This window comes from Pelophylax lessonae, assembly GCF_965119305.1.
Source record: "Pelophylax lessonae genome assembly, chromosome: 3".
Lineage (NCBI taxonomy): Eukaryota > Metazoa > Chordata > Amphibia > Anura > Ranidae > Pelophylax > Pelophylax lessonae.
This window is the reverse complement of record NC_138770.1, coordinates 255742391-255814479: the sequence shown is the minus strand read 5'-3', so window position 1 is coordinate 255814479 and position 72089 is coordinate 255742391.

Below are 72089 nucleotides of genomic sequence, written 5' to 3'. Positions count from 1 at the left end.
TTTACAAGTTAAAACCAGTATTTTTTCCTAGAAAACTACTTAGAACCCCCAAACATTACATATATTTTTTTAGCAAAGACTCTGGAGAATAAAATGTCGGTCATTGCAATATTTTTTGTCATGCGGTATTTGCGCAGCGGTCTTTAAAATGCCATTTTTTTGGAAAAAATTTGAAAAATCACATTTCACTGCATTTAGAAAATACTAAACAGTAAAGTTAGCCCATTTTTTTGTATATTGTGAAAGATGTCACGCAGAGTAAATAGATACCCAACATGTTACGGTTTAAAATTGCACCCCCCCCCCCCCCCCCCGTGGGATGGCGACAAACTACGGTCAATAGAGATCTCAATAGGCGACGCTTTAAATTTATTTAACGGTTACCAGTTTAGAGTTAGAGTGTAGCTCTTTTTTATATTATTGCCCACGCTCTGGCGATCATGTTGATACCTCACATGTGTGGTTTGAACAGCGATTTAATTCGCGGCTCGACTTCCGTATAGGTTTTTTTTGTGCGCGAGCTAACGGTGATGGGGCGGCTAAATTTTTTTTTTTTCCTATTTATTTTTTTAACTTTATTACAGGTTTTTTTAAAAAAAAAAATCTGAGCACTTTTATTGCTGTCACAAGCAATGTAAACATCCCTTGTGACACCAATATGTAGTGACAGGTACTCTTTATGGAGGGATTGAGGGTCTAAAAGACCCTAGACCCCTCCACTACACTTCCATGTATGCAAAACGCAGAAAATGGCGTTTTTGCACACAGCCGTTTTTTAAATTTGCCGCTTTTTGCAGCACAGTAACCCGGAAGTGACGTCATGGACGCCGCCTCCGCGTTACGTCATCGGAGACCCGATCAAAGCCATTTCCGGCATTGATCGGGACTCCATCCAGCCAGCGTACATGCCGGCTGGGTGCTCGGGGCTCCCGGAGGGACGGGAGCCCCAAGCAAAGTCGCGGGAGGGGACGTCCCCTCCTGCTCACCCGGGTAACGATCGAGCGGCTCCTGAGCCGCATCGGTCATCACCGACGGAAAGCCGACCGTTGGCTGTTAACCACGGTACCGGGATGGTGCCTCTAGCTAGAGGCATCATCCCGGGATACCCCCGCAAAGTCTGCCGATGTAAATATACGTCGATATGCGGTAAGTGGTTAAAATGGTTGTAAACCCTTACATATACAATAGTATCAGTGAAGAGACTAGCCTCAAGTAATAAACAGAGATTAAACAAATCCTTCTACATACGTTGTACGTCTTTGTTTGCAATCGTGTCTTCTCTACAGCAGTTCAGAGTCCAAAATGTATACATCTTGTCTGAGCTTTCAGAAAGCAGGGAATAGGGAGCTGAAATTAAATTCTGCAGAGCTCAGTGAGAGTTGATTGGAGGGAAGGGACAAATCCCCTTCACACAGCTCACTATAATAGGGCAAAGGCTGTCATTCACAGGTTGTGTGCTGGCGCTCCCTCCCCTGTCACCTGTTTTCTCTGGGTGTCAGGAAAACTTGTGAGAAATGACTCATGCTATTAGCAAGGCTATGAGGAAGCAGACAGAAATTACTTTTAGTGCTCTGGACTGAGACAAGTACACTCAATAAAGGGATATGCTTTGTTCACATTTCATGCTATTGGTTTACAACCACTTTAAGGGGGTTAGGGAACACCAACGGGCCACATAATGACAGAAACCAACTTTATTTTTTCTTTAAAGGCAAACAAATGATGCTTTCAACAGCAAACAGATGCTGCCTTTCTTCAACACAATAGAACATAAAACAAAGTCCACCAGACACTCTCGTTTCACCACTGTATAGAAGCTAAGCCAAAGGTAGATTTTCAGTAACACAAGCAGTAGAAGTACCAAAACAACAGGCAGATGATGAGGTCAGGGCACAAGTGAAGGTCAGCAACAGGAAATTTGGATACAGCAGAGTCAGGAAGCAAGTCAGGTCTGACACGGGCTAACAGGATGCAGGTCCTGTCAAAGGTGATGGGAGTTGACGATCATTTAGTAAGCATCCTTAGTTGTACTGTGTAGAGTTGATCGAACACCTGAATGTCCTGGTTCGGCGGGGACGGCTGAACTTGAAAAAAAGTCTGGGTTCGTGACCCGGACTTAACCCGAACTTTACCCTAATCCCGAACCCCATTGAAGTCAATGGTGACCCGAACTTTTGAGCACTAAAATGGCTCTAAAAAACACATGGAAAGGGCAAGAGGGCTGCAAATGGCAACAAAATCTTCTTAAGAGCATGGCAAGTGCTCTGCAAACACATGTGGATAAGGAAATAACTTAAGATAAAATAAAAAACAGAAAAATAAAAAATAATAATCTTGAATGATGTAGGAGGAGGACAAGGCCCATATGGAGTAGGAGGTTGAGGTGGCGGTGGATATGGCGGTGTAGGTGGAAGCGGCGGCGGTGGTGGAGGATGAGGCCCATATTAGGTAGGAGGTTGAGGTGGCGGTGTAGGTGGAAGCGGTGGTGGAGGAGGACGAGGTAGCCAACACTGGTTTTTGTTTTTAATTTTATTTCTTTTTTAATTAGGGTACACCCCAAAAGAGTGAGAAAGATCAAATACAACAATGGCTGGGTAAGGCCGGTATACATGTCTATTCTGCACAAGGTACAGACAAGTCCGGTGGGATCCATGCTTGGTTCATTTTAATGAACGTGAGCTTGTCCACATTGGCTCTGGACAGACGGCTGCGCTTGTCTGTGATAACGCCCCCAGCCGTGCACACATATTGCTTCACCATGTAAGTGCTGGGTCGTGGTGCTGCTGGTGGAGCCCCTGTTGCAAGGAAAGGACGTGGTCAATCTGTGCCAGCTACACACACAAGTGAAACACCTTTCTCAGCTGCGAGTAGGCGACAGAACCTTACAGCAGTATTTGGCAGGGCCTAATAGGAGATTATTGTAGAGGCAGGCTGGAGATTGCTTTCAAGGAAAGAATAGGAAGAATCTACTTTAATCAGACAGCGATCTACATTGATTTTATTGTGTGGGGGTGCAGTGCACAATCTTTTTGCCCTGACCTGAGCCCAGTGAGGAGGAGGGAGAAAAAAAAACTTTTATCAGTCTGTTAGGGGGGGGGCGGCGTGTGGTGTGTAGCGGCCATGTAATGCAAGCTCAGTGCATATGTGTCTGCTTAATCTAGATTTTAAAAAAAATATATGTTTTTTCCTTCATATTTTACTGTGACGTTTAGACACTGCAGTTCTAATCTGCTATTCAAAAAGCACCGATTTAAGGGGACAATTATTTTTCAGTTTTTCATTCATACTTTACTGTGACACTGTCATACAGGGTTTAGACACTGCAGTTCTAATCTGCTATTCAAAAAGCACCGATTTAAGGGGACAATTATTTTTCAGTTTTTCATTCATACTTTACTGTGACACTGTCATACAGCGTTTAGACACTGCAGTTCTAATCTGCTATTCAAAAAGCACCGATTTTAAGGGGACAAATATTTTTCAGTTTTTCATTCATACTTTACTGTGACACTGCAGTTCTAATCTGCTATTCAAAAACACCAATTAAAGGGAAAAATAAAACATTTTCATTCATACGTTACTGTGAGATACAACCGTTGGATACTGTTGTTCTATTTCGCTTTTCAATAAAAACCCATTTAGGAAAAAAAAATTAAATTGCAGCCTAGTCTGCATATGTTACTGTGAGATACACCCATTGGATACTGTTGTTGTATTCCGCTTTTCAATAAAAACCCATTTAGGGGGAAAAAATTAAATTGCGGCCTAGTCTGCATATGTTACTGCGAAATACACCCATTGGATACTGTTGTTGTATTCTGCTTTTCAATAAAAACCCATTTAGGGGAAAAAATTAAATTGCAGCCTAGTCTGCATATGTTACTGTGAGATACACCCATTGGATACTGTTGTTCTATTCTGCTTTTCAATAAAAACCCATTTAGGGAAAAAAAATTAAATTGCAGCCTAGTCTGCATATGTTACTGTGAGATACATCCGTTGGATACTGTTGTTCTATTTCGCTTTTCAATAAAAACCCATTTAGGGAAAAATATACACCCATTGGATACTGTTGTTGTATTCCGCTTTTCAATAAAAACCCATTTAGGGGAAAAAATTTAATTGCAGCCTAGTCTGCATATGTTACTGTGAGATACACCCGTTGGAAACTGTTGTTCTATTCTGCTTTTCAATAAAAACCCATTTAGGGAAAAAAATTTAATTGCAGCCTAGTCTGCATATGTTACTGTGAGATACACCCATTGGATACTGTTGTTCTATTCTGCTTTTCAATAAAAACCCATTTAGTGAAAAAAAATTAAATTGCGGCCTAGTCTGCTTATGTTACTGTGAGATACACCCATTGGATACTGTTGTTCTATTCCGCTATTCAATGAACACCCATTTAGGGGAAGATCCTAAATTAGAGAAATATGAGGAGAAGGTCAAATAAGGGACGTGGCCTGGGTTGTGATGTTATTGGTGGAACTCCTGTTGCAAGGAGAGGACATAGTCGATCTATGCCAGCTACACACACAAGTGAAATACCTTTTGTAGCGGACGCCCCGATAGAAAGAGGGGTTTCGCCGCCAGAGAGGTTCTCTTCCCCCCTAGTGTGAGGGATGCTGTAGAGTAGAGCAGGACCCGCTCTTACCAGAGCTAGGGATTTAGCAATCCAAGCAGAAGGGAGATAGAGCTGGTATAGCCTTCTCCCACAAACATGAGATGACACTCTATGCTGTGAGTCTAACCAAGAACTGTTTATTACATTCCCAGACATACAGTTTTACACACAGCTAAGGGGCACTCCCCTTAGCCTTGCAGGGGGGTGGGATGAGACAAGGACCAAACAATGAGAACTGAACATTTGTACATTTGAAACAGGCAGTCTTAATACACACCCCCTGCGGAGAGATGTCTCCAGTCCAGCTCAGACCATTGTCTGTGTCATGAATCCACACACTTAGACACAGGAACAGGAGGAGTGGGGGGATGGGCTGTAACATTACATTACATTACATTAATTCAATGCCATGAGTCCTGCCATCTTCCTTTGTTCAGAGGATGAATAAAGAGGAAATAAAATGTAATTAAAGGGCAATGTCCCAAACTCATAGGAAAATGACACAAAGGGGTTTACAATCCAGGGACAGGGTGATCTGTCACAGTGCTCCCCCTTGTGGAACACTCCGGCAGACCCGGCTTGACCCTTTTCAGGTCAACTTGGGGATGTCCGGATTTAGGTTAGGGGCTGAGTTCCATTTGCCGGGACAACCCATCAGCATTGCCATTCTGCTTACCAGGCCGATAGTGGATAGTAAAATTGTAGGGCTGTAGTGCCAAGCTCCACCGCAGTAAACGGCCATTGTCTCCTGCCACCCGGTTAAGCCACACCAACGGGTTGTGGTCTGTTATCAAGGTAAACTCCCGTCCGTACAAGTAGGGGGTTAGTTTTTTCAGTGCCCACACCAAGGCTAAACATTCTTTTTCCACTGCCGCATAGCTCACCTCCCGGGGTAACAGCTTTCTACTGAGGTACGCGACAGGGTGCTCTCCTCCATCTTCTCCAACTTGACTTAAGACTGCCCCCAGTCTAAACATGGAAGCATCTGTGTGTACAATAAACCGCTGGTTAGGAACTGGTGCAGCTAAGACAGGAGCATTACTTAGGGCTTGTTTTAGCGACTGAAAAGCGGCCTCACATGCTGGAGACCACAGGACCTGCCTAGGTAAGTTTTTCTTTGTCAGGTCGGTCAAGGGTTTGGCAGTGGCGCTGTAGTCAGGTACGAAACGTCTGTAATGCCCAGCAGTTCCCAGAAAAGCCAAAACTTGAGTTTTAGTACGGGGTGATGGCCAGTTTGTGATGGCTTCAATTTTAGCGGGTTCTGGTCGTTGCTTTCCGCACCCCACCCGGTGGCCCAAATACTGGACTTCGGCCATGCCAACATGGCACTTGTCTGGTTTCAGAGTCAGGCCAGCAGTCCGGATCCAATCCAGTACTGCCTCTACATGTTCCAAATGTTTTTCCCATCACTCACTGTAGATGGCAATGTCATCCAGATACACACAGGCGAAGTCCTGGAAGCCATTGAGGAGTTCATCTACCATGCGCTGGAAGGTGGCTGGGGCATTCTTCATCCCGAATGGCATGACTCGAAACTGGTACAAGCCAAACGGGGTGATGAAGGCCGACTTAGGGATAGCTTCCTCGGCCAGGGGTATCTGCCAATAGCCTTTGCACAGGTCTATGGTAGTTAGATAGCGCCCCCGGGCTAGGCGATCTAGCAGCTCGTCTATTCTGGGCATCGGGTACGCATCTGTAACAGTCCGGTCGTTTAAACGTCGGTAGTCCACACAGAACCGGGTGGTTCCATCCTTCTTGGGGACGAGGACTACCGGGAGGCCCACGGACTGTCAGAGGGCTCGATGACACCTAGCTGTAACATTTCTTGTATCTCCTTCCGCGTCCCCTCTCGGATTGCTTCAGGGACACGGTAGGAAGGTTGTCTAAGGGGAGCTTGCCCGGGGGTGTCTACTTTGTGGGTAGCTAACGTGGTGTACCCTGGCTCTTGGGAGAAGGTCTGTTTCTTGTCTAATAACTGATGAGCCTGCTCCTTCTCTGTCTCTGTTAGCCTAGCTCCTAGCTTCACCTGACTGATAAGGTCGGTCTGCGCATCTCTTTCTAGTAGGTCGGGGAGGGGGAGGCTGTCTGGGTCATCCGTAACTGGGGCGCATATAGCGGCTATGTCCTCCTGCCTCTCTTGATACTCCTTGAGCATATTAATATGAAAGAAACGCCGTATCCTCTCATCGGCACAGCTGGCAACTACATAGCAGCAGGAACCTCTCCCTACAGTAGTTAGAGCAGAGTGACGTGCGGCGATACGTGACTCCAGCTTATATAGAGGCTGGGTCACATGCTGCACTGGCCAATCACAGCCATGCCATTAGTAGGCATAGCTGTGATGGCTTCTAAGGGCACACTAGTTAAACGCTTGCTGATTGGCTGCCTTGCAGCTGTTGAAACCACGCCAAAACATTAAATAAATTACCGAACAACTGACTGTATCCCGAACATACAGTGAAATGTTCGGGTCCATTTCCAGGTACCGCACACCCAAAAGTCTGGTACGATCCCGAACAATACAGTCCGGGTTCGCTCAACCCTAAACAGGAGCATTATGGGATCAGCCCCTAACTGCATGTCCTAAACCATGTAAGTGTAACGCTCCTGCGTTTCATGTATGGTGTGGATTTTCAGCTGCAGAAATATTCCACTTCAGTAGTCATGTAAGAGAGATGCTGAGATACCATTCCCAACCTCAATGACTCATCATGTGTGGAAGGTCTTAATTCAGCTAGTAAATACACACACTCAACAAGCTGGTTCCTAGAGTGACTTTATGTATGTAGTAACACAGTGATGAAGATTTAAGAGACAGGTTGAGTGGAGGTGGTAGGTGACAGACACTTGAAGGTAAGACAGTAGCAGATGGATGCAGGTAGGTTTAGCAATCATGTATGGTAGCAGATGACAGAGTAGCAGGTGGACATACAAGAGAGATCAACCCAGTGCAGGAATAAGTAGCAGTAGTCTTAAGAGCTAGCAATCTAGATATGCAGATGTGATAAATAGTCTTTACTATGCAGAGCTAGATAGTGTAAGCTTAGTATAAGTTTATAGAGGGTTCCCCTGCGGGGTACTTAGCACTAATAGCAATACAGCCGAAGGTTGGTTCAGGAGGAGCGGATGATCCGGAAGCGGGATGCAGGGATCAGCACAGCGAGGTTCCGTCAGCGAGGTATGCTTGCAAGCACGAAAGCTTCAAGCCAAGTTAGCATCCAGGTAAGGGTGTTTGAACGAACACATGTGAGTGAGAACCGGCGATTTAAATAGCCATCTAGTCCGGCGCTGAGTGATGACAGCATCAGTCTTAAAGGGAAACACACCTATATGTGTTTCTTCTATCTAGGTAGATGGAAATCACCCGGAAATAATGTGATAGGAGGCACTGAGAGTGCCAGAACCTTACAGTAAGTCCATATGACACCATTTTAGAACCACACATCCCTTATATGGAGTGATGATAACTCCATTAAACTTCTGTCATTTTTTTAGCAACTTACCACCTGCTGCACTCCAACATACATGAGATCTCTCTGCTGCCCAAGAGAGAGAGAAAAAGAGAGGTACCCTATGCGCATTGATCTTAATACATCTGCACAAAAAATAAGAATGTAAGCAATTCAGTACAATATTTATCATGTAAACTGCTAAACAAATAACAATACACACCTATTGACCACTATCAATGTAATTTTAGATATGGTGAATCCTTGACAAAGGCATGAGCCAAAACGCGTTGGATTTAGACGCCCTCTGTACATCCAGAAATTGCATGAATGACAGAACGATACTCTAAAGTCACCATTATCACAATTGTCACATTTTTCTTACTTTCTCTCACAACTCACTTATGGGCCTTTAGCCCAAGTGTAGCACCACTTCATGAAAAAAACACTTGTAATATATTTCAAATAAAATATGTTTTATATAAGATCGCACGAATCGCAATAATCGTATTTAAAAATTGTATAAAAATTGCCTAAAAAGTCCCAATTTTGCTTGGTTTGAGGAACCAAAAGACGTTTAATCTATGGGAATGTTTGACCATTCTTCCAGAAGTGCATTTGTGAGGTCAGACAATGATATTGGATGAGAAGGCCTGGCTCACATTCTCTCTTCTAATTCATCCCAAAGGTGTTCTACTGGGTTGAGGTCAGGACTCTATGCAATTAAAACAGAGACTGCGAGCCAGGCCTTCTCGTCCACATCAGTGCCTGACCTCATAAATACTCTTCTGGAAGAATGGTCAAACATTCCTATAGACACATTCCTAAACCTTGTGGACAGCCTTCCCAGAAGAGTTGAAGCTGTTATAGCTGCAAAGGGTGGGCCAACTCAATATTGAACCCTATGGACTGAGACTGGAATGTTTTTAATGTGCGTGTAAAGGCAGGTGTCCCAATACTTTTAATAATATACTGCATATAGTAAATACACACATATAACATTGGGGGCGTGGCCGGAAGCGGATCGTGGCGGTTGCCTGAATACAGAGCTCCGCCGACCTCGGTAAAAAATCAGCTGCAATCCATACTTTATCCCCCTTCCAGAGGGATATATTTAGCCACCATCTGCCATCCGATATCCAGGGGACCCAGCCTGCACGAAATTTGCCCGAAAAAAGCAGCCGTTCGTGGACATCCGACCGCGGCCTAGTCGCGGGTGAAGCCGCGGCCTTTCCTACGGCGGCATCCGGCCACATCCACCTCTAATATCTACACAGGAAGACAAAATATCGCTGCCTACCACTGCCCTACCATCTGGGACGCCACATCAACGAAGATTTACGCAAAACAAGCACAGATTGTTGTCTTCAAGCCGCTGTTCCCGAACTCAATCCTCTCTAATCCTCCTCCATCCCCGCTCTTTGGGGGATATAAACATCTTGGGGGGACCCACCTTGACCACCAGGGCTAATATATATCAATATTTGGGCAAAAAAACGGATTCTAGAGGATCGATTTTTTGCGGCCTACCTCGCCATTGAAGCCGCGGCCTCGCCTAGAAGCCCTGCCTGCCGCGATTGCCGACTCCTGGATCCGGTAAGACCGAAGTCCCTAGAGGCCCTCCTCCATCCTTTTGGGTGTCCCTTCAGCTCTCCATCCCCTCCAGCTCCCCGCAGCAAGGCCCCATTATAACGGACAGCATACACTGCACAGCACAGCCCGCCATCTTGGCTGCAGAAGGGGACAGATTAATCTTGTAAGCAACAAACCTCCACCAGACCCAGTAATAGCACCTAAATTGTTATAAATCCTACTGGCTACTGTCCTGCACACCCGCTAACCCCTCTCTGTCCTCACTGGCAGCTCCGCGCTAATCACGCATGGCGGGGAATATGTAAAGAAGGGGCTCCCCCACCCGTCCGCCTGATTTTGCAGCATTTGAGGTAACCTTAAAACTTCTCCATGGGAAAAGGAGATAGATCTTCTTCTTCAACACGCTCTCGCTCCCCACGGGATCAAGAACAGCGTTCAGGGATTCAGGTTCCTGATATGTTTAAAAAACTGACAGGAGAAACTACACAAGCAGCTGCACTGGCAGCACCTAACAACATGCAGATAACAGAGACACACACTCCACAGGCACCAAAAACCCCTTCTCCTGGTGACCTCTCACTCTGTCCACCTGTCTGTCCTCCTGCTCAGATTGTGCGCACTGATATGCCTGGCCATGCTTCATCCTCCCACTGTGTCTCACTACAAGACCTTAAAGCCATAGCAGACGACATTAAATCTACCCTTTCAGCTGCCATTGCTGACCTTAAAAAAGAGATGCATAACATTACTGATAGACTGGAAGAGGTAGAAGAAATTACTGACAGGCAAGATGCAGATATACTGAGTGCACAGAGAGAGATATCTGATCACTCCTCCCAGATCAGAGACCTCCATAGACATCTGGAGGATCTTGAGAACAGAGGTCGTCGAAACAACATTCGCATTCGCGGTCTCCCCGAATCAATAGAACCTGCCCAACTGGCTCAAACTGCCCTCACAATCTTTAATGACTTGTTGGGAAGACCACCCGACACCCCAATAGAAATAGAGCGGCTCCACAGGGCCCTGAGACCTAAAGGAAGGGACTCGGATCCTCCAAGGGACATCATTGGCTGTCTACCGCAGTTTAAATTAAAAGAGGAGATCCTCCATAACGCTAGGATAAGAGGTCGCATACTTTATCAGGGCACTGAGGTAAAACTATTCCAAGACCTCTCACCAATCACCCTGCAAAAGCGCAAAGATTTACGTCCATTATTGAACATCTTGAGAGAAAGGGAAATTCCCTATAAATGGAAATTTCCGTTTTGTCTGTTTGCTGGCTCCAGGGGTCGCTTTGCCTCACTCAGACATCCGGAAGATACTGCGACCTTTTGCAATTCTCTGGGCATACCTTTAATAGAGATTCCTGGTTGGTCACATGTGAGCAGACAACCTCCTAATATGCAAATAGAGGACATGGATGTTCATCATCAAGAGGACCCTGAGCACTTCAGAAGACGTCGACCTTCACCCAATCGTCCTGCCTCACCAAGACACAGGCAAGGCCGTAACCAGGGCAGCGCCCCTTCATCTCCTGCCCATAGGAGACCTCGCTTATACTGAATGCACCCTCCTCTAGCTTCACCTCCTTGCATTCCACCCCGGTATATGACATCCACACTGTTTTCTTCATCAACCGTCAGAGAGGATGTATACTAAAGGAACGCTTTGCTGCTTTAGGAACGCTCTGTATCGGAATCCAAGAGTACAAACGTGTTGTCAGATTTCATCTTTTTAAACCACGACTCTAATCCACATTGGACACCTGAAGAAAACCCGTTTCTGCAAGCCTTTTTCCTTTTTTTTTTAAGACCAATTCGTAGCGGCTCACAAGGACCTGAGAGTGGCTACCCCCGGACTCTCTAGGGACCGAGGAGGATGGGCCTACTCTCTTTTCTGCTTATGCATATTGTTTTTCAAGAACTAAGGTGCTGATTTATACTTCTTAATGATTTGCAACGGGTTTGTAAGTGCCTGGTCGAAAGGGCAAGTCAGGTTTAAGGTTCTACTCAGTTCATTACCCAGAATCATATACACTTGTTTATTATTCTAAGTTTAATATTGGTTCGGGTGAGGAGCACTGGAGCATTTATTCGGGATCCATTACCATGGATATCTTTAAGATCCCCATCGTGGCTCAGTTCCGATTGATGTCACTAGATGGCGATATTTCACAACTTGTTATGGTTATATATTAATATGGTATCAAGTTTTTAACGTTTTGTCCTTTCATTCCCTATTTCTTATCTTTTGACCATACGCAACGGAAACTTTTGCTCTTGCGTGATATGTTCCAGTGCTCCTCTCGGGACACAGGTATGTGCACACAGTTCCTCACTCGACCTCTACCTATTCCACAATGCTGGTGCTGTCTACACTTGCCAAAGGTAATTATCCTTACAGTTGTAGTGTTGTTTCTACCCCCATATTGCTTTTATCCCAGGTTCAATGTTACCTCATATAAATGAACACCTAATAAGTTTTTGTTCAGGTGGTCGGGTGGGGGTACCATGGGTTCTCCCCACGTTTTGGTCGATCTTTGGTACCCTCCAGATACCGCACGCTTACTACCACCTCCCCACACAGCTCAGATTTGAGCTGACTAAATCCAACACTTTCTATCCCTTTAGCAGTTAAGGCAGGTCTTTATCTGCTGTTGGTCCGTGATCCCCCTCCTACTTCAAGGGGGAATTGCTATCTTCTTTCTCTCTTCTTCTCTTGTTTCCTAACACCCGCTTCCCTTCCCATTTATTCCTTTGTCTTTTCCCACCCCCTTCCCTTGTCATCTGCAATTCTCACCATGATGGATACTCCATCACACACACCTGCATTCAAACGTCTTAAAATTACCTCACTTAACACTAAAGGGCTAAATGTTCCTGAAAAAAGGTCCAAACTAATCCTCTACCTCCACTCTCTTAAAGCAGACATAGTATTTCTGCAGGAGACACATTTCAAGACTGACCGTATTCCAAAATGGCATGTCAGAGAATTTCCGTCGATGTTCCACGCGACTAACAGCCTTGCCAAAACCAAGGGGGCTTCTATTCTGATAGCGAAACACATCCCTATGGAAATCACGGACACCCTGATTGACAAAGACGGCAGGTACGTGTTCGTGAAGGGTTCCTTGTGGAACACTCCACTGACTTTGGCTAATATCTACGCACCCAACACAGCACAAGTTAGTTTTTTTAGAGAGATGTCCACAATCCTCACATCTTTCCAGGAGGGTTGTCTCCTCCTCGGAGGAGACTTCAATCTTGCAATTAATCCCATAGAGGACACCTCCACCGGGACCTCATCCATGCCGTATAAGGCACTTAAACAGGTCAAAAAACAACTTCAAGATCTGTCTTTACACGACACTTGGCGCCTTCTAAACCCGTCCGGCAGGGACTATTCATTCTTCTCCACTCCACATAACAGATATTCGAGGTTGGACTACCTCTTTATCACACAAAAAGACATCCATCTACTAAAAAAAGCGACTATTGAACCGATGTGTATCTCAGATCATTGTGCTATCTCTGCCACACTTGCGATCCCTCAAATTAATAGACATGAAAAAATCTGGCGACTAGACCAGTCTATTATTATGCACCCCAGAAACGCGGAAATAATTAGAACTCAACTATCTGAATATTTCCTAACAAACGATACATGTGACATGGTTCCTTCCACTATATGGGAGGCCCACAAGTGCGTTATCAGGGGTACGCTACTCAAAATGGGGGCACATAGAAAAAAAGCAGCACAAAAAAGCATTTCTGAGCTCTTCTCGCAAGCTAAAAAACTGGAACTCACACATAAACGATCGCATGCTGTTCAACATTTAGAGGAGTTCGATCAGGTCAGGAATAAGATCAGAGAGTTTTTTAACATCAAAGTCAGGAAGCGCTTCATACTATCACAAAAGCTATTCTACGAATTTAGCAATAAAAGCAGCAAATACTTGGCCAGGGCCTTGGCGGCAAAAAGAGCTCAGAACACCATCCACTGCATAACAGACTCCACAGGCAAAAAGAATCACTCCAACTCTGAAATTGCACAAGCATTCACTCAATACTACACCTCTCTCTATAACCTACCACCTGAACACAAACCTCAAGTGACTGATAGTTCTAGAGCTGAAATTATCAGGGAATACCTACTTCAAAACGGCTTCAAACCACTCACCAATCAACAATCCTCCAATATTGATGGACCACTTACGAGTGAAGAATTTAATCTGGTTCTGAAGCAAATGAAACCAGGGAAAAGCCCTGGCCCTGACGGTTTCTCTCTGGCCTATTCTAGATCCTTTGCAGATATCTTGGCCATACCCTTTCTGAAAACATTCAACAGTCTTTCCAACTCGAATTCCAGCCACTCCAGACTCCTGGAAGCACATATTTCTGTTATACCAAAAGCAGGGAAGGATCCCACACGAGTTCAAAACTACCGTCCAATATCACTGCTCAACGTAGATCTGAAAATATTTGCCAAAATACTAGCTAACCGCCTCCTTTCTTTCATTCCATCGCTGATTGACTCTGACCAAGTTGGCTTTGTGCCTGGCAGGGAGGCTAGGGATAACACACTTAAAGCCCTTAATATACATCACATTCTTTCTTCTTCCTCACAGACCGGCTTCCTGCTATCTCTTGATGCGGAGAAGGCATTCGATAGGCTTGCCTGGGACTATTTGGAAGCGATCCTTCAGTCAATCGGTCTGGGACCCAGGTTGATGTCCCTCATACTTGCACTTTACCACAGCCCATCAGCAAGGGTACGTGTGAACGGCTCGCTATCGAATGCCTTCTCCATCAGCAACGGAACCCGTCAGGGCTGCCCCCTGTCTCCTCTTCTATTCATACTCACACTTGAGCCCCTTCTCAATAGTATTAGAACAAATCCTAACATTTCAGGCGTACACTCCAACTCTAACCAATATAAGATTGCTGCCTATGCAGACGATGTTTTACTGTTCCTCTCCAACCCCCTTATCTCAATCCCCAATTTACAAAAAGAGTTGAAATTATTTCAATACATTTCTAACTTCAAAATAAATAGATCCAAATCGGAAGCACTTAACATATCCCTCCCTGACCCAATAGTTGAGCAGTGTAAACAATCCTTCCCCTACGAATGGAAAACGGATACCATCACATACTTGGGTATCGAAATCCCCAAGGATCTAAATAACCTATTCAAAAAAAACTATCTTCCTATTTCCCAGGATATTTTCCAAGACCTTAAAAAGTGGAATAAAGTACACTTTTCATGGTTCGGTCGTGCTGCAATTGTCAAAATGAATGTGCTTCCGCGTATCCTCTACCTACTACAAACGGTTCCCATTCAACTGCCCTTACACTTCTTCTCCACTTTAAAAAAGGCCATCAGATCCTTTATCTGGCATCACAAAGCCCCTCGCATTAAATTTGAGACACTGTCAAGACCCAAATCCAAAGGGGGAATGGGAATCCCAGACATCTACTTGTACTACCAGGCATCCCACCTCTTACGCATAGCAGACTGGCACGCACAGAAGCACAAAAAGGATTGGGTTGAATTGGAAGACTCTCTCTCTCAGATTCCCATTCAAAGTACCCCTTGGCTAATTTATTCCTCCGTACAGGACTCCCTAAAAAAAAAACCCATTAATAGGTCCCACCATTCGTTGTTTTCATACAGCAAACGCCAAACACCAACTAATCCGGAAACATAGCCTCCTTACTCCTCTACTAGACAACTCGCAATTCCCTCCGGGCCAATCCTCACACACCCTGCGCTCGGTTCCCAATGATATAGGAATTCGCATTCTCCACCTCTTACAAAATGGGAAATTTCCTAACTTTCAGGATCTCAAAAATGCTATACTTAGTCCCGCATTGACCTGGTGGGAATACACACAACTCCATTACTTTGTCTCCGCACGCCTGAAAAAAAATCCTAAAGAGGCACCACTTTCCAAATTTGAACAAATTTGTGCACTTCAACAACCCCAGCGACACCTGCTATCAGCTATACACTCTCTTCTATGGGATTCCTGCCCTATACAACTTGGCAAACTGTGTGATGACTGGAGCATTGATTTGGACTTATCTCTGACAGACCCCCAATGGGAAAAAATATATCGTAATATCTTAAAAGGATCAATAAATGTTTCCATCCAAGAAAATAATTATAAGATACTTACCAAATGGTACCGCACCCCATTCCTGCTCAACAAATATAACAAAGATATCCCAAATGAATGTTGGAGGTGCAAACAATCCCATGCAGATTTACTACATATTTGGTGGTCCTGTCACCTGATACAGCCATTTTGGAATACGGTCAAATCCTACATACTCAAAATAACCACCCAAGACTTACAATTACATCCAGCTCAGTTTCTACTGCACTTTCACCCCAGCTCTCCACCTAAGTACTTCAAATCCCTTCCTATGATTATGATAAATGCTGCTAAGCTTTGCATCCCCAGACTTTGGGGTACCACGAAAGTCCCATCCCTACATACTTGGCTTACCCAGATCAACAAAATCTCCGAAATGGAGGAGCTCATATCTACAGTTCATGACTCTCCAAACAAATATCTTAAAATCTGGAAAGATTGGATCATTTTCCGATACTCCGCCGAATATGAACAGCTTACTAACTCTTCTACCAATTAGTTAAGTCACCTCCTCCGTATTATCATTTATTATCTCCATGATCCCTAAAGTGGCTTAGACACATAAGTTGATTTGGTCCCTACCCGCCTCCCCTCTGCCCACTCTCCTTGCCTTCCCTCTCCCTCTTCCCCATCTTACTTCTCTAACTTACTCCCTCCCCTTCCCAGCGGACCCAATGCTGGTCAGAGGGTCCGCTCCCCCACTTCCTCTGATATTCTACCTCTTACTCTGTTATTTTAGCTTTATTAAGCGGAAAAAGATGTTAACCCTTAACAGCCATATTTCATGGGTTATGTTGTTTCAACATAAAACTTCTCACTCTAAAGGGCGAATCACCTTAGTTTTATCATTCCTGTATTAACACGTGTTACAACATACGTTTTCCTTGACATCTGATTATTTCTTTTGCCTAATGTAAACTGATACTTACTCGTTTATAATGTTATTGGATCAGTTATGATTGTTATTTCTTCATACAATGTGAAAAGTATAATTACATGTTGTTAATCTCATTACTCTTCAATAAACTTGTTGGAAAAAAAAAAAAATAACATTGACCTCCTAGAAGCAGCTAAAACATCCTGTAATTTCCAGTTGCTGGACCCAGAAACATCAACCCACCAATATTAACAATCAGGCTCCAAGCTTATTCAAGGTTTTAATGGTTTAGTTGCTCAATAGCTTGTGAACAGGATACCTGAAAATAGCAAAGCTATCCCAGGCTGGTAAGTAACAGCAAACATATTTAGCGGTCTTTCATAACCACCATTGCTAGGTGCAAAAAAAATATATTTGTATCATTGTGGCCATCAAAGCACTTCCAATATTCACTAAGTTTTTAATACTATTTTACCCTATAAACATGGTGAACCCATTTTGCACATATACATGCTTCATTAGGGCCAAAGGTGAAATAAGTTTTCCAGGATATAGATTGTCATTCAAGTCATTATGGTTATCATTATGAATAAAAAGTATTATGAAGATAAAATCAGCCAACAATTAGCAGTTGCGGTAACCTATAAAGCATTAAATAAGAACCCACTATTACAGTAGAAAAAGAAAGAATTGGATATATTAATTAAAAAGGGGTTGAAAAAGGGAGTATTAACAGATGAAGAAGCCAAATATCTCAACCCTGTAGCGTGCCGAACCATAATAATCTATATATTGCCCAAGATCCACAAGAACTCTCAGAAACCACTGGGGAGACCCATTATTAATGGGACTGACTCTGGGTGTTCGAGGTTGGGACAATATGTAGATTATTATTTACAGTTCTTAATCACCAAATCTAGAGCTTTTCTAAAAGATACTAAACAGTCTCTAGAGATGATTGATGGACACGATCCTTGTATTCTTGCTACAGCTGATGTTGGATTACTATATACGATCGCTAACCATCAGGCAGCTGTACGGTCAGTTAAGTGGGCTTTAAATTACTCTGAATTGACAGATACACATAAAAAGTTTGCTTAAGTCACAATTATTTTTGGTACAAACAGGAATATTGTTTACAGATAAGGGGTGTAGGTATGGAGGCTAAATTTGTCCCCAGCTTTGCAAACATGTTTATGGCTTACTGGGAGGAGATGGAAATTTTCCATATGCCACCCAGGGAGCTAGGTTGTTTCAAACGATTTGTTGATGACCTCATGATCGTCTTGAAAGGGGACAAAAGGAGTAGTGATGGACGAACATCAGCCGGGGCGGTTCGCAAATGTTAGCCGCAAACTTTCTCGAACCGCAAGATCGTGGTGGGCCCCATTGACTTTAATGGGAGGTGAACTTTAAAAACCTTTAGGTCATATTTGCAGCCACAAAATACTTACTAGCTGTGTACAAATAATCCCACCACATGGACACTGTCATAACAGAAGTATTGCAATTGGAAAATTTGCCTTAAAAAAAGTTTTTTTTATTTTTACAGCAAAAAAATGTAACAGCCGGTAAATACATGTGAAATACATATAGGGTCCATCTATAAAATGGGTCCGCATCCCTTCCACAATTTGGCGGAACCTTTACAGACCCATTGATTTTCAATTCCAGTCTGAAAAATTAGGCATTCACAGGATATAGAAGTAAGTGTCGGCCAGTACAGGCAACAAAAATTAGCCCACATACAATTACCGGACAGCTAAGAACGTTGTATTCTGTGGTTGAAGATACATTAGGCATTCACAGGATAAATAAGTAAGTGTCGGCTATTCCAGGCCCCAAAAATTAGCCCACATGGGTTTACCTGACAGCTAAGAACATTGTATTCTGTGGCTGAAGGCACATTAGGCATTCACATGTAGAGTTGAGCGGACACCTGGATGTCTGTGTTCGGCGGGTTCGGCCGAACTTGAAAAAAAAGTCCGGGTCCGTGTCCCGGACTTTTTCTGAACTTTACCCGGACACCGAACCCCATTGAAGTCAATGGGAACCCGAAATTTCAGGCACTAAAATGGCTCTAAAACACCAATGGAAAGGGCTAGAGTGCTGCAAATGGCAGCAAAATGTAGTTAAGAGCATGGCAAGTGCTCTGCAAACAAATGTGGATAGGGAAATAACTTAAAACAACAAAAAAAAAACAGAAAAATAAAAAAAATTCTTCATCTGTGAAGGACGAGGCCCATATGGAGTAGGAGGGAGGTTGAGGTGGTGGTGGATGTGGCGGTGTAGGTGGAAGCGGCGGTGGAGGGGGGCGAGGTAGCCAACACTGCTTTTTTTCAGTCATTTTAAATGAGGGTACACCCCAAAAGAGTGAGAAAGATTAAAAATAGAACAATGGCTGGGTAAGGTCGGTATCCATCTCTATTCTGCACAAGGTACGGAAAAGTCCTGTGGGATCCATGCCTGGTTCATTTTAATGAACGTGAGCTTGTCCACATTGTCTCTGGACAGGCGGCTGCGCTTGTCTGTGATAACGCCCCCAGCCGTGCTACACGTTCAGATAATACACTGGCTGCAGGGCACGCCAGCACCTCCAAGGCGTAAAGGGCAAGCTCAGGCCATGTGCCCAATTTGGAGACCCAGAAGTTGAAGGGGCAGACCCGTCATTCACTACATGTAGGCGTGTGCACACATACTGCTCCACCATGTTGGTGAAACGCTGCCTCCTGCTAAGACATTCCATATGAGCTGCTGGTGCTGCTGTTTGTTGTGGCGTACTGACAAAGCTTTTCCACATTTCGGCCATGCTAACACTGCCTTCTGAGGTGCTGGCGGTGCCCTGTTTGCGTTGGCGACCTCTTCCTCCTCCTCCTCTGCCTTGGCCTTGTGCTTCCACTGTGGCCCCGCTGTCAGGTGGGAATGCCAGCAGCATCGTGTCTACCAGCGTGCGCTTGTACTCGCGCATCTTGCGATCGCGCTCCAGTGAGTGAATTAAGGACAGTACGTTGTCCTTGTAACGGGGATCCAGCAGCGTGGCCACCCAGTAATCAGCACAAGTTAGAATGTGGGCAACTCGGCGGTCATTGTGGAGACACTGCAGAATGTAATCGCTCATGTGTGCTAGGCTGCCCAGAGGCAACGAAAGGCTGTCCTCTGTGGGAGGTGTATCGTCTGTGTCCTCTGTATCCCCCCAGCCACGCACCAGTGATGGCCATGAGCTGGCCTGGGTGCCACCCTGCTGTGAACATGGTTCCATCTCCTCCTCCTCATCCTCCTCATCCTCCAGAACTGTGCCCCTGCTGGACAATTGTGTCCCTGGTGTTTGTGGGTGCAGGAACCCACCCTCGGAGCCACTTGCGAATGACTGCCCTGAAAGCCTTGGAAATGTTACCTCTTCATCCTCCTCCTCCTCATCCTGTGCCACATCCTGTGCCACATCCTCTTCCATCATCGCCCGAATCGTTTTTTGAAGGAGGCATAGAAGTGGGATAGTTAAGCTGACAACGGCGTCATCGGCACTGGCCATGTTGGTGGAGTACTCAAAACAGCGCAACAAGGCACACGGGTCTCGCATGGAGGCCCAGTTATTGGTGGCGAAGTGGTGCTGTTCCGTAGAGCGACTCATGCGTGCGTGCTGCAGCTGAAACTCCACTATGGCCTGCTGCTGCTTGCACAGTCTTTCCAGCATGTGCAAGGTGGAGTTCCACCTTGTGGGCACGTCACATATGAGGCGGTGAGCGGGAAGGCTGAAGTTACGCTGCAGCGCTGACAGGAGAGCAGCAGCAGGGTGAGAATGCCGAAAGTGCGCACAGACGGCCCGCACTTTCTGTAGCAGCTCTGACATATCGGGGTAATTTTTAAGGAACCTGTGCACCACCAAATTCAGCACATGCGCCAGGCAAGGGATGTGCGTCAAACCGGCTACGCCCAGAGCTGCTATGAGATTTCGCTCGTTATCGCACACCACCACTTGAGGCTCGCTGGCAGCAACCACTCATTTGTCTGCTGTTCCATGCTCCTACACAACTCCTGCGCGGTGTGTGGTTTTCCCCCCAAACAGGCAAGTTTTAAAACTGCCTGCTGTCGTTTACCCCTGGCTGTGCTGAAGTTGGTGGTGAAGGTGTTACGCTGACCAGATGATTAGGCGGTAGAGGATGAGGAAGCGGAGTAGGAGGAGTTAGGAACAGGAGGCAAACTGAAGTGCCCTGCAATCCTCGGTGGTGGAAGGACATGCACCAAATTGCTATCCGCCTCAGGCCCATCCGCCACTGCATTTACCCAGGGTGCCGTTAGGGAGATATAACGCCCCTGACCGTGCTTACTGGTCCACGTATCGGTAGTTAGGTGGACCTTGGCACAGATGGCGTTGCGCAGTGCACACCTGATTTTTTTCCCCCACTTGGTTGTGCAGGGAAGGGATGGCTTGCCTGGAACAGTAGTGGCGGCTGGGCACGACGTACTGTGGGACAGCCACCGACTTAAGGCTTTTAGAACTGTGCATCTTCACCAGATGGAATGACAGCATTTCAAAGGCCAAGAATTTTGAAATGCTGGCATTCAGGGCCAGGGATCGCGGGTGGGTAGGGGGGTACTTCCTCTTCCTCTGAAGTGTTTGGGAGATGGAAAGCAGAACGCTTCCACAAGACATTGTGGAGATGGTTGGTGACCCAGGTGGTGGTGTTGCTGACAGATCGTCTGTTTGCGGGGTGGCAGGTGCCGGTATCAATACAGAGGTGGATGGAGAGGCCGAGACTGCAGCAGAAGAGGAAGCAGGAGGAGCCAGAGACCTTTCTTGGTTTTGAAGGTGTCTACTCCACTGCAGCTCGTGCTTTGCACTTAGATGCCTGATCATGCAGGTTGTGCTCAGGTTGAGAAGGTTTATGCCTCGCTTCAGGCTCTGATTGCACAGGGTGCAAACCACTCGTGTCCTGTCATCAGCACATTTTCTGAAGAACTTCCACGCTAGAGAACTCCTTTGAGCTGGCTTTGGTGCGCTCGGTCCCTTGCTGCGTTGGGCAGTAGCAGGCGTAGTGTCTAGGGCACGGCTGCTCCGCTTCTGCATCCTGCTCCCTCTTCTGCTGTGCTGGTGGCTCTGTGCGACCACCGCCTCTACCTGCATGACCTTTATTCCATGTGGGGTCGAGGACCTCATCGTCCTCCACATCATCTTCCACCCAGTCTTCACCCCTGCCCTCCTTGTCGGTCTCCACAATTCTGAGTGCCGCAGCAGTTGGCACCTGCGTTTCGTCCTCATCGGAGACGTGCTGCGATGGTCCTTCCATGTACTCATCTTGAGAAATAAGTGGTTCGGCATCACTGCACTCAATCTCTTCCACTTCTGGGTCAGGGCTAGGTGGATGGCCCTGGGAAACCCTGCTGACAGAGTCATCAAAAATAAGAAGAGACTGCTGCATGACTTGGGGCTCAGACTGCTTGCCTGATTGCAAGGGGGTGAGGTGAAAGACGGTTGGACATCGGCTGCAGGTGCCAACTCTGACCTTTCTGCAGTAGACTGGGTGGGAGACAATGTGAAGAAACTGGAGGCACTGTCAGCAACCCAATCCACTATCGCCTGTACTTCTTCTGGCCTCATCACTTCTAGAGGCGCATGATGCCCTACCAAATACTGCTGCAGGTTCTGTCGCCTACTCACACTTGAGGAAGGTGTTTCACTTGTGCGTGTAGCTGGCACAGATCGACCACGTCCTCTCCTTGCAACAGGAGCTCTACCAGCAGCACCACGACCCAGGCCACGGCCCCTATTTGACGGTCTCCTCATATTTCTGTAATTTATGACCTTGCCCTAGAAAGGTGTTTATTGAATAGCGGAACAAAACAACAACAGTATCGCACGGGTGTATCTTACAGTCAAATATGCAAACTATGCCGCAATTTAATTTTTTTTACCCCAAAAGGGTGTTTATTAAATAGCGGAATAGAAAAACAGTATATAAATACAACGGGTGTATCTCACAGTCAAATATGCAAAGTATGACGCAAATTTATTTTTTTTCACCCCAAAAGGGTGTATATTGAATAGCGGAATAGAAAAAAGGATATAAAACGGTGTATCTCACACATACAAACACAGACTAGGCCCCGATTACAATTTTTTGTACCTTAAAGGCAGGATGAGGATGAGGAGTAGGAGGAGTTTGGAACCGGAGTCAAACTGAAGCACCCTGCAATCCTCGGGGGTGGAAGATGCGCCCCAAAATATTGGAAGGTGTATCTCACACGTACCGATACAGACTATGCTGCAATTTAATTATTTTTACCCCAAAGGGTGTAGATTGAATAGGGGAATAGAAAATATGATATCAAAAGGTGTATCTATCTCACATGTACAGACCCAGACTAGGCCCCGATTACTATTTTTTGTACCCTAAAGGCAGGATGAGGAGTAGAAGGAGTTCGGAACAGGCAGGAGGCAAACTGAAGCACCCTGCAATCCTCGGCGGTGTAAGATGCGCCCCAAAAATTAGAAAGGTGTATCTCACACGTACCGATACAGACTATGCCCCAATTTAATTCTTTTTACCCCAAGGGTGTAGATTGAATAGCGGAATAGAAAATATGATATCAAAAGGTGTATCTATCTCACACATACAGACCCAGACTAGACCCCGATTACTATTTTTTGTACCCTAAAGGCAGGATGAGGAGTAGGAGGAGTTCGGAACAGGCAGGAGGCAAACTGAAGCACCCTGCAATCCTCATCGGTGTAAGATGCGCCCCAAAAATTGGAAAGGTGTATCTCACACGTACCGATACAGACTATGCCGCAATTTAATTCTTTTTACCCCAAGGGTGTAGATTGAATAGCGGAATAGAAAATACGATATCAAAAGGTGTATCTATCTCACACGTACAGACCCACACTAGGCCCCGATTACTATTTTTTGTACCCCAAAGGCAGGATGAGGAGTAGGAGGAGTTCGGAACAGGCAGGAGGCAAACTGAAACAACCTGCAATCCTCAGCGGTGTAAGATGCGCCCCAAAAATTGGAAAGGTGTATCTCACACGTACCGATACAGACTATGTCATAATTTATTTCTTTTTACCCCAAGGGTGTAGATTTAATAGCGGAATAGAAAATATGATTTCAAAAGGTGTATCTATCTCACACGTACAGACCCAGACTAGGCCCTAATTACTATTTTTTATACCCCAAAAGCAGTATGAGGAGTAGGAGGAGTTGGGAACAGGCAGGAGGCAAACTGAAACACCCTGCAATCCTCGGGGGTGTAAGATGCGCCCCAAAAATTGGAAAGGTGTATCTCACACGTACCGATACAGACTATGCCACAATTTAATTATTTTTACCCCAAGGGTGTAGATTGAATAGCGGAATAGAAAATATGATATCAAAAGGTGTATCTATCTCACACGTACAGACCCAGACTAGGCCCTGATTACTATTTTTTGTACCCCAAAGGCAGGATGAGGAGTAGGAGGAGTTCGGAACAGGCAGGAGGCAAACTGAAACACCCTGCAATCCTCGGCGGTGTAAGATGCGCCCCAAAAATTGGAAAGGTCTATCTCACACGTACCGATACAGACTATGCAACAATTTAATTCTTTTTACCCCAAGGGTGTAAATTGAATAGCGGAATAGAAAATATGATAACAAAAGGTGTATCTATCTCACACGTACAGACCCAGACTAGGCCCTGATTACTATTTTTTGTACCCCAAAGGCAGGATGAGGAGTAGGAGGAGTTTGGAACAGGCAGGAGGCAAACTGAAGCACCCTGCAATCCTCGGCGGTGTAAGATGCGCCCCAAAAATTGGAAAGGTGTATCTCACAGGTACCGATACTGACTATGCCGCAATTTAATTATTTTTACCCCAAAGGGTGTAGATTGAATAGCGGAATAGAAAATATGATATAAAATTGGTGATTTTTCAATAGCACATGTGAACACAGCAGTGTCTTATGTCAGTCAGCTCTGCTGCTGGCTATGAAGGGGAAAAAAAAGAAAATTCCCCTTTAAGTTTGTAATTTTTAAATAGATTAGTACAGACTATGCTACAATTTAATTTTTTTAACCCAAAAGGGTGTATATTGAATAGTGGAATAGAAAAAAGTGTATAAAATTGAAAATCACTCAATAGCACATGTGAACACAGCAGTGTCTTATCACAGTCAGCACTGGAGCAAAAAGGCTATGAAGGGGGAAAAAAAAACCCTTTTATCTTGTAGTAAAATAGATCTAAGATGAACGCTGCACACAACTGACTGATAAAAATTGATTTTTTTTCTCCCTCCTCCTCCTCAGTGGACTCAAGTGAGGGCACTCGAACTTATAAAAACATGGTCACATGCTTCAGATGGCCAATCACAGCTACTAATACATTAGTAGGCATGGCTGGGATGGCCTAAGGCCCACCAGTTAAACGCTTGTTGATTGGCTGTTGAAAGCCCGCCATTAAAAGCGCGCCATTACATACAAAACAGGAAATAAAATGACCGAACACGGATTTTAAACCCGAACATACAGTAAAGTTTTCGGGTCCGTGTTCGGGTAGCAAAAATCCAATTATTCGGTACGAACACGAATAATACAGTCCGTTTTCGCTCAACACTATTCACATGTAGTGATGGACGAACATTGCCCGGGGCGGTTCGCGAACGTCAGCCGCAAATTTTCTCAAAAGTCCGCGAACCACAAGTTCGCAGTGGGCCCCATTGCCTTTAATGGGATGCAAACTTTAAAAACCTTTAGGTCATATTTGCAGCCACAAAGACGTACTAGCTATGCACAAATAGTCCCAGCACATGGACAATGTCATAACAGAAGGATTGCAATTGGAAAAGTTGCCCTAACTTTTTTTTTTCTTTACAGCAAAATATATATTTTTTTCATAAATCAGCCAGAACTGACAGCAGCGGGTAAATACATGTCAAATACATATAGGGTCCATTCACACATCTGTAAAATGGGTCCCCATCCATTCCACAATTTGGCGGAACCTTTACAGACCCATTGATTTTAAATTCCAGTCTAAAAAATTAGGCATTAACAGGATAAAGAAGTAAGTGTGGGCCATTCCAGGCCCCAAAAATTAGCCCACATGCGTTTACCTGACAGCTAAGAACGTTGTATTCTGTGGCTGAAGGTACATTAGGCATTCACAGGATACAGTAGTAAGTGTCGGCCAGTATTGGCCCCAAAAATTAGCCCACTTGGGTTTACCTGACAGCTAAGAATGTTATATTCTGTGGCTGAAGGTACATTAGGCATTCACAGGATACAGAAGTAAGTGTCAGCCAGTATAGGCCCCAAAAATTAGCCCACGTGGGTTTACCTGACAGCTAAGAACGTTTTATTCTGTGGCTGAAGGTACATTAGGCATTCACAGGATACAGAAGTTAGTGTCGGCCAGTACAGGCTCCAAAAATTAGCCCACATGGGTTTACCTGACAGCTAAGAACGTTGTATTCTGTGGCTGAAGGTACATTAGGCATTCACAGGATACAGAAGTAAGTGTTGGCCAGTACAGGCTTCAAAAATTAGCCCAATGGGTTTACCTGACAATAGGCATTCACAGGATACAGAAGTAAGTGTCGGCCAGTACAGTCCCTAAAAATTAGCCCTCATGGGTTTACCTGACAGCTAAGAATGTTGTATTCTGTGGCAGAAGGTACATTAGGCATTCACAGGATACAGAAGTAAGTGTCGGCCAGTACAGGCCCCAAAAATTAGCCCACATGCATTTACCTGACAGCTAAGAATGTTGTATTCTGTGGCTGGAGATACATTAGGCATTCACAGAATACAGAAGTAAGTGTCAGCCAGTACAGGCCCCAAAAATTAGCCCACATGGGTTTACCTGACAGCTAAGAATGTTGTATTCTGTGGATGAAGGTACAATAGGCATTCACAGGATACAGAAGTAAGTGTCAGCCAGTAGAGGCCCCAAAAATTAGCCCACGTGCATTTACCTGACAGCTAAGAACGTTGTATTCTGTGGCTGAAGGTACATTAGGCATTCACAGGATACAGAAGTAAGTGTCGGCCAGTACAGGCCCCAAAAATTAGCCCACATGGGTTTACCTGACAGCTAAGAACGTTTTATTCTGTGGCTGAAGGTACATTAGGCATTCACAGGATACAGAAGTAAGTGTCAGCCAGTACAGGCTCCAAATATTAGCCCACATGGGTTTACCTGACAGCTAAGAACGTTTTATTCTGTGGCTGAAGGTACTTTAGGCATTCACAGGATACAGAAGTAAGTGTCGGCCAGTACAGGCTCCAAAAATTAGCCCACATGGGTTTACCTGACAGCTAAGAACGTTGTATTCTGTGGCTGAAGATACATTAGGCATTCACAGGATACAGAAGTAAGTGTCGGCCAGTACAGGCCCCAAAAATTAACCCACATGCGTTTACCTGACAGCTAATAACGTAGTATTCTGTGGCTGAAGGTACATTTGGCATTCATAGGTAACAGAAGTAAGTGTCGCCCATTCCAGGCCCCAAACATTAGTCCACATGGGTTTACCTGACAGCTACTCTGTGGCTGAAGGTACATTAGGCATTCACACAGTATACAGAAGTAAGTGTCGGCCTGTATAGGCTGCAAAAATTAGCTCACATGGTTTGAACTGACAGCAAAAAACTTAGTTTTTGATGGCTAGAGGTATGGTAGATGTTCACAGTACACAAAACCGTAAGTGTAGCCCTGTATAGGCTCCACAATTAGCTCACATGGTTTGAACTGACAGCAAAAAACGTAGTATTTGGTGGCTGGAGGTACATTAGCCATTCACAGAAAAAATAATTGTCGGCCCAGAAAGGCCCCAAAAATTTGCCATTCAATGGACATGAAATGCCTTTTATGCCCCTGTATGTAGCGAAGCCAAGGACCAGGAATTGCTGTGGGTGGAGGAATTTCGATGAAACCTGGTCTACTGGTCACATGTGTTGAATTCCTCAGAGATCCATGCCTCATTCATTTTTATAAATGTGAGGTAGTACTAGTCTACACTGTCATGAGCTAGGCGAGTGCGCTTATCGGTCATGATCCCCCCTGCTGCGCTGAACTTTCTTTCGGACAGGACACTGGACAGGGGGCAAGCCAACAGTTCCATTGCAAATTGTTCAAGCTCTGGCCAGAGGTCAAGCCTGCCCACCCAGTAGTCCAGGGGTTCATCACTCCTCACAGCGTCCACATCGACCGTTAACCCGATGTAGTCAGTCGGACACCTGTCGGACACCTTTTTTTACGCTCCAACATTTGAGCCACAGAAGCCTGCCTTTTTCCAGAAAAATGTGACGACGGCATCATGGAAGGTGGAGTGTTGGACAACTGTGAGGAGACAGTGGGTGGGTTCTGACAGTTTTGCTCCCACTGGGCTTGGTGATGGGATTTCAGGTGCCTTCATTTTTTTTTTTTTTTTTTAAAGAAACTTTATTGAAACAAAAGTACGATACATGGAAAATGCAGGTGTACAGATGAACAACACATTTTACATTTTACGGGGTCAGATGCCGAGGAAGGAATAAAGGCTCGTAACTGACCGGAGGGATATAGCAGCATGGTAAATTACATAAGATCAGACATTCAAACGTACTAGAACCCTATTTGGATGGATCTTTGTCATGTGATGGCTCTATAGCCATGGGGGGATTAAAAATAGAGAAAAAATGGGGTAAAACATGGATAAAAGGAAGGGTGGGGGAATAAAAGTGGGTGACGACACCAGAACTACAGCAACTTATCCCTACCCAGGAGCAGTGTATAGGAAAGTATCTTCTGACAAGGTAGTATTCACATCCTTAGGTAGCGAGTCCATAAAATCCTGCCATGTGCGTGAAAAACGGTCCGCGGAGGATTGAAGGTGGAAGTCCGTGTTGAGCCGATCTTTGGTTATGAGGCTTAAGAGTTCACAGTGAACTTGTGATATGGAAGGACCCAATGTCGAAATCCAGTTAGCGAGTATAACTCTGCAAGCTATCAGTAGGCAAGTGAGGATCCAATTGCGTGGGTGTGGTGGGGTGGCGGCTAGTCCATACCTGCAGCTGCTTGTGCCAGTATCCAAAGATAAGTAGGAGGGGATCTTTTGGTAGCTGTAATAGCGTAATCCATTCAATGAGTGAAAGCACTTGGTCCCAGAATGTAGAGATGAAGGAGCAAGACCAGAACCTATGATGAAGGTTCGGTCGGTAAGTTTTACAGTGGGGGCAAAGGCTTGTGAGTGGGTCGTTCTTGTTGGAGGAGAAGGGGATATATGCCCTATGGAGAATTTTCAGTTGCGTCTCCTGCCAAGTTTTATTGGGAGTCAAGCGAAGTGACCGGTTGTACCCCTGAAACAACTTTGTGACAATGTCCTCAAGAGGAAAGTCTCTGGCCCAATTGGCCGCCGAGGAACTGGTGTGACGAGAGGATGTGAGCCTTTGAAAAGGTTTATAAATGGCGGAGATGCTGTATGTCCCTGAGTTCAGTAAAGGGTCCAATAAGGGGTCAAGAAATCCGTTGGTGAGGGTGGCACAGGATGAGCGGAGAAAACTTTGGCATTGCAAGATTGGGAAAATATGTGTAGCTGGCAGATTATAGGTATCCAAGATATCCTGTATCGCTCAAGGCTTGCCTGTGACGGGATCACATGGGTCCGAAAAATTTGCCAGGCCCTTCCGTTGCCACGTATTGAAATAGTCCGAATGCAGACCCGGGATAAAGGCGGGATTGTCCTTTATAGGCAGATGTTTAGATATGGAAAGGGGGAGTTTCAAACGTTTCCTAGACTCCCTCCAAGCAATCACCGTGTCCCGGAGTAGGATATTGTGTTGGAGCTGTGGGGGCATACTTTTCCATTTGACGTGTAGAAGCGCGGCCAATGAAAATGGGGTAGACATTTGCATTTCCAACGCATAATTGGAGTAATGGGAAGACTTAGAGAGCCAATCCAGAGATATCCTAAGAAGGCAAGAAAGATTATACAGTCTGTCGGGAAGACTAATACCTCCTTCGCTCCTGGGAAGAGTTCGCCAAAAGAAATGCGAGTTCGCTTCTTGCCACGCCATATAAATCTAGAGATGGCACCGTTAATTAACTTAATGTCTTTATGCTTAATCAGCAGGGGAAGCGTTTGTAACGGGTATAACAGCCGTACGAAGCTGACCATTTTAACTAAGTGACATCTCCCCAAGAGCGAAAGCGGCAGATCCATTCAACTGTCTAGCTCCTGAGAGATCTTCTGAAAAAGTGGAGGGTAGTTCGAAGTATAGATAGAAGATGGGAGTTTGCCTATTTTGACACCTAAATGCGTGATGTGTGATGAGGCTATGGTGAAGGACGAGGATGAAGCCCAGGTGGGTTTGAGTGTGGCGCCCAAGGGGAGAATTTCACTCTTAGCATAATTTATCCGTAGGCCAGAACAGAGTTTAAATTTATCAAATATAGATATAATGGTGTGCATGTCAGAGGAGGAGTTTCAGGTAAAAATTAACACATCATCAGCAAAAAGTGATATTCGCAATTCTTGAGAACCGATTAAAATACCATGGAGTGAACCAGGATAAAGGCTCTAGGGCCAAATTAAAGAGCAGCGGAGACAGGGGGCCAGGTGCCTTCTTAAGGCGGTTGTCCCTAGGTGAATGTTGGGCTTACCGCAACTTATGCGTTGACCGCAAAGGCTGCAGATGGCAACACTGGTCTCAGCAATGGACACATTAATAAAAGCCCACACTGCGGAGCCATGTGCCAGCATCCTGGGAGCACCAGATGTGACTGTACATGGTTTATGGCTCGCTCCTGATACATTTGCAGTCTGCTTTCTACCTCTTCTGCAATGCAAGTTCTGCCTGCCTCTCCCCCCTATCTGCCGGTCCGTCAGTCCGCCAGTTCTACAAATAATTGGCCAGTAACTGTTGTCACTGTGTGTAGCAGAGTTAACACAGCAAAAGAGGCCAAATGTATGCAGGACTAAAATACAATCTTAGAAATGTATACTGTTAAATAACACCCCACTTCAATATGTGGCATTGGGGGGGGGGACAGGTTTATTACACCAGTTCTACAAATAATTGGCCAGTAACTGTTGTCACTGTGTGTAGCACTGTTTACACAGCAAGAGGCCAAATTTTTGCAGGACTAAAATACACTCTTAGAAATGTATACTGTTAAATAACACCCCACTTCAATATGTGGCATTGGGGGGGGGGAGCATTGGTGTAGCACACCAGTTCAAAAAATTGGCCAGTGAGTTAGGCGCTGTGTGTACCAGACTTCATTTAGCAAACTAGGCAATATTTTTGTATGACACAAATACACTTGAAAAAGATTACTCAGAGAACACCCCACCCCATATTGTTACAGAGCGATTTGTGACTGCAGCTGATCTCTAACTGCCCCTAAAGCAACCACTGGATACCTCTCCCTAAGCTCAAAAGATACTAGTAGACCTATACCGAAAAATGCTAGCCCTGGAAAGGACTTTTGTGGATCTTCACAACGCTATATGTGTCTAGAAAACTCTCCCTGACGACCACAGCAGACCTTTCCCTACACTGGCAGAAAGCGGAATGGGAAATGGCCGCCAGATCGGGTCTATTTATAGGGTAGGGGGACTGTCCATGTGCCTAACGGCTGTGTCACGGTCAAAGTCCTCCCCAATGTAAACAAATATGGCTGCCACGAACGGCATGTGTTCACAAATTTGGCGGGTAACGAACAAGCAAAATTCTCCGCGAACCGACAGCCGGGTGAACCGCAAGGCCATCTCTAATGAAATGTATATTAATCCCGATGTGACACATGAATAGGTTATGTTCCCTGTATTGCGGTAATTGGATGTGAGGGAGGTACTGCGGAACATTTGGCTCTTCTCGATGCATCTACAGGTGAGAGTGAGATGTCAGCTCTGTGGGGTGTGTGTGGGTGTGCAGAGTGTCTCCTGCACCAAACGGGTTAGATCAAGGAGAGGTGTCACCAGACTCTGAGTTCCGGTTGACACATGCACTGATGTGGAATGCGAGGGAGTACCCAATGAATTAGGGCACCAATTATGGAAGGTATGAATAGATCAGAATGGTAGTTTTACCATAGGATCTTTGGCAACCTGCTGGTGTATCCCTCCGATATACTAAAGAGACAAGCAATGGGAAGCTGAGTCTAGTGGTGAAATAAATAGAGGGTAAGTAATTCTGTAGCTCCACCCTACTGAAGAAGTCTTTTTTGAAGACACAACACATTTGGAGGCAGGAGCTGACATCTGACTTTACCCACGATCATCGCTGATCTAAGAGCTGTGAGTCGGTGGATCTATATATCAAGCCTACTACAGCTGGCATGGCTTAGTGCTGTATTATGTGAGTGGGCTCTTTTTATACTTGTGCTGAAAATAAATGTTTTTACAGAGAGCACAAGATATGTCATTTTTGTTCCCTATGGTCGAGTATCATGTATGAGGATACATTGGAAGTTTGATACACACAGAGACAACTATCTATCCATCCGGAGTCTTACCATTCCTAACGTGGAACAGCGTGCTTTGACTCTCTGGTGAAACAGGAGTCAAAGCTGGAGGTGAGCTGCTAGGAGTGACTGGTGGTGGATTGATTTTGAGCACCTGTTCCTGATAATTCCCGATGATAATCATTTCACAGAGGTAGCAGGATTAATTTGTTCATTTTGGGACTGATTGAAGATCACTGAAGGATTTTTTGATCCCTTTCTATTTGGTTTGGTTTTCCTGTGTAAAATAGTTACATTGTATGCTTATTAGTATGAGTATTTGTATTTGATTTTGTCACCTATTATTATTACTACTGATTCACATGTCACATGTGTAGCAATTTTTGGATCTACACAGATTGCGCTGTATTTATTTTATATATTTTTATTAGCTCTCAGAGTTATGGTCTAAAATAATCAACAAACATAATAAAATCAAAATATGGTGCTTTTATTTGGAATATAAGGCAGAAAATAACATAGTAGAAATGCTCCTAATATATTTACAAATGGCACCATACATATGTAGCACTGCCCCCTAGAGAGCTGCTGAGAATTACACTTTCTTGGGTCCCCTGGGTTACCATTAGTAACTGATAGTAGATAAACGGCAGTAACAGTTCATGGCTCAGACAATAATCAGTCCAAGGGATTTGTTTTTTTGTGTTTTATTTAGAACTGGGATGGGAGAAGGGATGAGTGGGATACTCCAACTATGAACTATGCACAAACTTGAGGACAATGATCTGTAGTGTTCAGCAAGGCCTCTGCTTCACCTTGCCACAGAAGTGAAGATAAATAGACTGTTCCTGTTTGAATATTCTCTTCAGGGTTAACAACTTGGCACCCGCTTTACTATCACTGCCTGTGTGCTGACACCCGTCCGCTGATGCTAGCCACTGGAGTGGTCCCCTTCCTGGGCAGATCCTTTGGCCATCTCCCCTGTACTCACAGACACTGTTTTTCCAGAGTTGCTCTGCCTTCACCTCCATAGCCAGTTCACTGGAATTCTGCTTTCAGCCAGAAGACTGGTTCACTAGACCGAATGCCTGTGACCACCTTCCTCAGCAAACAGGAGGAGAGACAGCCGTCACCCTCCTCCTGGGACCTGGCTTTCCGCCCAAAGACACCCTGGCACATGTGCCCTTGGCTTTTATAATCTATCCCAGGATGCACCACTCTCTGTGCCAACCCACTGGGACAGTTACAAAGCCTGTGCGTCACTGGCTGGGTTTCCTCCACTGCCCAACAGGCTCCCCTATTGGAAGCAGTGGGGACACTCCCTCAGACCAGATGAATCACACATAAACACATGCAACAGGCCTGAGTAGAAATCCTGCTCCCCTGTTAAGTAGATAGAGCAACTAGGTTTTATCTACCGCTCTCCTGATAAGCAGGCAGAGCAACTATACTCCCTACCTAGCACCTATCTAGGAGTGTGCTACACATACAAGGGAAAACACAAAATCCTCTGCCCAATAAAAACCTTTAAATACAATTGCTTAATCGCATTAAAATTAGCATAGACTCATACAGGAAAACTAGTGCAAACATTCTGCAGAGAGGAAGAAGAGACTGTAAAAAATGGGAGTACAGAAAACCTCTCTACCCAAAGCCCAGAGGAAATCCATTACACCTAAGTGTTAATTACCAATACTCAAGCCAGCCCTGTCAAAAGATGTCACAAAGTGAGAAATTTCTGCACCCACTTTATTACCCCCCTTAAAGCCCCTGCTGCAACTGAAATCATTCAAACCCTCTGTACATCAGGCTGGTTGAGGGAGGCCTTATCTGCATTTTCCACAGTGTGCTCTAAACTGAAATGCATGCCCAGCATTGCAATGTTGTCAAGTCTACGATGAACATGTCTGCATCACGCCTTGTGCAGATATCCTTAGAATATGCCAATGTTTCTAACAAATGTCACAGATCATCTCATTGGTTATTCTACTGTGTGAATTCTGTATTTTACCCTGTCAGTTGCTTTTCCTGATATCCCAATATGTCACAGGGCCCACTTTTTGCATGCTACTATCCCCTCTGTAAAATTATTTTGCTATAACCCCTCTTGAGGAGGTGCAAAATGTAAAAAATCGAATGTATTTATCAATTTAGGCCGATATGTATTCTGCTACATATTTGTGGTAAAAAAAAGTTTCAATAAGCGTATATTGATTGGTTTGCATAAGTTATAGCCTCTACAAACTATGGATATTTTTATGAAATATTTATTTATATATTTATTTAGTAATGGCGGCGATCAGCAATTTTTGTGGGACTGTGACATTTTGGTGGACAAATTGGACACCTAACTGACACTTTTTTGGGGATCAGTGACACTAATTCAGTGATCAGTGCTAAAAAACGCACTGTCACTGTACTAATGGCACTGGCAGGGAAGGGGTTAACATCAGGGGTGATCAAAGGGTTAAGTGTGCTCCTAGGGAGAGATTTGTAACTGTGTGGGGGTGGCCTAACAGGAGGAAGACAGAGAACCGTGTTCCTGCTTGGCTTCCAAAATCTCCATCTTCCTCTCTGACAGAACAGCGGCCTTGTTTACATGAGCAATCCCTGGTGGACATTACATCTGCTGGACCCACTGATTGGCTCCCCCTGTGTTCAATTATAGTGGGAGCGGGTCGCTGGCATACATGTACGTGATTTCATGCAAGAGGGCTGCCCTGCTGCAGTATATCTGTGTGGGGCGGTCCTCATCTGCCTCCAGAACTGCATTAAAACTGTTTATTATTTGCCTTTTTACCACTCTGTTGTAGCAGAAGACACTGAAAAGTTTTTTTAATCCTATACAGGCCACCTCCCCTGCCAATTTCCACAGTCTGAATCTGTCACGCTTACCTCTAACACAGGTGGTTAGACACTATAGCTAGCTTCTGTCTTCTTCACCTATAGGAACCCCCTTTCCCATAAGGCAAGCAGGCCTACCAGTACTTGATTGCCGAACTAAGCAAAGCAAACAGGTGCTTGCAGTTGGAAAACATGCAGAGTGGTTCAATTACAGTCCAGGTAAAAGGCAGGCAAGGTTCAGAATAGTTAGGGTTAAATTTGTAGTCTAAAGGAAGGCAGAGTTAAGAGAGTAGTCGATATCCAATCTGGGATCGTCCAAACAGCAGAGCAGGGCAGATAAAAAAAGAGATTTGAGCATGTGTTACAAATGCAATATCATAAGTTAGAGACTGCAGGCTTGGCTGGCTTAAATCAGGTTTGGTCTACTTCCAGAGACTGGCCACAAACAATCACCTTGCAGGTGGGCGGACAGACAGTCAGGGATGCATCAAAGTCAAAACCAGGATGCTGGAATGAGACCAGCAGCTGTCAAAGAACTGGAACATTTACACTGCTGACAGAATATTTTCCTCCTTGAGGCCAATATTACCTGCTGTCTTGCAGCTTTGAGCCCTGTTTTGAAACTTACTCTAAGTTTTACAATATCTTACTTCCAGCATCAGTGAAAGGGGCCCTTCCCCTGACCTTTTGGACTCAGTCTAGTGCTCTGCCCAATCTATCCCCTGGAAAGCTGTTTGTTCCCCTCCAACTTTCAGAAGCATGCCGCTAACACAGGGATTACTAAACCATTTTCTTTGATTTCCTAAGGGCTTTGGTGGCCCTCTCTCCATAGGGACTCATTTTGCTACGTAAAAGCTTGCCAAACCTGTGCTCAAAAGTCAAGCCCTCTGGTTTACCCCTACCTTTGCCTGTCCCTAAATGCCCTTGGATACACATCCAGGCTAACTTGTCCTCAAGTTCTGCTGCCTCTACACCTGCAACTGCGGTCCAGTCTTCCTTTGCACTAATTATTCTGGTCTAGACCATGCCAATTGAGCCTCTTTCTTTTTTATATTCCGGACTTTCAGTAACCTGGCCTCACTCTACTGAAACTACATCTGTTCAAACCTGTCTAAGACGTTCTATCCATCCTTTGTATAGGTGGCCTCATTTAGCCAGGTGGGGCCCTTGACCTTTTCTTCAAGCCACTCTGCATCCCATCTGTGTTCCAGCTACGCAGCTTGAATCAAGTAACATGTCACCTGCTATCCAGCCTAATGTTTTTGGTATTCTCTCTATTGTCCAGTTTGGCTCCATAGATTCTCTGCCTGTTAACCAACCTGACCTCGCTGATCCCCTGACCATTGAATGCCTCTAAGGGTCCAGGGGCCCTCTTCAGAGGGGGGGGGGGTGTCAGGAGCGTGTAATGCTCATGATGCCCATTCCAGCATCCTGGATTTGGCTGTGGCATTCTCCTTGTTTGTCTTTCTTCCTGTAAGGTGATTGATGTGACCAGTCTCTGAATGGAGACCAACACTGATTTAAGCATGCAAAACCTGCAGTCTCATGCTTGTGATATTGTGGTTGTAACACGTGCTCCAAGCTCTCTGTTTGTCTGTCCTGCTCTTCTATTCTCTGACCTTTACCTGTCTTTTGACTATGAATTTGACCGTTCCTTGTATCTGGTCTGTAATTGAACCACTGCCTTTCTGCCAACCGCTAGTACCTTTTTGTTTTTCTCAGTTTTGCGCCGTCCCCGGTGTGGTGGCCGGGCACTATAGCATTGTGTATAAGTCCTGGGGGAAACCAAGTATCACATTTGAAAACAAGAATATGTTTAAAAAACATACAAATAATAGTATGTGTTTAAAGATATTTGGATTTTTAAAGTAGATATTGTAAAAATGGTTTTACCCACATATTTTCTGCCAGCTTTATTTATACCATTAAGATTAAAATTACTGAAGAAATAATATAAATTTGTTAGGCTCCAGGGCTTCAATTGTTAGTTTTTAGATAAGAACAATAGCTAGAAATATCAGGCTATAGACTACTTTCACACATTAATAAATCCTAATTCCAACAAGTCCCTGGGAGTAGTGAATGTTTTTAACCACTTCAATACAGGGCACTTCTACCCCCTTCCCACTCAGGCCAATTTTCAACTTTCAGCACTGTCGCAATTTGAATGGCAATTGGGCAATCATGCAACACTTTACCTATATGACATTTTTATCATTTTTTTTTTTCCACACGAATAGAGCTTTCTTTTGGTGGTATTTATTCACCATTGGGTTTTTTATATTTTGCTAAATAAATTAAAGAAGATTTTTTTTTTTTTTAAAAAGTGGTTTTCTTTTTTTCTGTTAAACCATTTTGCTAATAAATAATCTTTATTCCTAAGTTTAGGCAAAAGTGTATTCTGTTACATTTATTTTTTTTAAAATAACCCAAATCTCATTTCTTGGGGCTCAAAAATGCCAGGACAGTACAAATATCTCCCAAATGACTCATTTTTGGAAAGTAGACAGTGCAAGGTATTTAGTAGGAGGCATGGTGAGCTTTTTGAAGTTGTAATTTTTTGTCACAATTTTTTTGAAAATGAAGAAATTAAAATCACAGTTTTTTTTTTACATACCAGTGCAGTGCAGCATTATCATATAATGGGTGTGGCAGGGATCAGGGGTACTGACTGGTGAAAATTGTTTTTAACACACTGTGACCAGAGCAACACTGTGTTACAATAGTAACACTGTACTACTCTGGGGAAGTGATCAGAGTTTTTTTTTTTGTACATTATAAATGCTTATTCCCGTGAATTTTATTGGATTTATTTTGGATTGAATTTTATTTAAAAGCAACCATTTTTCCTGAATTAAACTGATTCATTCAGTGAGTGAGTTTTGTTGTGATTAGCTCTGATTGGCCACAACTAATCACGTGGCACAGATGGGCTGTGATTGGCCCTGTGTGCACCATATGACCACTGTGACAAATCAAAGCTAGCAACACAATAGTACACAATGAATGGCATTAACCACTTAAGCCCCAGAAGATTTTACCCCCTTCCTGACCAGGCCCTATTTTGCGATTCGGCACTGCGTGACTTTAACGGACAATTGTGCGGTCGTGCTATGCTGTACCCAAATTAAATTGACGTCCTTTTTTTCCCACAAACAGAGCTTTCTTTTGGTGGTATTTGATTACCTGTGTGATTTTTACTTTTTGCGCTATGAACAAAAAAAGAGCGACAATTTTGAAAAAATAATATTTTTCACATTTTTTTATGTAAAATTCCCCCCAAAAAATGTAAAAATCAAATTTTTTTTAACATTTTAGGCCAATTTGTTTTCTGCTACATATGTTTGGTACAAAAATAGCAATAAGTGTATTTTGATTGGTTTGCGCAAAGTTTAGTTTACTAACTAAGGGAAATATTTCTGTCATTTTTGGTGGGTTTTTTTTAACGAGTAATGGCGGCGATCTGCAATTTCTTTGCGGGACTGCGACATTGCGGTGGACAGATCGGACAGTTGACTGACATTTTTGACACTTTTGGGGGTACCAGTGACATTACTACAGCAATCAGTGCTATACATATGCACTGTTACTGTAAAAATGACACTGGCAGGGAAGGGGTTAACTTTATTGGTGATGCAGGGGTTAAGTGTGTCCCTAGGGGCATGCTTCTAACTGTAAAGGGGTGTGGCTAGTCATGTAACCACAGAGACATACGATCCTACATAGCAGGATCGTATGATCTCTGCAGTTAGATCAGGGAGAATGACAGGTGGCTTTGTTTACATCAGCTGCCTGCCTTTCTCCCTCTCCACGGGATGATTGCGAGTGACCGGCGGACATCGGGTTCGCCGGTCACATGCGTGGACTTGTTAGGGAATGAGCCGGGACAGGAGCGCGCCTCCGGCGGCGTGCGCTCACCCCCTAGAGGCTCTCAGGCTAGCGACATAGTGCTACGTCACTTTGCCTGTACGGGGCTGACCGCCGCAGTAAATAGTCGTGCGGCGGTCGGCAAGTGGTTAAAAGAAGCCATCCATTGTTTACAATTTTGATGTGATCTTCTGTGATTGGTCACAGCAATCACATGGTACTAGCAGTGGGCCGATACAGTGATCAGTCATCGGCTGTGTCCGAGGGACATAGCTGGTGACAGATCACAACACACTGATTGAACAATATAATAGCGCACACATACACAGAAAAAAATAGTTTTTCAAATTTTGCAAGGCTATTTAAAAACACCTGCTCTTATACAGTAAATATGGGGATTTGGTCATACCATATGGCCATACTGTGCTTAAGCCCACCACTACGTCAAAGTACCCCATTTTCAGTGGGTCCTACACTATTCATAGAGAAGATAATCCCACTTCTCAAAACCATAGGGCATTACTCACTCCTGTCATGGGAAAAGTTTGCAGGCTGCAGACTCCTCTGCTGAAACTGCAATGAAGGGACACCTCCTGGAACTACTCACAGGTGGACCATGCTAATGAGGTTTTGGTGTGGGAGAGTGGGGTGCTCCGCCCAGAAGTCTGGTCAGGACTATATATGAAACAAAAATGATATGGGGGGCACACCCTAAAAACGCACAATTCTCTGGTTGGTGCTGCTAAAAGACCAATATACAAAACTGTAGGATGGGTGGGAACCGGTTAAGAAACGTATTATTAGTGCGTGCTTTATTACACTCTAGTTAAAATAGCCTCTAAAGCAATATAAAAGCTGTATAACCTCCCTCCTAAAATGTAAATATTTCCACTTACCAATCCTTAAGAGTGGTGGCTGCATTTGTATTCTATGCTCTATTTTCGTTTATTTTCACCTGGTCATCCAGCCAGGAACACAATTTCTGTTTTAGGGTGTCTTCATTCTTGATGTAGGAGCAGTGGAGCCACCTTTAGACAGCAGCATTTTCAATCTGGGAAGAAAATTGTGCTATTAACTAAGAGATTTATATAAACCTGACTAACAAATTAAAGCTGAACTCTAAATAACTATTTTTAAGCAGTTACAGAAACAGCTTTTTTTCATTTTGGTATAAAGGGTTTACACAAAAGATTAAAATCTGTTGTTATGGCAGTGTTAAATGGTTTACCTCCACCCTCTAACTGAAATTATTCCTGGACAGCTTAGTCTGTTAAAAATAACAAACTTACTGGCCATGTCATCAGTTTAAAATAAAGAAAAAAGAAGCTAAAAAAAGAAAACAAATGCAGTCACCACATCTAGTTATTGGTAAGCTACAATAAAAATAAATTTTGTTTTTTTATACCACTTTAACAACAAATTATTTCACCAAACGAGAGACAAAGCTCAAGAAATGAAAGTCATACCAGTAACTAAGGGTTACAAAAAAAAAAAAAGGAATTTGTTTTTGTAAAATGCAGCCTACTGGTTTAGGGAATATATGGTAAAACTGTATAACATTTACAAATCTCAAACAGTATTGAGAAGGTAAAGCTGTAAAGCATAACACAGCTTCTTTTATTTAGAGACACTAGCCATCAAAAGGTCACTGTGAACGCCATTTGGGGAAAATTAAATAGTAAATTGCATGGTGACCAACAGCACCACATTCAGACTGTAAATAAATTGGAAATTACAGTTCCTCAGCAACCTATACTCTGATGCATTGTAAAGATAGTGGAAATTCATCCTCTTATCGAATGTGTTTGTTTCACCAGAATTAATGCTCAGATATATACAATGATAACTTGTTTTCTTACAGTATAACTTACATGACCTTACTTATAGTTTTACCTAATTCTACAGATAAAAAAACAAATGATCTATGCTCCAATTGCAAGGCTTTTAGTTACGTATATTACATCTCAATGTGTCATAGCGTTGTTAAATGTAGTGATGTACTGAGTTTTAACCACTTAAAAGAGAAGTATGGGTTTGTTTGTTTGTTTTTTTTCGCCCATTTATACTTGCCTAGGTGGATGCAGCATCGGTACAATGCTGCATCTGCCCCCTGGTGCCTCTACACTGAGAACTTAGTGATAAAACACCGCCGATCACTCCTGTGATCCATAGGAGATGTACAGCCAAACAAGCTTTGGCTGTACATATCCTTTAACCACTTGCCTTCTGTGCACTTAAACACCCTTCCCATCCAGGCCAATTTTCAGCTTTCAGTGCTGTCACACTTTGACTGACAATTGCGCGGTCATGCTACACTGTACCCATATGAAATTTTTATCATTTTTTTCACACAAATAGAGCTTTCTTTTGGTGGTATTTAATCATCTCTGGGTTTTTTATTTTTTACAAAAAAAAAAAAGAATAAAGACAGAAAATTTTGAAAAAAAAAAAGTTTTTCTTATTTTCTGCGAGTAAATTTTGAAAATAATTTTTTCTCCTTCACTGATGTGCGCTGATGAGGCGGCACTGATGGGCACTGATAGGCTGCACTGATGGGCACTGATGAGGTGGCACTTATGGGCACTGATGAGGTGGCACTTATGGGCACTGATGAGGAGGTACTAATATGCCGCACTGATGAGCACTGATAGGCGGCATTGATAGGCGGCACTGATAGGCGGCACTGATAGGTGGCATTGATAGGTGGCACTGATGAGCACTGATAGGCGGCATTGATAGGCGGCACTGATAGGCGGCACTGATAGGTGGCACTGCTAGGCACTGAGAGGTGGCACTGAGAGGTGGCACTGCTGGGCACTGAGAGGCAGCACTGATGGGCGGCACTGATGGGCACTGATAGGCAGCACTGATGGGCACTGGTGGATGGCACTGATGGACACTGACGGGTGGCACTGATGAGCACTGATGGGCAGCACCATCAGTGCCCACACTCAGTGCCCATAGTGCTGCCAGTCAGTGCTCATCAGTGCCTAGATGAGCAGGCACTGATGGGCACTGACTGGCAGCACTATGGGCACTGATTGTGGGCATTGATGGGGGGCACTGAGGCGGGCACTGTGGGCACTGATGGGGGGGCAATGTGTATGTTTTTTTACCTTTAGTAATCAGGGCACTGGTGATCAGTGCCCTGATTACATTGCTGTGTGTCCCCGGCGGCTGACGGCTCCCCCTCCTTCCTCACACTGCAGTGTCTGTGTGAGGAAGGAGCGCCGGCGATGAGAGATGATCTCATATGTTTACATATGAGATCATCTCTCATTGGACGGCTTGATCACGTGGTGAATGGCCGCTGTGATTGGCCATTCACCACGATCTGTGATCGGCCGTGTCCCTTGGACACAGATTCTCCCTGATGCGCGCTCGCGGGAGCGCACGGGGAGAGTCTTTCTGGGAGGCAGTTTAAAAACGGCCTCCCGAAAATTCAAGTCCGCGCTGCAGCCGTATATAGGCTGTAGCGCGGATGTCAGGCGGTTAAGGACCAAGCCTATTCCTGACACATATTGCTTACAAGTTAAAAACAGTATTTTTTGCCAGAAAATTATTTAAAACCCCTAAACATTATATATATATATATATATATATACATATATATATTTTAGAAGACACTCTGGAGCATAAAATGGCGGTCATTGTAATATTTTATGTCACACAGTATTTGCGCAGTGGCCTTTCAAACGCAATTTTTTTTTGGGGGGGGGGGGGAAATACACTTCACTAAATTAAAAAAATTAAATTATCAGTAAGGTTAGCTTAGTTTTTTTGTATATTGTGAAAGATGATGTCACACTGAGTAAATCGATACCAGACATGTTACAGTTTAAAATTGCACACATTCGTGGAATGGCGACAAATGACTGTACTTAAAAACCTCCCTAGGCCACGCTTTAAAATTTGTAACAGTTACCAGTTTAGAGTTACAGAAGAGGTCTTCTGCTAGAATTGTTGCTCTCAATCTGACAATCATGGCGATACCTCACATGTGTGATTTAAAATTCGGCTTCATTCGGGACTCCAGCCAGCCGGTGGACATGCTGGCTGGTCGCTCGGATCTCCCAGTGGGATGGAAGACTTGGGGGGAGCGGAGGAAGGTGGCAGGAGGGGGGACGTCCCCTCCCATTCCTTGTGATAGCGGCGGAGCGGATGCTGAGCCGCATTGGTTGTTATCACTAGAAAGCCAACCACGAGCTCTAAAAAACCGTACTGGGTGATGCCTGTAGCTGCAGGCATCACCCCGATACAACCACCTTCTCAAACCGACGTACAGGTACGTCGGTTTTAAAAAAACATTAAAAGTATTTTTTGAAGAAATTTACCATACCTCTTATTATTTTATTATTTTTTTTAGATTATTTCACCGGTATTGGAGGAAAGTCTTTTTATGTTGATTTTTGTAAATGTAATATTTTTAGGTAATGCTGACACCTTAATGGAGTTGGCTAACGTACTGTACATACTGTAGTTTGTAATGTTAAATGATTGTTATATTAATCTTGTACATTTTACTGGCAGCTAAGAGGACTATTCTATTAAATTGGTTATCCCCTATCCTCCCTTCTCTGGTCCAGGTTCTGAGAATTATATCTGATGTACAAAGAATGGAATATCTAACTGCTTTGCTTAAGGCCTGGATCACACCTATGCATTTTTTAGTGCGTTTACAGTTTTGCAGAAACACACTACAGTCTATTTAACATGGTTTCCGGGGGTCACATTCACATCTGTGCATTTTATGGAAAGGACCAGGGACCAGCAGGTTGTGTTTTTGGCTCTGTAGCCTTTAATAGATCAAAATTGTGATTAAAAAAATCATAATGCACCTGGAATATGCATCAACTGCAACCTAAATAGGTGTGAACCAGGCCTAAATGATCCAGGTCGAACTGGATGGACTATTGTCTTTATTCAACCTCATTTACTATGTAATTATACTCTGCCTCAATTCAATAGAGTTTGGGACATCTGGGACCAGTCTGGGTAGGGCTCCCCTCCTGCATCGAGATCATGACTTTGCTTAGGTGGGGCATCCTCACACTGGCCCCTCCATCCTTACATTTATTTCCTGGCCTATTGACCCCCTGATGTATGTTTTTTTTATTTTTATTTTTTTTTTGGTACCTTAACCTTTTTCTATGATGTTCTAACCCCCCCATCACTTTTCTAAGTATTACATTTATCTTCCCAAGCTCCTCCAAGGTCTGGTGGTATGGGGTTTGCTGAGATATGCTCAGCTGTTTCAAGGCTATAGTCCACCCATGCATGCATTGCATTCTCCATTCATTCCTTATATGAATAGTAGACTTCCCATTTTTACTTGGAGAGGACCTGAGAATGTATGTGAAGTTTTATGTAAAAATAATTTGCCCTGCAAGCCTTGTAGCTAGGAAAGACAGCCTAGCGACTACTAACTCAAAGCCCATCAGCACTGTTCAGGTGTTTTGCGGAGTCCCATTCTTGATGTAACGTTCCATGACTAAAATGCACATGGGTTACTGTTGGTTATTATATATATATATATATATATATATATATATATATATATATATATATATATATATATATATATATATATATATATATATATATATATATATATATATATATATATATATATAATGTGGGGATTTGCTCTGGTAGGTAGGATTTGCGGGTGCAGTATAGAGGCAAAACAGATGGTTCTTCAAAGTAAATCAGGAGTGTTTTATTTACACTTCAGGGACACAAAAGTAACAGTCTTTCTTGGTGTTAACTCACACCCAACAAAAAGGAAAACTGACAGTCTTAAAGGCAGGTTTAAGCACAGCAACAAGTCCATTCACCTGTGTCTCTTTGGTGCTGTTCACACACAGCAATGGGTCAGTTCATCTGCTTGTAAGCTTTCCAGCCTCAACACTCACTTCCACAGCCTTCTGGTGCCTGGAGAAAAAAAAATCTCAATCACCTGTTAGGCTGTCTGCCTTATAAACCCCAGGCAAGACCTGGCCTGGAGCGTGGGGAACAGCCACCCACCCATACCTTAACTGCTCCCAATAAGAGCCGGCCCGGATTCAGCTTTGCAGCCACACTAAAATAGAAAAATGTCAAACAGCACTAGCTGCTGCTGACACAGAATTACCGGCTCTTATCTCACCGAGGCCAGGAACCTCGGTGACACGTATCTTCCGTCGACCATGGATCCATGTGCCCTGCCACATACCTCCCCCCTTTGTTCAACCCTCAGGGGGTGAACACATGTCATACAGTGTGCGCGAGACAGGGCATCCGCATTTCCCTGTAGGCGGCCTGCCCTGTGTTCCACTGAGAACTTGAAGTTCTGAAGGGACAGGAACCATCTGGTGACCCGAGCATTTCTCTCCTTGGCCTGGCTCATCCATTGGAGAGGGGAATGGTCGGTCACCAGACGAAATTTCCTCCCCAACAGATAATAGCGAAGAGACTCGAGTGCCCATTTGATAACCAGGCACTCTCTCTCCACTATACTGTATCGGGTCTCTGCTGGGGTGAGCTTCCGGCTGAGGTACACGACAGAATGCTCCTCCCCATTGACCTCCTGTAAAAGTACAGCCCCTAGACCTACTTCCGAGGCATCGGTCTGTACTATAAATCCCTTCTTGAAGTCTGGGGTGACCAAGACTGGGGACCCACATAGTGCCGACTTCAAAGCGGAAAAGGCCTCTTCCGCCTTATCATTCCAGTGAACCATGACGGACTTTCGTCCTTTTAGTAGCCCTGTCAGTGGAGCAGCTAAGGTGGCAAAATGGGGAATGAACCTCATATAATATCCCAGCATTCCCAGGAATGATCTGACCTGCTTAGTGGTGACTGGTCGGGGCCAACTACGTATGGCTTCTATTTTGTTTACTTGGGGTTTGATGACTCCTCGCCCAACCACATACCCCAGTATTTAGTCTCTTCTAATCCTATTGAACACTTTTTTGGATTAGCGGTCAGCCCGGCCTTCCTAAGGGCATCCACTACCGCCTGCACTTTGGGCAGATGACTTTCCCAATCCCGGCTGTGGATGACGACATCGTCCAGGTAAGCCGAGGCGTACTGACGATGAGGTCGCAACACTATGTCCATTAGTCTTTGGAAGGTGGCAGGGGCACCATGCAGGCCAAAGGGTAACACCTTATAATGATATAGGCCCTGAGGAGTAACAAAAGCCGTTTTTTCCTTGGCAGACTCCGTTAAGGGTACTTGCCAGTACCCTTTGGTGAGGTCTAGCACTGAAAAATATCGGGCTTGCCCTAATTTCTCAATCAGCTCGTCTACTCGGGGCATAGGGTATGCGTCAAACTTGGAGACCTCGTTTAGCTTACGAAAATCGTTGCAGAACCGCAACGTCCTGTCTGGTTTGGGTACTAAGACTATAGGACTGGCCCATTCACTTTTAGACTCTTCAATAACATCGAGTTTTAACATGAGTTGTACTTCTTCCTCAATAGCATGTCGCCGAGCCTCGGGTACCCGATATGGCTTTACACGGACCTTGACCCGGGGCTCAGTGACGATATCATGTAGGATTAGAGACGTACGTCCAGGGAGGTCAGAGAACACATCTGTGTTCCAACTAATGAACTCCCTGACTTCCTGGACCTGTTTGGAGGACAGGCTATCTGCAGCTTTTACCGAGGTTACTGCTTCACAGGCTTCAAGAGGAGGGGCTGGACCCTTTTCACCTAGAAACCCTGGCTGGGGGCTGTCGTTCTCGGACAAGTCCCTATCTTTCCACGGCTTTAGTAAATTTACGTGGTACACCTGCTCCGGCTTCCCCCGCCCTGGCTGGTGTACTTTGTAATTTACTTCTCCTATCTTTTCGAGCACCTCATAGGGACCTTGCCACCTAGCTAGGAACTTGCTATCTACTGTTGGTACTAGTACCACTACCTGATCACCCGGTTTAAAGTTCCGGACCCTAGCCTGTCGATTGTAGATCCTACTCTGGGCTCGTTGGGCTGCCTCCATGTGTTCCCGGACCAAGGGCATCACCTTTTCCATCCGTTCCTGCATCTGGGTGACATAGTCAACAACACTTTTGTAGGGGGTGGGTTGTTGTTCCCAGGCCTCTTTGGCTATATCCAACAACCCGCGAGGATGCCTACCATATAACAGTTCGAAGGGCGAGAACCCCGTGGAAGCCTGAGGTACTTCTCGCACTGCAAACATCAGATAGGGTAGAAGCAGGTCCCAGTCCTTACCATCCCTGGAAACTGCTCTTTTTAACATGTTTTTTAATGTTTGGTTAAATCTCTCGACCAGGCCATCCGTCTGGGGATGGTAGACGGATGTACGTAATTGTTTTATGTGGAGCAGCTTACAGAGTTCTCTCATAACCTTGGACATAAACGGTGTCCCTTGGTCAGTCAGGAGCTCTTTAGGCAGTCCCACCCGGGAAAACATTTCCATTAACTCCTTAGCTATAAGTTTGGCGGATGTATGTCGCAGGGGTATCGCCTCCGGGTAGCGAGTGGCGTAGTCAAGGATGACTAGAATATATTGGTGATCCCTGGCAGATTTTGGAACAGGGCCGATTAGATCCATAGCGATTCGTTCAAATGGGACCTCAATTATCGGGAGAGGTATCAGGGGACTACGGAAATGGGGCTGGGGGCTAGTTATCTGACAGACCGGACATGACTTACAATACTCTTCCACTTCTCTGAACACACCAGGCCAATAAAACCTCTGTAGTATGCGGTCCTGTGTTTTCTGCCACCCCAAGTGTCCCCCAAGAACATGTTGGTGGGCAAGCTCCATAACAAGCTTGCGGTACGCTGTGGGCACCACCAACTGTTTAACCAGTTCACCCCGGATTTGATTCACTCGATATAACATTTCCTGTTGAACAATAAAAACGTGGAAACATCAATTCAGCCCCAGGGTTTTTTGGTTTACCATTAATGATTACAACATTTTCCCAGGCCCTGCTTAGGGACGTATCCCGGTGTTGTGCGGTCCCAAAATTTTCCCCGGAGACATTGAGGTCTTCCAACTCAGGGCCGGATGGCAAGTCCTCCACGTCTCCCACCATTACATTTAGTGGGGTGGTGTCCCACTCTATCACAGAAGCTGTGGTCACCCCTACTGAGGGCCCTTCGGACTCAGGCTCCCAGGGCTCTGGCCTCACACTGGAACCAGGCCATTCTGCTAGGGTTGTCCCTGTCTCAGGCTTGTCAGAACCTTTAACCGTAGGCCACAGTGCCGGAAAACCTGGAAAGTCCCTTCCGATTATTAGTTCATGTGGCAACTTGGTAGCGACAGCCATCTCATGGGTCCATTTGCCGGCCGCTGTAGACAAAGTTACCAGCGCTGTGGGATAGTCCTTTAAGTCTCCATGAATACATACGACCCCGACTCTGCGGCCGGTATATTCAGCAGGCCGTATTAACGCCGTTCTCACCAGGGACACCAGACTTCCTGAGTCCAGCAGAGCCACCGCCAAAGTGTCTCCCACTTCCACCTGACGCAGATGGTTACTGTCTATCACCTCACCAGCGCCTGTGGCGCATAGCTTTCGTGCATACAACGAGTGGCGGTGTCCATAGTTAGTCTCCATAGGCTCGTCCTGTTGGGGACACTCAGCCCTCACGTGACCTGGCTCCTGACACCGCCAGCAGACTATTGGGGCTGGGCGTACAGGGAGTATGTCTTGAGTGTGTCTCATTACCACCAAGCGTTGGGTCTGTGGCGGAGATTTCCGGGGTTTGACTGGCCCCCTCCTCCCTGTACATCCCTGCAAGTTCTTGGTGGCCTCATAGCGCTCCACCAGGTCAACCATATCCAGAGCATTGTCAGGAGAAGCCTGGCCGATCCAGTGCTGGAGGGGATAAGGCAAGGCCCTCCAAAACATGTCAGCCAATAAGCGGTCCAGCATATCAGTGGGCTTTAACAGATCAGGCTGCAGCCATTTTTGCAGTCTGTGCAGTAAATCGTAATATTGTGGCCTGGCCGGTTCGGCCGCTTTGTAGCCCCACTGATGCACTCGCTGAGCGCGGACTAAGACATTTACGCCCAGTCTCGCCAGGATCTCACCTTTTACGGTCGGGTAGTCGGCAGCTTGGTCATCTGTCAAATCGAAAAACACCTGCTGGGGTCCGGATGCCAGGAACAGAGCGACCACCTCAGCCCACTGGTCATGGGGTAGCTTCTCCCGGACCGCCACTTTTTCAAATATGGCGAGGTACGTCTCGACGTCATCCGTGGGAGCCATCTTGGGTATCGCTGCACAGACCGCTTTCCGGGCATCATGCACTCCCCGAGACACCCCAGACTTTTCCAACGCCAACACATGTTGCAGCAGCCGTTGATTAGTCTCCTGCTGTGCACGCATAGCCTCCTCATGTCTTTCTGCTGTTGCAGGTTAGTCTCCCGCTGTAGCTCTATGGCCTGCTGTTGTCCAAAACTGGCCTGGGTAAGTTGCCTTATCAATTACTCCATCTTTTCCTGTGGCTGCAGCTTAGCAGGCTTAATATACGACATGTACAGTCACATTCAGCAGAACAAAAATATTTTGGCATTTTACGCCAGCCTCACTGCGCTTGCCCGCATCCGAGCACCAAATGTGGGGATTTGCTCTGGTAGGTAGGATTTGCGGGTGCAGTATAGAGGCAAAACAGATGGTTCTTCAAAGTAAATCAGGAGTGTTTTATTTACACTTCAGGGACACAAAAGTAACAGTCTTTCTTGGTGTTAACTCACACCCAACAAAAAGGAAAACTGACAGTCTTAAAGGCAGGTTTAAGCACAGCAACAAGTCCATTCACCTGTGTCTCTTTGGTGCTGTTCACACACAGCAATGGGTCAGTTCATCTGCTTGTAAGCTTTCCAGCCTCAACACTCACTTCCACAGCCTTCTGGTGCCTGGAGAAAAAAAATCTCAATCACCTGTTAGGCTGTCTGCCTTATAAACCCCAGGCAAGACCTGGCCTGGAGCGTGGGGAGCAGCCACCCACCCATACCTTAACTGCTCCCAATAAGAGCCGGCCCGGATTCGGCTTTGCAGCCACACTAAAATAGAAAAATGTCAAACAGCACTAGCTGCTGCTGACACAGAATTACCGGCTCTTATCTCACCGAGGCCAGGAACCTCGGTGACACGTATCTTCCGTCGGCCACGGATCCATGTGCCCTGCCACAATATATATACACAGTGGGTACGGAAAGTATTCAGACCCCCTTAAATTTTTCACTCTTTGTTATATTGCAGCCAGTTGCTAAAATCATTTAGGTTCATTCTTCTTCCTCATGAATGTACACATAGCACCCCATACTGACAGAAAAACACAGAATTGTTGACATTGTTGCAGATTTATTAAAAAAGAAAAACTGAAATATCACATGATCCTAAGTATTCAGACCCTTTGCTGTGACACTCATATATTTAACTCAGGTGCTTTCCATTTCTTCTGATCATCCTTGAGATGGTTCTACACCTTCATTTGAGTCCAGCTGTGTTTGATTATACTGATTGGACTTGATTAGGAAAGCCACACACCTGTCTATATAAGACCTTCCAGATCACAATGCATGTCAGAGCAAATGAGAATCATGAGGTCAAAGGAACTGCCTGAAGAGCTCAGAGACAGAATTGTGGCAAGGCACAGATCTGGCCAAGGTTACAAAAAGATTTCTGCTGCACTTAAGGTTCCTAAGAGCACAGTGGCCTCCATAATTCTCAAATGGAAGACGTTTGGGACGACCAGAACCCTTCCTAGAGCTGGCCGTCCGGCCAAACTGAGCTATCGGGGGAGAAGAGCCTTGGTGAGAGAGGTAAAGAAGAACCCAAAGATCACTGTGGCTGAGCTCCAGAGATGCAGTCAGGAGATGGGAGAAAGTTGTAGAAAGTCAACCATCACTGCAGCCCTCCACCAGTCGGGGCTTTATGGCAGAGTGGCCCGACGGAAGCCTTTCCTCAGTGTAAGACACATGAAAGCCCGCATGGAGTTTGCTAAAAAACACCTGAAGGACTCCAAGATGGTGAGAAATAAGATTCTCTGGTCTGATGAGACCAAAATAGAACTTTTTGGCCTTAATTCTAAGTGGTATGTGTGGAGAAAACCAGGCACTGCTCATCACCTGTCCAATACAGTCCCAACAGTGAAGCATGGTGGTGGCAGCATCATGCTGTGGGGGTGTTTTTCAGCTGCAGGGACAGGACAACTGGTTGCAATCGAGGGAAAGATGAATGCGGCCAAGTACAGGGATATCCTGGACAAAAACCTTCTCCAGAGTGCTCTGGACCTCAGACTGGGCCGAAGGTTTACCTTCCAACAAGACAATGACCCTAAGCACACAGCTAAAATAACGAAGGAGTGGCTTCACAACAACTCCGTGACTGTTCTTGAATGGCCCAGCCAGAGCCCTGACTTAAACCCAATTGAGCATCTCTGGAGAGACCTAAAAATGGCTGTCCACCAACGTTTACCATCCAACCTGACAGAACTGGAGAGGATCTGCAAGGAGGAATGGCAGAGGATCCCCAAATCCAGGTGTGAAAGACTTGTTGCATCTTTCCCAAAAAGACTCCTGGCTGTATTAGATCAAAAGGGGGCTTCTACTAAATACTGAGCAAAGGGTCTGAATACTTAGGACCATGTGATATTTCAGTTTTTCTTTTTTAATAAATCTGCAACAATGTCAACAATTCTGTATTTTTCTGTCAGTATGGGGTGCTATGTGTACATTCATGAGGAAGAAGAATGAACCTAAATGATTTTAGCAAATGGCTGCAATATAACAAAGAGTGAAAAATTTAACGGGGTCTGAATACTTTCCGTACCCACTGTATATATATAATAACCAACAGTAACCCATGTGCATTTTTAAATATTATAGCTGATTGGTGGTAAACCAGGTAATATTCAACAATTTGTTTATTTTTAGCTCTTAAAGATTGCTGCACTTTGAATATATTAAATAAGCATAAAACACAATGAGGCACAAGACTATGCTAATAGGAAACCTGAAAATTGACAGAATGTAAGAGGGTTACATGGCTACTTGGGCAACAGATACTTTACTGGGGTTGATTTACCAAAGTCTAGTAGGCTGTTAACTTTGCAAGGAAAGCTGCACTTTGAAAGGGAGTTTCCCACAGAAGTTAGTAATGTAGGTGATTTTTTTTTTTTGCAAAGGGAAATTTCACTACATACAGTATATTAAGCTCTGGGTCAAATTTCCTTGCAAAGAGCATTTATCGTTTAGTAAATCAAATCCACTGTCTCAATTCATAATTTTTCTCAAGATCAACGGAATTGCTCCAAGCATCCTATAGTGAATGTGAATATAATGAATTCACAATGTGAAGCCCTTGTAAAAAAAGATTTAAAGGTACCCCTTTCTACTTCCAGTTAGATACATGTGCTCTTATACAGTATAGTGGATTTTCAACACAGATACTGTAAATGTAATGTAATGAAAGGGAGACACACTGAAAACACTGATGATTATATTAGTTTTTCACATTTATCTCTGAATTACCGTATTCTACTATGTCTCCTCATAAAAAAAAAAATGTAAAGCATTAACACTTCTGAATTGTAAGGTTTCTTGGAAAAAATGTTTATTGTTAAAGTGTTATGGTGACAAATATACTAATATATCTATCTCCACTAAGCACAAACAGGTCAATTGCACTGCTTTTTTACAAAGAGCATTTTTTTGGTCTTTACCAGACCTTTCCCCATAAAAAAACAGCTAGGTTTGAAAATGTTACAATATACAGTAGTTTACAGTGAACTTTACCAAATGAAGGCCAAGATTATTACTCAAATTCATACTGTGATTAAACGTATCTGTATGTAAAATATAGCAATCTTTAAAAATGAAAATAAAATAGAAAGTAGAAAGCAGGTCCCACACTGATAAAGTTTTTGCTTCATTATAACTTCATTGTGCCATGACAGTCCACATCATGTCCCCCTCTATAAGAACCAATCCTTCTTACATGTTTCTTTACAATAGTCAAAGAGAAAGGGTTTCTAGGGATGATTCTCTTACAGTATACACCAGAAGTAATTAAGACCAGCAATACCATCTCTAAAGGGGACAAGTATGCTATAGGCACTGAGCTCCTGGAGAGGTTTATACTTAAGCATTGCCCAATAAAATGCATCTATGCCTTACTTTTATTTACTTTATTTATTATAACATAATAATAAAGCAGGGAAGAAGGCGATTCTAAGTGCAGTAATAAACACTTTATTGACAAGGAAGGGTTAAAAACACTTACAAGATAGAATTAAAAAACAGGCATATCAATGAATCCATAACATCCAGCGGGATGCCTCCGGTGAGTAAAGATAGCTGCAGTTGGAAGTTTCTGCCGACCAGCGGTGAGAAACACTGTCTCTGATCCAGGATGGAGAGCCATGCTGTCAGGATCAGCGTGGAATATAGGCAACCGAAAGTGACATCAGAGTGGGCGGGACATGTTTTTGGAGCATGCCCAGTCGCTCCTTCTTGATCAGAGCCAGTCATGTACTGTTTGTTAAAATCTCCTTATCCAGAGCGGCCTATTCTCCACACTCCATAAAATAATAATGAAAACCTTGGAAAGAAGAAAAGTGAGTTATTCCTGTTCTTGATTGCTTCTGGTAGACTTCCCCTAGCCACAACCATCTCTTCAAAAAGGCCTATTGTAATGAAACACATCAAAAAGGGCAGTTCTTATAGTTGGGGCATGCTTTTTATAACATAACATAACATTTTTATGAAGCAAATATGTCACTTTTTTTATCACATTTTCGGAATTAAGAACAGTCTCCTTTGCCAGTACCTGATACACCTTCATTGGAAGAGAGACTTGGTTCTCGGAGCAGTGCCCTTTCTTTCATTGTTGTATTTTTTGTTCTATTTCTCATATTTTACAATATAAACCTGCCTCCAAATGTATTGTTCATATGCAATGAGTAGCAATCACATCACCAGTTTTGCATCCAATATTTATTCATAATTATATTACATTTTGCTCAAGAGTAAGATGTGTAAAGCTGGAGACTACATGTCACTAAAAAAAACGAATGAAAATTAAAAAACGTTAAACTTTAATGAATCCAGGGAAGCATGTTGTGCATAATCCCAGAGATATTGACATTTAGATATGATAAAGTCACCAGAAATGCCATCATGTAAAAGGTGGTCTAAGAGATTTTTTTTTTAAATATTATCCATACAGAAAAAAGGCACTTCCTTTTTTCCCAAATGTGCAGCGCGTGATAGCAGATAAGTTTTTGTGTTGAGGCTTTGGTTGGAAATAGAATCAAACAAAACATTTAGAGATAAGGTAGCAAAAGCATTATTTCTTATTCTGCACTATTATTTTTGTACATTTTTCTATCTGAAGGCTGAGAAACATAAGTACAACATCAGACATAAAAGAGATAAAAACAATGTAGGTACTACAGATTATTATGAAACAAAATAAGGAATTGAACTACACAGAACCCACTATTAATTTCATTCCTTTAAAGACAGCTTTACAGTGCTTGTTTATTATGGGTTTTTTTTTATGTTTACCTAACTTTTGTTTTAGTTTTGTTATCCTTGACCTAACTTTTCTGGTATGTACAATGCTAAGAGGCAATATATCTGTCAAATTGAATATAAACACAATAAAGTAATGGGGTCACATTGCCAAAGATATTTTTGAAACTGAATACACACATTGCTTATTTTCTATCCTTATCCAAAATTTGTTTTATGATTTAATGCTATTAAACAAGTTAAGGATACATGTGTATACATGTATATATATTTTAATTAAATAGTTAATTATACAAACTAACATTATAAAACACACAGTCAATGATTTTGTCATTTTATGTTGCAAAGTTCCCAATATGTATATATATTTTAATTAAATAGTTAATTATACAAACTAACATTATAAAACACAGTCAATGATTTTGTCATTTTATGCTGCAAAGTTCCCATCAAAATAGTAATCATGTTGGATATGTACAAGCAAAATTCATTATGAATTACTGAACAAATTCTTTGGCTTTATGATATCATATTTTAAAAACGTAAAACAAAGTTCATCCTTTTTCTTAAGCAGGGCACCATGCCCCTGACCTTCATTTTATTACAACATACATTTCAGACATTCCATGGAACTTATACATTAAAATATTTCCCAACCACAAAGGAATGCAATTTGTATGGGCAATAGCATAGCATAATACTATATAGAAACGTTGTTTTCAGTATAAAAAATATAGCTCTCCTACTTACTTGAAAAAAAAATTAGCTTGAAAATATACTATTTGTCTGTTTGGGATTTTTTTTTTTAAATCAAAGTTACTTTATTTTTTTCATTTTTTTCACAAAAGTTGCTGTAAAACGAATATATAGTACAATTTAACATATTTGATTGTGGTAATATTTTGACTATTATATTTTTAAGTAAATCTGACACAAACCTTTTCAATCTAAGCTGAACAAAAGTCAAGCTTGATCTCACCCCATGAGCATTCAATTGAATAATAAAACTGCCTATTACATATTAAATAACAATTTTAGGAGATTGGGAAGTAGGAGCTTGTGGGACAAAACTTGGTTTTACAAGAAAAGTTAGGATTTTAGGAAAAATATCTGTAGTATATTGCTCTACATATATAGATGATTTTGACATGCGGTTTTCATAGAAAGTATTCTCTGCTTTTACAATTTGTTCATTAAGATGTCAATTTCATTTTAACCCATACCATATTTACTGTGATTTATTTTTTCAGTTATATTTCTCATATTCCTGTATTTTTAATTCTTCACTCTAATCTGAACCTGTTTACTTTTTAAAATCTTAATGATTGTCATGGCTTATCTATATACACATGAGCATCCTTGTGTATAGACAGAAATATCACATTGCTTGTGGATATTCCCTAAATTGATTTTACTTGGTAATTTTTAAAATTAAAGCCATTTAAAATACTGAAGGGTAAGACATTAAAGATGACTTTCATATTATACTGTATTTGACATCCTGCAATACATATTCCAAACATAGAGATAAACGTGGTTTGGCTAATAAAACATGTCCTGATCAGGCAGGAAAAGCACCAAACATCCTATAGGGGGTTTTCATCCCCCTAGCAGTATAAACGTACCATTCTTTTGTTTTTTAGCTACCAAAGCAAAAAATAACTGTGTACTTTAGGGTATACAGTTGAAATGGACATATTTCACCTTCTCTAATATGACAGCGCTTATGCTTGGTGATGGGTCCAGTAAATTCACATGGCAAAAAGGAGACGGTTCTAAGCCCTGTGTAAACTTCAACTACAGTCATAGTGATTTAGTAGCTATATGGAGTGGTAGGGTAGCAAAGGAAAGGTAAGTATATGCTGCTGGGGGGGGGGTGGCGGGGGACCTTTAACATGAGCATTTTGCTTTCCCTGCATAGCCAAGCACAGGATTGCTTAAGACACCATATATCAAAGCTTAGCGCATCTTTTGTGTGCATCTCTTGGTTACTGTAAAAAAAAAAGCATAATATGCACAGACTACAGCCAGGTCCATAAATATTGGGACATTGACACAATTCTAATCTTTTTTGCTCTATACACCACCACAATGAATTTGAAATGAAATAAACAAGATGTGCTTTAACTGCAGACTTTCAGCTTTAATTTGAGGGCATTTACATCCAAATCAGGTGAAAGGTGTAGAAATGACAACAGTTTGTATATGTGCCTCCCACTTTTTAAGGGACCAAAAGTAATGGGACAATTGGCTGCTCAGCTGTTCCATGACCAGGTGTGTGTTATTCCCTCAGTATCCCATTTACAAGGAGCAGATAAAAGGAAAAGAGTTCATTTCAAGTGCGCTATTTGCATTTGGAATCTGTTGCTGTCAACTCTCAATATGAGATCCAAAGAGCTGTCACTATAAGTGAAGCATGCCATCATTAGGCTGAAAAAACAAAGCAAACCCATCAGAGAGATAGCAAAAACATTAGGTGTGGCCAAATCAACTGTTTGGAACATCCTTAAAAAGAAAGAACATACTGGTGAGCTCAGCAACACCAAAAGACCCAGAAGACCACGGAAAACAACTGTGGTGGATGACCAAAGAATTCTTTCCCTGGTGAAGAAAACACCCTTCACAACAGTTGGCCAGATCAAGAACACTCTCCAGGAGGTAGGTGTATGTGCGTCAAAGTCAACAATCAAGAGAATACTTCACCAGAGCGAATACAGAGGGTTCACCACAAGATGTAAACCATTGGTGAGCCTCAAAAACAGGAAGGCCGGATTAGAGTTTGCCAAACAACATCTAAAATAGCCTTCACAGTTCTGGAACAACATCCTATGGACAGATGAGACCAAGATCAACTTGTACCAGAGGGATGGGAAGAGAAGAGTATGGAGAAGGAAAGGAACTGCTCATTATCCAAAGCATACCACCTGATCAGTGAAGCATGGTGGTGGTCGTGTCATAGTGTGGGCATGTATGGCTGCTAATGAAACTGGTTCTCTTGTATTTATTGATGATGTGACTGCTGACAAATGCAGCAGGATGCATTCTGAAGTGTTTTGGGCAATATTATCTGCTCATATTCAGCCAAATGCTTCAGACCATGACACTCCACCATTCTTGACTGTAGGCAAGACACACTTGCCTCACCTGGTTGATGCCACACACGCTTGACACCATCTGAACCAAATAAATATATCTTGGTCTCATCAGACCACAGGACATGATTCCAGTAATCCATGTCCTTAATCTGCTTGTCTTCAGCAAACTGTTTGCTGGCTTTCTTGTACATCATCTTTAGAAGAGGCTTCCTTCTGAGACAACAGCCATGCAGACCAATTTGATGCAGTGTGCGGCATATGGTCTGAGCACTGACAGGCTGACCCTCCACCCCTTTAACTTCTGCGGCAATGCTGGCAGCACTCATATGTCTATTTCCCAAAGACAATCTCTGGATATGACGCTAAGCACATGCACTAAACTTGTTTGGTTGACCATGGTGAGGCCTGTTCTGAGTGGAACCTGTCCTGTTAAACCGCTGTATGTTATTGGCCACCGTGCTGCAGCTCAGTTTCAGGGTCTTGGCAATCTTCTTATAGCCTAGGCCATCTTTATGTAGAGCAACAAGTCTTTTTTTCAGATCCTCAGAGAGTTCTTTGCCATGAGGGGCCATGTTGAACTTCCAGTGACCAGTATGAGAGAGTGAGAGCGATAAGACCAAATTGAACACACCTGCTCCCCATTCACACCTGAGACCTTGTAACACTAATGAGTCACATGACACCTGGGAGGGAAAATGGCTAGGTGGGACCAATTTGGACATTTTCACTTAGGGGTGTACTCACTTTTGTTACCAGCGGTTTAGACATTAATGGCTGTATGTTAAGTTATTTTGAGGGGCCAGCAAATTTACACTGTTTTACAATCTGTACACTCAATATTTTACATTGTAGCAAAGTGTAATTTCTTCAGTGTTGTCACATGAAAGGATATAATAAAATATTTACAGAAATGTGAGGGGTGTACTCACTTTTGTGAGATACTGTGTATCCATATATATATATATATATATATATATATATATATATTAGGGTTACAAATGCTTTAGCTTTCAAAAGTACAAATTTAATTCATATAATTGATGAAAGGATGAGACTCTCACCAGGTTGAAATGTAGTACATTTACAGGAAAAGAGAGACTGAAGGCCTCTCTTTGCTCACTCCTTCAGCCTAAGCAGCATTTCTTCCTAAATTCCTATGCATATGGGGGTAGTGTTACCTCGACATCCTGACACATGAAGTTTCACCTATGGCTATCATTTAAGATGTATGTTATGCATAGCAATTTACAGAGATTACTTTCTTTTTTTTTTTTTTAAATATACTTTATATACAGGTATATAGAATATATATAAAAAACAAATACTTTGTCAGGTACATACTCCCTTGCACTGTGGTGCAGCATATACACATACAAAATAACAATACAGTCCCATTCACACAATAAATTACATTCACTCAGTGGTATGATGCTTAACATGTTGTGTGGAGCAATGTCTATGACCATATCTATGACCAGCAGACAGTATGTACCAAAAGAGAAATCATGGATAGCCTCTTGGACTGGCTATACAGGCAGTTTAATCACTGCTGGACAGAAATTCAAAAGGAGAATGCAGAGTTCTTTTTCTATTTCCTGTGGGGGGGGGGGGGGCTTGCCATATAAATAATTCGTTTTAGGCTTTTTAATTAGAGGAGTTTTGAAATCTGCTTTTTTTCTATTTCTTATAAGCTCTTACAGTGTATTGCCCCTGTTACCTTTTACCGATCCTCTATCAATATAAATCAAGATAGTAGTATGTTTACCTTACTTTGGTGGTGGAGGATTCTTGTGTTGCTCCTCCTCAGCAGCAGCAGCTCCTCCTCAGAGGAATAGGAGGAAGTTGCAGAAGATGGCCCCCCATCTCTGCCCCCAAGCCCCAAGCTTAAGGCTGAAGAGAAATTCCTTGGGTCCAGCCAAGCCTAAGATGGTGATATGATGGGCAAGTTTCAATAAAATATGCCCAACTCACATTATGGTATGTATATCTCTCTACCTAACTTGTGTCTGAGTTATGGATTTGATGTGGATGACTTACATGACCTGTTAAGTTTTCAAGCTTCCCAGGACTCTGTTTCAGCTATTTCAATTAATTTACTTGTCCAAAGATTGTCTTCTCTTCTTTTTAATCACCCTTCTTTTCTGGGACAAACATATTTGATAGGATGAACTTTTGTATTGTTTTTGTATAGAGTAGTATAAACAGATTTTAGCCTTAGATACTTCTTACGGTTTGAATTTTTTTTACTCTCAATTCTTTAATACCTACATTCCTAAATGTTTCCCTTGTTTTATGATTCCTTCACAATCACTACCCCTTGTCTCACATTCAGCATCTGAGGGGTAAGAGGTTGTAGAATCGGCCATGCACCCTAAAATGTCCCTATTTTATGAAACCTCATCTTCTACCTCCCCATGCTGTTATCCAGAGTAATACTGATTCATTCTTGAGTGTGGCAGTCTATTTATTTATCTGCATTTTATAGTAATAGGGAGAACTCCTCTGTGAATATTAAACCCCCAATCCTCTCCCTTTTTTTTTTACTTTTATATTTATTGTATATAGGCATGCAAAGTTTGTATTCATTTAGAATACCCAAACAATAACTGCATCTGACAGGCTGAAGTAACTATTTAACCAAGAGTCTGACACCAAAGTTATTACCTTTTGTGACGGTACTAACCGTCACTATGTGTGACGGATCACCCTGTCCCTGGATTGTAAACCCCTTCATGTCATTTTCCTATGAGTCTGGGACATTGCCTTTTATTGCATTTTATGTTCCCTTTATGCATCTTCTGAACAGCTGAATATGGCATGACTCATGGCATTGAGTTAATGTAATGTAATGCTACAGCCCTTCCCCCCCACCCCCCCCCCCCCATCCTGTTTCTGTGTCTAATTGTGTGGATTCATGACACAGACAATGGTCTGGACTGGAGACATCTCTCCGCAGGGGGTGTGTATTAACAGGCTGCCTGTTTCAATGTACAAATGTTCAGTTCCCATTGGCTGGTCCTTCCCCCCCTTCCCCCCTTTGGCAAGGCTAAGGGGAGTTTCCCTAACTGTGTGTAAAACTGTATGTCTTGGAATTTAATAAACAGTTCTTGCTTAGACTCACAACATAGAGTCTCATCTCATGTTTGTGGGAGAAGGCTTTACCAGCTCTATCTCCCTTCGGCTTGGATCGCTAAATCCCTAGCTCTGGCAAGAGCAGTTCCTGCTTCACTCTAAAGCATCCCTCACACTAGGGGGGAAGAGAACATCTCTGGCGGCGAAACCCCTCTTTCCATCGGGGCGTCCGCTACACCTTTAGCTTTCAATTTTTTATACTGGGTGGTGCTGACAGGGGCAAAGATCTTATAATTTGACTCTAGAGCTAGAATATTCACTGTGGAGGACTTAGTAAATTGCCATATGTCAGCCCAATCCTCAGGGTCTAGAAGGTCTGAGGTCCAGCGGTTTATATACAAAGGTAATTTGGAAGTAGAGGGTGAAGTCAAATATGCATATAGTTAGAAAATTAAATTGAGGGCTAGAGGATCAGAATAGCAAGTTTGTTCAAACAATGATCGCAATTGTAAGTCTGTTTGGTCTATGATATAGGTTGAACAGAAACCTGAAATTTGGAGGTAGCACAATATCTCAGAGTTGTTAAGTCCATATCACTCCCGCAAGGAGAATGACAGATAGGAGGTGGTCATAACTAGGTGATGTTAGATGTGATCCAGTGATAAAAGATGCGGGAGCTACTCGAAACGGATAGCAAGATTGATGTTTCCAAAAGGACAAGAGAGGATTGTGTGGAGACTCTAGTTAATATGAGACTTTCAATCTGTCCCAGAGCATCAGAGCATGAAGTGTAATGGGATTAGTTATTAATTTTCATTCTCTGGGAAGTAGCCAGAGTAAATTGTCAATGGCCATGGGGTCACAGAGGGCAGCTTCTAAGCTGAGCCATAGGAGTGCTTCTTTTGTTGTGTGATACTGGGCAATCTGTGTAAGCTGGGCTGCCTGATAATATTTCTTAAAGTGATGGCTTAGGCCACCTTGCATTTTAGAGCATGTTAAGGCTGTCCTAAATTAGCTCGGCTTAGTGGAGCCCCATGTACAGTTATTTATGTGACATTAAAGATACATAGATAATGCGGTGGGAGAGCAACTGATAGTCACTTGTTTTTTTTTAATTAAAAAGGTTTCACTTAAATAATATCAAAGGGTGGTTGCATTCAAGCAGTAAAGTTTGTTCTCTTTGAAAGATTTTTTGTATAGGTCAACGAAAGGTTTTAGTTTAAAATGTATCTTATTGAATTTATCCAACTGCAAGTCCAAGTGCCTTGGACTTTGAGCTTTGTAAACTAGGGGAAGCTGTGCAGAATCATATAATCATAAAATCATGTTGAATCATGTTATAAAACTTGGTCATGTATAAGCTTGAGGCTTCTCAACTGACACGGTTTTACTGTAGTCAGCAAGTTATTTGGCACAAAAATTCAAAAAAATTACCATGCTCTACTCCATTATGTCCCATGCTAAGCCTCTTTTTAAAAAAATATTTTGGACTCATGTTCCTGCCAATACAGCCACAGGAGACAACACAGCTCTTTAGGTTATAAAGTAATAAATACAAATAAATAAAGTTTGTCCTTTGCACTATTGCTCCTCCATTGCAACTTCAATCATTAGCAAGGATCACAAGTAGTGTTGAGTGAACATAGAGTGTATTATTCGGGTTCGTACCGAATATTTGGATTTTTGTTACCCGAACACGGACCCGAAAACTTTACTGTATGTTCGGGTTTAAAATCCGTGTTCGGTCATTTTATTTCCTGTTTTGTATGTAATGGCGTGCTTTTAATGGTGGGCTTTCAACAGCCAATCAATAATCGTTTAACTGGTGTGCCTTAACCACTTAAGCCCCGGAGGATTTGGCTGCTAAACGACCAGAGGGTATTTTGCGATTCGGCACTGCGTGACTTTAACGGACAATTGCGCGGTCGTGCGACGCTGTACCTAAACGAATTTGGCGTCCTTTTTTTCCCACAAACAGAGCTTTCTTTTGGCGGTATTTGATCACCTGTGCGATTTTTTGATCACGCGCTATAAACAAAAAAAGAGCGTAAATTTTGCAAAAATAGCAATATTTTTCCCTTTTTTTTATATGAAATTCCCCCCAAAAAAATGTAAAAATCAAAATTTTTTAATATTTTCGGCCAATTTGTTTTATGCTACCTATGTTTGGTAAAAAAAATCGCAAAAAGCGTATTTTGATTGGTTTGCGCAAAAGTTATTGCGTTTACTAACAAAGGGAAAGATTTTTGTCATTTTTGTTGTTTTTTTTTTTAACGCGTAATGGCGGCGATCTGCGATTTTTTTTGCGGTACTGCGACATTGCGGCGGAAAGATCGGACCCTTGACTGACATTTTTGACACTTTTGGGGTTACCAGTGACATTTCTACAGTAATCAGTGCTATATATATGCACTGTTACTGTAAAAATACACTGGTAGTGAAGGGGTTAACTTTATTTGAGAGGGAGGGGCTGTGTGTGTCCCTAGGGGCGTGATTCTAACTGTGATTGGCTGTGGCTTCAACTGTATGCAGAGTGATCAATGGATCTACATAGTAGATCCATGTGATCAGCTCTCATACAGAGAGGAGAATGACAGGCAGCTTGTTTACACAAGCTGCCTGACTTTCTACCTCTCCCCCGCCGATCGCAGAGTGGCCGGCGGCGATCGGGTCCGCCGGTCACACGCGCGGGGGGGTCCGTGACCACGCGGGAGCGGGAGCGCGCCTCCGGCAGCGCGCGCTCGCTCCCTAAACCCTCACAGGCGAGCGACGTAGACCTACGTCACTTTGCCTGTGAGGGGCTGACCGCCGCCGTAGATAGTCGTGCGGCGGTCGGCAAGTGGTTAAGCCATCCCAGCCATGCCTACTAATGTATTAGTAGCTGTGATTGGCCATCTGAAGCATGTGACCCATGTCTTTATAAGTTCGAGTCACAGCACGGTGCGTCATTCTGCTGTAGTATTAGGGAGAGAGCACACATCATACGTGATGGCTGCTGATTAGGGACACACAGTGAAAAATTGTGTCCGAAAAGAATGCAGGGACAGGTCGGAGTGTAGGCAGGGAAAGTTATTTGAGCATTTTAGGGACAGGCTGGAGAGATTAGGCAGGGACAGTCTACATCGATTTTGCTGTGTGGGGGGTGGTGCAGTGAACAATCTTTTTGAGCATTTTAGGGATAGACTAGAGAGATTAGGCAGGGACAGTCTACATCAATTTTGCTGTGTGGGGGGTGGTGCAGTGAACGATCATTTTGCCCTCACTTGAGCCCACTGAGGAGGAGGGAGAAAAAAAATCTATTTTTATCAGTCAGTTGTGTGCAGCGTTCATCAGCTATATTTTACTACAAGTTAAAGGGGAATTTTTTTTTTCCCCCTTCATAGCCTGCTTGCTGCTGACTCTGAGCTGACCGTGACATAAGACACTGCTGTGTTCACATGTGCTATTGAGTGATTTTCAATTTTATACTCTTTTTTCTATTCCACTATTCAATATACACCCTTTTGGGTTAAAAAAAAATTAAATTGTGGCATAGTCTGTACTAATCTGTTTAAAAATTACAAACTTAAAGGGGAATTTTCTTTTTTTCCCTTCATAGCCTGCTGCAGAGCTGACTGTGACATAAAACATAAGACACTGCTGTGTTCACATGTGCTATTGAAAAATCACCAATTTTATATCATATTTTCTATTCCGCTATTCAATCTACACCCTTTGGGGTAAAAATAATTAAATTGCGGCATAGTCTGTATCGGTACGTGTGAGATACACCTTTCCAATTTTTTGGGGCGCATCTTACACTGCCGAGGATTGCAGGGTGCTTCAGTTTGCCTCCTGCCTGTTCCAAACTCCTCCTACTCCTCATCCTGCCTTTAGGGTACAAAAAATTGTAATCGGGGCCTAGTCTGGGTTTGTACGTGTCAGATACACCAATTTTATATCATATTTTCTATTCCGCTATTCAATCTACACCCTTTGGGGTAAAAATAATTAAATTGCGGCATAGTCTGTATCCTGCCTTTAGGGTACTTAAAATAGCAATCAGGGCCTAGTCTGGGTCTGTAGGTGTGAGATACACCTTTTGATATATTTTCTATTCCGCTATTCAATCTACACCCTTTGGGGTAAAAAGAATTAAATTGCGGCATAGTCTGTATCGGTACGTGTGAGATACATCTTTCCAATTTTTTTGGGGAGCATCTTACACTGCCGAGGATTGCAGGGTGCTTCAGTTTGCCTCCTGTTCCAAACTCCTCCTACTCCTCATCCTGCCTTTAGGGTACAAAAAATTGTAATCGGGGCCTAGTCTGGGTTTGTACGTGTCAGATACACCTTTTGACATCATATTTTCTATTCCGCTATTCAATCTACACCCTTTGGGCTAAAAAGAATTAAATTGCGGCATAGTCTGTATCGGTACGTGTGAGATACACCTTCCAATTTTTTGGGGCGCATCTTCCACCGCCGAGGATTGCAGGGTGCTTCAGTTTGCCCCCTGTTCCGAACTCCTCCTACTCCTCATCCTGCCTTTAGGGTACAAAAAATAGTAATCAGGGCCTAGTCTGGGTCTGTACGTGTGAGATACACCTTTTGTTATCATATTTTCTATTCCGCTATTCAATCTACACCCTTTGGGGTAAAAATAATTAAATTGTGGCATAGTCTGTATCGGTACGTGTGAGATACACCTTCCACATTTTTGGGGCGCATCTTACACCGCCGAGGATTGCAGGATGCTTCAGTTTGCCTCCTGTTCCGAACTCCTCCTACTCCTCATCCTGCCTTTAGGGTACAAAAAATAGTAATCGGGGCCTAGTCTGGGTCTGTAGGTGTGAGATACATCTTTTGATATCATATTTTCTATTCCGCTATTCAATCTACACCCTTTGGGGTAAAAAGAATTAAATTGCGGCATAGTCTGTATCGGTACGTGTGAGATAAACCTTTCCAATTTTTTGGGCGCATCTTATACCGCCGAAGATTGCAGGGTGCTTCAGTTTGCCCCCTGCCTGTTCCAAACTCCTCCTACTCCTCATCCTGCCTTTAGGGTACAAAAAATTGTAATTGGGGTCTAGTCTGGGTTTGTACGTGTCAAATACACCTTTTGATATCATAGTTTCTATTCTGCTATTCAATATACACCCTTTGGGGTAAAAAGAATTGAATTGCGGCATAGTCTGTATCGGTACATGTGAGATACACCTTTCCAATTTTTTGGGCGCATCTTACACCGCCGAGGATTGCAGGGTGCTTCAGTTTGCCTCCTGCCTGTTCTGAACTCCTCCTACTCCTCATCCTGCCTTTAGGGTACAAAAAATTGTAATCGGGGCCTAGTCTGGGTTTGTACGTGTCAGATACACCTTTTGATATCATATTTTCTATTCCGCTATTTTTTGGAGTGTAAAAAATTAAATTACAGCATAGTCTGTATCAGTACGTGTGAGATACACCTTTTAAATTTCTTTGGCGCATCTCCTTCCACCGCCGAGGATTGCAGGGCGCTTCAGTTTGCCTCCTGTTCCAAACTCCTCCTACTCCTCTTCCTCATCCTCATCCTCCCTTTAGGGTACAAAAAATTGTAATCGGGGCCTAGTCTGTGTTTGTACGTGTGAGATACAACATTTTATATCCATTTTTCTATTCCGCTATTCAATATACACCCTTTTGGGGTGAAAAAAATTAAATTGCGGCATACTTTGTATATTTGACTGTGAAATACACCCGTGCGATACTGTTGTTGTTTTGTTCCGCTATTCAATAAACACCTTTCTAGGGCAAGATCAGAAATTACAGAAATATGAGGAGACCGTCAAATAGGGGCTGTGGCCTGGGTCGTGGTGCTGCTGGTAGAGCTCCTGTTGCAAGGAGAGGACGTGGTCGATCTGTGCCAGCTACATGCACAAGTGAAACACCTTCCTCAAGTGTGAGTAGGCGACAGAACCTGCAGCAGTATTTGGTAGGGCATCATGCGCCTCTACAAGTGTTGAGGCCAGAACAAGTAGAGGCGATAGTAGATTGGTTTGCTGCTGACAGTGCCTCCAGTTCCTTCACATTGTCTCCCACTCAGTCTACTGCAGAAAGGTCAGAGTTGGCACCTGCAGCCGATGTCCAACCGTCTTTCACCTCACCCCCTTGCAAATCAGGCAAGCAGTCTGAGCCCCAAGTCATGCAGCAGTCTCTTCTTCTTTTTGAGGACTCTGTCAGCAGGGTTTCCCAGGGCCATCCACCTAGCCCTGCCCCAGAAGTGGAAGAGATTGAGTGCAGCGATGCCCAACCACTTATTTCTCAAGATGAGTACATGGAAGGACCATTGCAGCACGACTCCGATGTTGTCGAAACGCAGGTGCCAACTGCTGCGGCACTCAGAATTGTGGAGACCGACAAGGAGGGCAAGGGTGAAGACTGGGTGGAAGATGATGTGGAGAACGATGAGGTCCTCGACCCCACATGGAATGAAGGTCATGCAGGTGACCTGAGTAGTTTGGAGGAAGAGGCGTTGGTCGCACAGAGCCACCAGCACAGCAGAAGAGGGAGCAGGGTGCAGAAGTGGAGCGGCCGTGCCCTACACACTACGCCTGCTACTGCCCAACGCAGCAAGGGACCGAGCGCACCAAAGCCAGCTCAAAGGAGTTCTCTAGCGTGGATGTTCTTCAGAAAATATGCTGATGACAGGACACGAGTGGTTTGCACCCTGTGCAATCAGAGCCTGAAGCGAGGCATAAACCGTCTCAACCTGAGCACAACCTGCATGATCAGGCATCTAAGTGCAAAGCACGAGCTTGTAATGTTCTGGTACCTTTGGGTACCCTAATTACTCTTTCATAAGTGTATGCGCCCCACCATTCTCTTTTGGTAAGGTGAGCATACACCTTTAAGACTGATGCTGTCATCACTGAGCGCCGGACTGGATGGCTATTTAGATCGCCGGCTCTCACTCACATGTGTTCGTTCAAACTGCTTTGTGCCTTGATGCTTACCTGTCTTGAAGCTCTCATGCTTGCAAGCATACCTCGCTGTCGGAACCACGCTGCGCTGATCCCTGTATCCCGCTACCGGATCATCCGCTCTTGCCGAACCTCTCCTCTGCTACATTGCTATTAGTGATAAGTACCCCACAGGGGAAACCTCTATAACCTTTATACTAAAGCTTACACTATCTAGCTCTGCATACTAAGGACTATTACTACATCTGCATTATCTAAGATTGCTAGCTCTTGAGCCTACTACCACCTGTTCCTGCACTGGGTTGATCTCTCTTGTATGTCCACCTGCTACTCTGTCATCTGCTACCATACATGATTGCTAAACCTATCTGCATCCCATCTGCTACTATCTTACTTTCAAGAACATTTCCTTTCAAGTGTCTGTCATCTACCATCTCTACCCAACCTGTCTCTTCAGCCTATCATCACTGTGTTACTATATACATAAGTCACTCTAGGAAACATCTTATTGAGTGTGTGTATTTACTTGCTGAATTGAGATCATCCACACATGAGTCATTGAGAGTTGGGATTGGTGTCTCAGCGTTTCTCTACATGACTACTGAAGTGGAATATTTCTGCAGCTGAAAATCCACATCATACATAAAACGCAGGAGCGTTACAGATTGAACGAACCACAAATGGATTCAGCAGAAATAACCACTCAGATGACACAATTAAAACAGCAAGTAACTGCGTTAATACACGCACTTGCTGAATTAAAAGAAGACAATCAGGCTCTGTCGCAGCAGGTAATTAGACTGACACAACTTACCACTGCTCAGTCCCCTGAACCCAAAATAAATCCTCCTTTGGTATTTACAGGCGATCGCAAAAAATTTCGTGAATTTAAAAACGCATGTGAGTTGCTTTTCTTGCTAAAACCCCGTACCTACCTTACTGATCACATTAAGGTTTGTACTATTATTTCTTACCTAACAGGCGATCCTCGGGCCTGGGCAGACTCTTTTTGAGAAAAGCGATCAGCTTCTCAACTCCTATGCCTTGTTCCTAGCAGAACTCACTAGCCTATATGATGATCCCAATAGGCAGAGTACTGCCGATCTTCAATTAAGATCCTTGAAACAAGGTGGGCGACCTGTAGAAGACTTTGTCGCAGAATTCAAGAGATGGACCCTTGATTCAGAATGGAATGATGCATCTCTGAAAACCCAATTTAGGCTTGGCCTATCAGAGGCCGTTAAAGACGAGCTCGCCCGAGCGGATCTGCCAAAAACCCTGGATGCATTGATACAACTCAGTATCACCATAGATAGAAGACTACGAGAAAGAAAGGCTGAGAAAATGGGAATGCCATTATCCAGTTCTTCTCGAATTTCGGCCGTTGACCCCGTTCCTATGGAGGTAGGAACCATACGCCCACCTCTATCAATTATGGAAAGAGCCAGAAGACGATCTGGTAATCTCTGCTTGTACTGTGCATCCCCGGATCACAAGATAAACGTCTGTCCCCTAGTCTACAAAAAGAAGGGTGAGTGTTCACATGTCCTCCTAGGGGGATTGACAACTTCAATCACTAACCCTTATCTTTCTGTTTGCTTAACATTACAGTGGGACCAGAACAGGATTACTACTAAGGCCATGATTGACACAGGATCTTGTGGAAATTATATTGACATACGTTTTGCTGCTTTAAATAAAGTTCCTATTATTTCTAAACTTAAACCTGTCTCAGTGAGTCTTATTAACGGTGTTCCTTTATCCTCTGGTCCGATCACTGATCAGACACAGGCACTCCTAGTCACTACTAACGGGTCTCATATGGAGACCACTACCTTTGATCTAATACCTTCACCCCACTTTCCCATTGTTTTGGGACTTCCCTGGTTGCACACACATCAACCAACCATAGATTGGAAGGAACGGACCCTGACCTTCCTCTCTTGCTATTGCGAGGGTACGTGTAACCTCCCGTCTTTCGGGAAGATCCTGTCTGTGGTGACAGATGAGATTGCACCACTATGTTATCAGGATCTCTCTGAGGTTTTTCTTGAGAAAAATGCTCAAGCACTACCTCCCCATCGAGACTATGATTGTAGCATTGATCTACTCCCAAATAGCAAATTGCCCTTCGGTCATGTTTATCCTCTTTCACAGGATGAACTTTCCCATCTCAAAGACTATTTGGATGAGAATTTGGAAAAAGGTTTTATTAGACCTTCCACTTCTTCCACAGCAGCAGGACTCTTTTTTGTCCGCAATAAGGACTCAAGTCTCAGGCCTATCATCGACTATAGACAATTGAATGCTATTACAATAAAAGATCGCTATCCTCTACCGCTTATCCCTGAGCTCATTGAGCAGGTGCGTGGAGCTACCTATTTTTCAAAATTGGACCTGAAAGGAGCATACAATCTCATTCGAATCCGTGATGGACACGAGTGGAAGACTGCATTCAGAACCAGATACGGATTGTTCGAATATCTTGTAATGCCATTCGGGCTATGCAACGCCCCTGCAGTTTTTCAACGATTTATAAACGATATTTTCAGAGACTTACTAGATGTCTGTGTTGTGGTATATCTGGACGATTTACTTATATATTCACGATCCCTGTCTGAACACATAAGACATGTAAGACTAGTATTATCGAGATTGCTTGCACACAACCTTTATGTGAAACTGAAAAAATGCTTGTTTCATAAAGAAGAGGTACTGTTTCTAGGCTACATCATATCCAAAACAGGAATCGAGATGGACATGAGTAAGATATCCTGCATTCAGGATTGGCCTACACCAACCACACGCAAGGCGCTACAGCGATTCCTTGGATTTTCGAATTTCTACAGGAAGTTCATTAGAAACTTCTCTGCCATTGTGAGACCCCTCACACAGCTCACTAGCATTAAAAAACCATTCAAATGGTCAGATGAAGCAAATAAAGCTTTTCACCTGTTAAAGACAAGGTTTACTTCTGCTCCCATACTACGCCATCCAGACCCATCCCTCCAATACATTCTGAAAGTAGATGCGTCAAACATGGCAGTAGGAGCAATACTCTCCCAACGACCAACTCACACTTCACCACTTCATCCAGTCGCCTTTTTTTCTAAATCCCTAAGCAGTCCAGAGATAAATTACCCCGTGGGTGAAAAGGAACTGCTTGCTATAAAATTGGCTCTGGAGAATTGGCGACATCTACTCGAAGGCACCCAATTACCAATACTTATATACACGGACCATAAAAATCTCCAATATCTTCAGACTAACAAAACTCTCTCGCACCGACAGGTACGATGGTCACTATTCTTTCTAAGGTTTAACTTCCTAGTGACCTACACACCTGCAGATAAGAACAAAAAGGCGGATGCACTATCACGACTAACTGAAGAAAACTACTTCGAAATCCCTTCCATTCCTATAATACCTCACAAACGCATTATTGGAGTTGTCCGTTCCTTGAAGGAGTAGGTTTTGCATGGTATAAGTTTGGATTCACCCCCACCACAACTAAATACTGATGCAGAAGGCTTCCTCTACTACAACAACAAACTTTGCATACCACCTACCATACGCACCAAGATCTTGGAATTATCGCATGATGTGCCTATGGCAGGACATATGGGTATGACAAAGACTCTTAATCTGATTAGCAGGCAATTCTGGTGGCCTGACATGAAAACATCTATACAAAAATTCGTCTCTTCATGCAATGTCTGTGCCAGGTCCAAAATTGACACTACGAGACCATCCGGTCTACTATGCAGTCTACCAATACCCCAAACTCCATGGGAAGTTGTGTCCTTGGACTTTATAGTGGAATTGCCTCCTTCCAAAGGATTTAATACCATCTTAGTGTCAGTGGACCATCTGACAAAAATGGCACATTTCATTGCTATTCGCAGACTACCTTCGTCCAAACAAACGGCAGAACTCCTGATGAAACATGTCTTTAAGTTACATGGTATCCCAAAAAGTCTTCTGTCTGACCGTGGATCACAATTTATTTCCAAGTTCTGGCAAGAACTATGTCACATACTACGGATCGAGCGGAAGCTCACTTCTCCTTACCATCCGCAGACCAACGGACAGACTGAAAGAGTCAACCAATGCATCGAGCAATATTTACGTTGTTACACTTCTTACCAACAGGATGATTGGGTGGATCTTCTCCCTCTGGCAGAATTTGCCTACAACAACGCAACCCACAGTACGACCAAGCAGAGTCCGTTCTACTTGAACTATGGGTTTCATCCCTCTATTCTTCCACCACGCATCCTTCCTTCAAATAACCCAGTAGCTTCAGACTATCTTACCCAAATAAAGGACTCTCTGGGTTTGCTTAATACTACCATTGCACACGCTCATAGTCAACAAAAGAAGTACTATGATCTTCGCAGAAGACCTTCTCCTCAGTACGCTATCGGGGACCTCGTTTGGCTCTCAACAAAAAATTTAAGACTGAAAATCCCTAGCAAAAAGCTTGGACCTCTGTTCTTGGGACCTTTCCCAATCAAGAAACTTATTGGAAAAGCTGCAGTACAGCTTACATTGCCAATAGACCTCAAAATACATCCCATTTTCCATGTGTCGCTACTGAAGCCCCATGTTCCTGACCAAGGAATAAGGC